The 72089-nt window shown below is 25.1% G+C and overlaps 1 protein-coding gene across 1 annotated transcript; it reads right to left on the reverse strand.

The window, feature by feature from the left end:
- Positions 1-13574: 13574 nt before the first annotated feature.
- On the reverse strand, positions 13575-57181 carry LOC145829452 (NEDD4-like E3 ubiquitin-protein ligase WWP1). Its single transcript, XM_082937242.1, has 23 exons — positions 57055-57181; positions 56567-56720; positions 52416-52540; positions 49189-49311; positions 48802-48903; positions 48227-48380; positions 47643-47701; positions 44719-44785; positions 42039-42134; positions 41566-41713; positions 41070-41238; positions 40231-40315; positions 31890-32021; positions 29797-29878; positions 29310-29470; positions 28373-28532; positions 27454-27587; positions 22099-22239; positions 18594-18714; positions 17465-17551; positions 16882-16996; positions 16417-16489; positions 13575-14705 (listed from the first exon to the last, which is right to left on the reverse strand). The coding sequence occupies exons 1-23, from the start codon at positions 57104-57106 to the stop codon at positions 14606-14608; spliced, it is 2640 nt and encodes an 879-aa protein (XP_082793368.1). The 5' UTR covers positions 57107-57181; the 3' UTR covers positions 13575-14605.
- Positions 57182-72089: the final 14908 nt, after the last annotated feature.

The raw sequence follows: 72089 nt of genomic DNA on the forward strand, positions 1-72089 counted from the left end.
ACATATGTATGTATATTTAACTATGGAGTTTAGAACAAATAAATAAGACACAGTAATCTATCCACTAATAGGAGATTGATAATTAATAATTTATTATTTTTGAGAATAAACAATTGCTCAGTTTGACCGCAGAGCGGATTTTCAAATTGTAAATCTGTAGTAAAATAATGATGTTAAAAATGACAAATAATTAAAAATTGGTTTGAGTTAAGTTTCTAACAAAAAAAAATTAATAAATAAGTTAAAAATTATATTGATGCAAAACAACCTTTAATTTAAAAGCTATCAAATTATAGTCTACAAACAATACAATTAAACCATAGTATACAGTGGGGTATTGATATCTAATGGATTTAAAAAGGTAAAACTTTTACAGAGTTAGAAGTTATGGAGTAGTAGATACATATTATTAAGCACACAGTTCTAATAATAAATTAATAATGTAATAATGTTCAAAATAAAACCAGGGAGTAAACATTAAAAATTTTATGAAAGCATTGTTGTTGTTGTTAACACAGTTGTATTATGATGACAAAGAATAAAATGGCTTTTTGTGAAAAATATTAGATAAGCGAAAAATAGAATGAGGGTTAGATTTCAGACGTAAAATCTAAAAAATAAGATAAAAAATTAAATAAATTTAGTTGAGAGATAATCAAAGAGAGTATAAACTACTAATAACCAATAAAAAAAAAATATAATAATTCTCCAATAATTATGATTTACAACTGGAAATGGGTATATTATAAGGCATGCACAATTTATCTTATATCTTAATGAAATATTTTTAACTAATAAACAGACTTGAAAAAGAGAAAAAATAAAATAGTTTTAACAGTTAAAGACTGAGAATGGGAATAGTATTATAATACATACACAAATAATAGAATATCTTAATAAAATTGATACCTATGTGAGATATAAATTATAAGTATTCATTTAAGTAATGTGGGCATTGGGTTATCAGTTCGTTTCTCTTGTTTAAGGTTTTTCTTTTGTCTGCTAGGGCTATATGGAGTCTTTCTAGGTTACATAAAGTGCACATGTTAGTATGGTTTGTGTTAGATTTTACTGACTCTACTATTTTCCATTCAATTGAGTATTTTATATGGTTACTGTATAGATCCCATAGGTGATTTGCAAGTTGGGTACAATTTTTGGGTTTGCTTTTAAAAGGTTTTGGGAAAGAGGTTTTGTGTTCCTTATATCTAGACTTGAATGTTCTTTCGGTTGAACCAATATAAATTTTGTGGTCATTTACGGATGTGGAAACTTTAGCTTGGTATATGACATTACTTAGGCAACACTTGTTATCCACGGGGCAGTTTGTTTTTGTTCCACAGTTACAAAGTTTTTCGTTTTTATCTGATTTTTTCGTGAGTTTTTTGTTGTGTGAGTTTATAAGGGCCATAATATTTGGTGTGCAACAGTATGATATTTTTATAGAATTTCTGTTGATTATTTTGTGATAGATGCTGTCTTTCTTAAAATGTTTATCTACTAAATCCAGGAAAAGTTTGCCAATTTTAGTCTGTACAGATTTACAAAAGGGGGGATTGTAATAAATGCAATTTCTATATATACATATGTATGTATATAATTAATATACATGTTTTTTGAAGTAAATTAAATTTTGAGTGAAAATTTAATAATTGTCCAAAATAGTATAGAAATTTTGTAAAAAATAGCTACTTATATTTGCTTGAAAGACTCCGAAATAGCTTATTAAGTTATATTGTATAAAAAAAATTAGGATGTTTTTATTAAGAATATTATTAAGAATCTTTAGCTGTCTTAAATATATGAACATATATCAAAAGCAGGAGTTAGACTATATGTTAAAATTCAACAATATATTCACAAAGAATTGAACTGATTTTCACTAGAGCTAGTACATATGAGCTAGTATGTATGATAATTGAACAAGAAAATTAAATATTACAACTCATATACATAGAATTTAACTATAATTAAAATATCATTTTAAGTTTTGTTAAAAAAATTCATAAGAGTTAGCTTTTTACGAAAACAATTATGCATAACACAAAAGTTATGTGAGATTTTGCTTTAATGTAATCAACAATAAAACCCTTAAAAACACTTGCTCAATTATCCTAATAATACATAATAGATGTTTTAAACAACTTTTTTTATGCCCAATTTACTTCTTAAAACTTTCAAAACATTAGTGATTAAACTATACAGGAATATGAAACATGAAAAATAGCAAAATATCTAAATGTTTTAGTTATTATAAACTATTGATTAGCTTTGTATTATATCAAATTACAATAAGCTTAATGGTATAAAGCTTATTACTAAATTAAAATACAATACCAACTTTTATTAAAGATAAAGATAAATGTTTACTAAAACTAACTACTAACAAATGATATGACAATATGAAAAAAAAGTTTTATTTAGTTTAATGTTATAAATCTTAAATAAAAAGTGTACGACAAAAATGACTTACACATACACTTAAAGAAAGAGAATTAAAAATGTAAAGCTAATTTAAAATGAAAGACTTTTAAAAAAATGATAAAGAAAGCTGATTTCATTTTAGTTTTGTTTTTGTTTATCTTTAATTTTAATGGAAGAAACTTATCAAAAAACTTTTATTTGTGATATTAATTTTACAGACTAATACTTAAATAAAACTTTATCATGATATAAACTTTATAGGGAAATAACGAAAGCAGCTTGTTTTCTTAGTAATGTTGTTTGAATTATAAGTATAAAAGAGGAATTTAAATCTATCAAACTATCACACAGTTGTTGATACCATCCATCCCTGTCAATATCGTAAAGAAAAAAAAAATTGAAACCCTTTTCCGATGACAACTCTTATTATCTACACAAATAGCTAAATCGTGTGAAAATTCGCCTAACGATTTTGAAATAGTGAATTTGTTTGTAACTTGCCGTAAACCTCACACAAACTGAAAAATTTCCGACCACATATATTTTTCTCCTGACAGAAACCAAACTGTTTGCCGAATTTGCATTGACCATGTTTAGCATGCTTGACCACATGCAATCTATGTCGTTATAAACTTCAAAATTTTATTGTTTAAAAACTAAAATTTTCATGTTGAACCACACCACCTGAAATCACTATTAGTCCTTCAAAAACTGCACAAGCTGCTTCATTTCCGTAGCGTTCATTTTCGCAACTTTCTTGGTCACCTTGCGTTTTGTATTATGCTGCACATCAGTTTCAAAGAAGTCAAAATCAACCTTTTCGTCCCCAAATCCTCCAAAAATATATATGCTGTCGATTAAGGTGCAAACACAAAATAGTTTGTGATAATCCGAGTCAATGACATTTTTCCAAACATTGCGTCCTTTTATGTGTTTTTTCATGGTAAATTGACCTGTACTGTCGGTTATTATATAAAATTATTCTTTTAAGTAAACTGCGTTATAAAGTCTACTAAAATGTTCAGTTTTCAAGTCGTTTTTGAATTTTTAAAAGTTTACACAATTTTACATTATTGATCTTGAAACCAAAAGTACAAAGTAATATGTCGAAAAAACTTTCATTACAGTGACTTCTTTTACTAATAATGTTTTTACAGCAAGTACTTTCTTTGTCTCACAAAAAGGTTTTAATAATGACTTTACAATCGTTAGTTCGACAAATGGAATTGCAGTTACACGAAAGACACTTCAAAGCAGATTTCGACATGAAAGACGAACTGTCAATAAGAGATCTCTTGAAATTTTTCTTCTTTCTTTAAAGTTGCGGTACACCAGTTTATCCGCTGCATCGAACACTTCGAGTTCCGAAGTAATATGCAATTTAGAAGAACTAAATATTTTTCTAACAAGGTAGGTCAAATTCCAAGTCTATGAAGTTGTAAATTTTAGCTACCATTGCAAAACATCGTTCTATGCAAAGCATGTTTAAGGCATTATGTTTGGACAAGCTAAATATAGTAGACAGAGTATAAAAAAGTGTTACATCGCTGACATAAATTTTATTTTTCGTATACTCGCATATAATTCCTTATAATGTCTCGTTGTAGTATATTTACCTTCTTTTAAGATATTAAACAAAATCATCGTCTTGTCCGATTTTCATTAATTTTATATCTTGATTTAATCTCACAATCTTTGAAAAAATCGTAACCTTTAATTGAATTTTAATCGACTGTTGATGATTATTCCCAAATTATGTATTGCTTATAACGTTGCAACTGTTTTGTTTTGCAGTTTTACAGTGTATTTATTGCATACTGTAGGTATTATGTAAAATGCTGAAACTATTCTAGTGTAGTAGAAAATAAAAAAATGTCGTATAATTTGTTTTGTATCATAAAATTAGTTTATAATTAGGTAGGTTTACTTAGCTGCTTTCGCCATACAAAACTACAACTTCTAAATGGTGTTTAATAGTGTTATATTTTATTTTAATTTGAACCGTAGACTAAACTTTTCCAATTTTTCTATTATTAATACTTATTTAAACTATAGTTTATAAAATTATTATGTAATATAAATGCGGCATAATATCTTACTAAGTTACAGGGACGTAGCTAGCTTAAAAAAGTTACGAGTCTGGAAAATCTAGAAAAAAAAAAACAACAAGGACGACGCATGATGACGTAATATGGGGTACTGGACAATTTATACTATATCTAGTGTTATTGTGTTTTAAATTAAAGTATGCAGTTGTTTTAAACTTCAAAAATAAATTAATTTTTTATATATGAGAAATAATTGTATACAAAACAGTTTATCTTGCTACACACTAGTGGCATTACATGGTATGTTTGTGAGAATGAAAGAAACTTTTATTTTGAATTAATTTAAGACACTTTTACATTACAACTGCAACAATTTTTCAATGTAAGAAAACATCTGTTTTCTGAAAAAAATAAAGTAACTATCAAAAAAAACTAATACAAAAAATACCGTTTTTCGTGCTCGATTTGTCCCTGCTCGAGTTCACCTTGTCAATACCTGTCTTATTGTTCTTACGTTGTAGTGAATTTTTAAAACACATTCTTTTACATTTAAAAAATCTGTATCTTTTAAAGATATTTTTTACAATGCATTACTTTTTGATAAAGAGAATCGAAGCTAGATTAATGTATTTAATTTGTTCAATTTTTTAGACGCTAAAAATGCTAAAGAGTGTTTATATTTCTTAATTATCCGACAGGAGGGCAAAAATAAGTTTTAAAATACTAAAAGCTAAGAAAGCAGGGTATTTTTAATCTAAAGAATTGAAACAAAAGCGCTTTTTTTTTTAAAAATTGTATACGTTTTTGAAGATTTACAGAAACGTACCAAGCTACGTGCCTATTAAATTATAAAATTGCTATAAATCACGTAAAAAATTAAGTAATAATCATACAGTAACCATTTTTTTTCTAATTTTAGTCAAGAAACAAAAAGCTAATCAACACTTTTTTAAACAGTTTTATTTTCAATTTAGAAGTTTATAAATTTAAAGCATAAATTTTGTAAATAAATATAATAAATAGAATTATTAATTTATTTTTCAGTTTTAATTAGCTTACCATATATAAATGGCTTTATTAACTTTTAGCTACTGTAATACTTTCAAACATGTTTAGTTATAACAGCTTCTTTATTAGTGATAACTATTAAAAATCGATAAATAATTTTTTTTTTTCTAATTTAAACAAATATTTAGCTTTAATTGTTTTTTTTTAATCACCCTATAAAAACACTTAAAAAAGTTAGTGGTCATCGTGGACAAGACATAAAAAGGTATCCGTGGTGTGCGACTCGATAACCAAAAAGGTTCTTCGTGCACCAGGTCCTAGCACTAAATATTTTGAGCGTTTTTTTATCGTTCAATAAACTATAGTATCCAGTAAACCTTTTTTAGTAAATTTAATGTTTACTATAAAAAATTACTAGTTGTATACATATTATGTATTTATATGCAACTTACATACAATATTGTAGAGCAGTGCTTCTGAACCTTTTTCTAGTGGCGGAACCCTTTTCCAAAGTTCAACTTTTTCGCGGAACCCCTAATTGAATTGACTTTGAAAAATGTACTGTCCATACGTTTGTATTGGAAACTTTTTACAAAAATTACAATATCTCAAAACTTAAATGAAATTTTTTAATTCTATAAAAACTGGCCTGTAGTTTATACTTAAAGCTTTCATATAAGAATCAATGTTATTTTTTGTAAAAAATAATCATGGACCCCCCTATGGCCTAAATTTATATCAGAAGCTTGAATTTTAAAAAAGATAACAGCTTTTAATAATAATAGTAAAAATTATGTGCTTTTCTTAAGATGTGTTTTTTTGCATTAATTTAAACAAACAGTAATGTTTCAACAAACAAAAATGTTGCAACTAAAATTACATAAAAAAACAACCTTAATTAAGCAAATCATTATTTTATATTTTTTATTTAAATCATCAATTTAAAAATAAAATCATTTTTTGAATATTAAAAATCTTTTTGTCATTTTCTTTAGGTGTTTTTTTATAAATGAATATTAAAAAAAAATCATTGAGTTATAATAATTAAACAGAAAAAGCATTTAATACTTAAATAACAAACATTAAAACTTGGCTAACACATAGACATTTAAACATTTTTATCATGTAAATTTAAAAAATTATTTCAAACTCAATTTCTGTTAAAATTTTAAAGACCTGGCCACGACTTTTAAAAATTAGAGTAAGATTTTTTCTCATGTAAGTCTAAAAAAACTTTTTAAAATTCAATTTATGTTAAATTTTTGTAGGCCTGGCCAGATTTCTTTTAAAATTATAGTAGCATTTTTTAAGTAAAAAATAAGCATTTATACATATTAAATTTTAAATCAAGCTAATAGACATCTTTTTAAACATTTTTACAGTATTTGAAACAATATAATATACCAGAAATAAGTTTCTGATAAAGGATTTTTATTTAGTTATATTGTGTAAACATTTAGAATTTGTTTTGATTGCTCCTACATTGTTTGCTTTAGTGATAATACCAGTATTTTCATTACTTCACTATAAATATAAATTCAAAAAAATTGCTAAAATTTGCGCAACCAGGACACCTAAAAATAATAAATACCCATTAAAAGTGCTACCGCTAGATATACACTAAGCAGATCAATGAATGCTATAATTATATATGTTTTCCATTTTATGTGTTCCATATTTTTTGAAATTTTATGATTAATGTTTTTTTTTTCTTTCAAATTTCTTTTTTAAACTTCGAAAGGCTTCACGGAACCCCTGAGAAACGTCGCGGAACCCTAGGGTTCCGGGAACCCCATTTCAGAAGCACTGTTGTAGAGTATATCGATAAATTTTTGAACACAAAAGTAGCAAAAACTTGCCTTCATTAAACTTTTATAACTTTTAAAATATATACCTAAAGCAAAGTCTATCTTAGTTTTGATAATAAGAGTTCTACTTCTATCAAAATACTCAGAATACTTAGTTCGACTTTGTTAAAATATTTTAGTCACTAAAAAATTTAAATGCTTTTACAAAAGCTTTCTAGCTCACTAAACTCCTTTTAACTCGTGAAAAGAGTTAAATTTAATCATTTTTAAAGTTTTTTTTTATGCGGAAGTATTAGGTTTGAATTTCTTTCAGAGAAAAAACTTAAACAGCTCACTAAACTTCGTAATACTAATAAAAATGATCAATCAATCTACATTCCATGCTATTTAGTTTCTAGAGTTAGTACTTTGATAAGATTCCTGAGACCAAAGCCATTATTTTGATTTAAGTAATTTTTCACTATTAACTGAAAAACTGAGTTAACTTTATCATTTAAAGAGTTTATATTAATGTCTACAAAAAATACATATCCTTATAGATATATATATATTTTCTATAAAAATTCTTTAAAACTATTGAACAAATAGTTATATTTAACAAAAACTGTAAGTAAGAGCATGAATTTTATATACTTAGACGATACATTTTTAAATACTCTTAAAAGTTGGTAATGGTAGTCTATGTTCGTCCTGGATAAGATGTTAAAAGGTATCTGTGTTGTGCAACTCGATAACCGAAAGGTTCTTCGTGCACCAGATCCTAGGACCAAATATTTTGATTGTTTTTTTTTTTCGTTCAACAAACTAATAACACGGTTCACCAAGTGTTATTTTGAAAAATGACTGTGAGATAAACAAAAAATTATTTACATGATCTTTAGGAGTATTACTTCAAAATTTTCATAGATATTAAAGTCAATAGAGAAACTTCTTACTTCTTTGATAAACATAGTTGCCAGGATTGAATGAGCAAGTGGGCAATCGAGCAATAAATTTTAAGTTAAAAATTATAATCAGTTATTCTTTATTTAGAACTCTTTATTTGTTGTTATTTTTACTTTATTTTATTGTTTTTATTTTACTAAAATTCAATCATTACAACAGTTAAGCAAAATCTTACTGTTTTAAAATTATCAAATTTAAGGAAAGTCGTATTTTTTTTCATTTGAAATAATCTTTATTTAAATATCTTATCGTATAAAGGTGATTCAATTACAACAAATTAAATTTTAAAGAAAAAAAAACATTTTCCATTAACTTGTGCTAAATTTCCAGTTTATTAGAAAAAATTACACGTAGCATTGAATTTTAAAGTAAGGGTAAAAAAAAGTTAGAGACACATTATTTTTTTGATCTTACAGATCATACTTCTCGTATTATGGGTTTTTAAATCAGTTTGGTGGAATAGTTGAAACAATAGAAAATTTTTTATTTTAGTTTGTATTGTACTTTCTTTTTCAATATAAAGTACGTTTGCTGTAGTTAAATGTTGTCACTTATTAAGTTTTTTAATTTTTAATTAACTAATGTCAAAAACAAAAATAACAAATTATACAGTATCCTTCTTTTATAACATTGACATATGTTTCTGTGTGTTAAACGAATCAACACACTTCAACGGAGCTATAAAAATGAAGGAAGTAGTACCTTCTTGTTTCGCTAGGATCTTTTGTTAACAAACGCTTAAATTTATCTTTTGAATAATATCAAATATATGAATTTAATATATAATAGTGATTGTTTTATGTTGATCAAATTAAAAAAATAGTCATATAAGTTCTTTTATTTTTATTGCTACCGTTGTTTATTGAATTACTAGTTGTTGCTTAAAATTTACAAATATTAAACGCTGTAAAAAATATTCAGCAAGTTCTTTGAAACAGCCAAAAAAATAGTAAGCTCACACAATAGTAAACTAAGTACTAAGCTAATAAAACAAGTATTTAATCTTTGAAAAAGTTTAAATTCTTTAGATTTTTATGTACAATATAAACAGTTACTAAGATATAAAAATAAAAATTATTTACAGAAAATAAAGTTATCATTTGTAAATTTATTTTTAATTTAAATTATAAACACACAGGTTTAATAATAAAACTTTCTTTTAATTCTAAGCTTGTATTTTTTTCAATTACTGGGTTTTTACTTTAAGAATATTTTTAGCGAAAGCTGTCTTGGTTTAAATTTAAATGTTTTGTTGTAGGTTAGAAACAGTTGCTTACTGTCTAAGAGAAGCCAATAAGCTCAATTTGCTTTTTACTTGTTTATTTTATTTAAGAACATAATTAGACTAAAAAAAATGTGAAGCATTATTTTAAAAAACTTTCATAATTTACTGATTTTAAATCCGTTTATGGTAACTTGTATAAAGCCAGATTTTTTTGTGTCTCTTGTTCAGACGTTTTCTAAATTACCATGGCTAAGAAGATCAAATTAAAAAAAAAAAAAGTTAATTAAGACATTAAGATTTATTATTAGAAATGACCCTTACAGTTTAAAGTTTTAGTATAAAAATTATGTACAACATTTTTTCTGGTGATAAGAGCTAATAAATTTAGTAAAAATAAAATTATAACATTGGTTATTTTAAGGCGTTAATCTTAACTTTAGTAAAGTTCAAAAGAAGAGTTATAATATTAAAAGTTAAGGTATGAAATAAATCTTATTATTCTAAGTATGTTACTCATATATTAGTAATATTTGTAGTAGTTTTATTGAAAGTTTGTTTCTCCACAATAGTTGAAAGACTGCTTTTCTAAACTTTTTGCTCTTTGTTATTAAATGATTTCAAACTAAATCATATTTTTAGTTATTTGATTAGTTGTAATTTTAGTAATTGTCGAACTTATTTTTTGCCATGATTAAAATAAAAAAGTAGCAATTTTCTAGATATTAAAAAGACGAGTTTTATGCAAGTTTTCATCTTAATGGAGATAAAATAATTATTGCGTATTAATGAGTTTGTTTAGTACGCTTCTACCAAAGTTTTGATTTCTATTGTTAACATTTTTTTTCTAGCTGTTGTAATGAAAAACCTCAGTTGTTTTATATATTTTTCATGACAATCTATTTAGCTATTTTTTAAATCAATTATGTTAGCAAACTGAGACAAATATTTTCTAAAAGTAGAAATGGTTAAAAGATAAAAAAAAACTATTGTATATGAACACAATGTACTTATAAACATTTTTTGTATATTCTAAAAGGACTCTTTAAGAAGTAATAAAAAGTTATATTAACATTTTATTTTATTATCAATATATAAGTTTCTTTAACTGTTTTAATCACATTGTTAAGTAAAAATGAATAACTAAAATTTTAGCATAAAGTACTGATAAATTTTAACGTAAAAGTAGTTCACTACATTTAATTTTTTTCTCTTTGATGAAGTTGTAACCCATTTGTAAAGTATTTTTATGTTTGTTACTAGGATTGCTACATTTTTTTTACAAAGTTTCAGGCTTGACTGTATTTTTATGTTCTTAGAAAAATTTTTGAGTACATTTTGAATAAAATCTTTCCAAGTGCATTACTTAATTAATTTTCGTTTAATTTTCGTGATTGGTTTGTTTTTTAAGGTTTAAAAGTTTAGATTATAGAAACTAATCTTTGTTAAATCGTAATAGATTGTAAAATCATGTGGTGTACAACTCGATAACCGAAAAGTTCCTTTGTACACCAGGTCTTTAGACCAAACTTTTTAAGCTCTTTTTTTATCGTTCAATAAACAACACTTTGCAAAGCTTTAAGTTTGTTACTGTTTTATTTAGTAAATTTTTACTGAAAACAACCACAAAAATAAGTACATTGAAAGTTTAGTAATAGACATGGATTATCATTAGTTTGTTTGAAAATGCCTTAGTTTTAAAGTCTGCATAATATTAGTGGTTCTATTTTAAAAAAGAAAAACAGTAATCTTCAGCACAAAAAAAACACATATCTTTAAGGCTGAAAATTTCAAAAAAAAAGTTGGAAGTTTGTTTTTCAATTGCAAAACTTGAAAAGGTTATTTTTCTATTTAAATGTGCCGAAGTTTGTGTTTTTTTTAAACTTATTTATAAGAAAGACAAGTTAAGACATTATTTCTATTACCTAATGCTAATCAATATTTGTTGTTATAAAAGCCACTTATTGTTATTATATATTTTCTAGGTTTGAAAAATCACAGCATCTACTTAAACGATTAATTGTAAGTAAAAAAAATCTTAACAAGTTTAAGTCAGACTTATAAAAATGAGACTAAAGCTAATTAATTACAAAATAAAAATTATATAAACATTTTCAATCGAAAAAAATTTTCATTTAGTTAAAGTTAATTAACTTAAGCTATCAAGTATTACAGTCATGCTACCTTAGTGCTAGTCTTTTAAATACTTCTAATCGGAAATTCTAGAACCAATTATCTAACTGTACTAGATAATTATTACAATTTAAAGTTGTAAAATATGTTATTCTAAACTCTATTATTTTTTAGTAGACATGATTCTAATGTACAACTAAAACTAGTAACCAGTTACTAAAATAGATAATTACAGAAAAAAACATTTTTACATTATAACAGTGTACCAAAACTGTTTAATGTACTTCTGATATATTACAATTATTAGTATTACAATACGACTTATGTGGCTAAACAAGTAATTGATGAGTTTACTTATAACCGCAACAAAACTTAGTTAAAATGGGTTTTTGGCTTCAGTTTCACTGGTTTAGAACAAAAATGAAGGTGTTTACTTTAGAAAGATTTCATAACTTTTATTGTAGTGATTCTTAAACAGTGCATAGAATTTTTTTTATATCCACAAAAAATTTAATAAATATTAAAAATATGTTTAATAAGTAGATATGGGTGTAATATAGAATGACACAAAAAAATGTTCATAACCTACAATTTATTAAAATAACGAAATAATTTTATATATTTTTTACAATTAAATACAAATATAGGACTAATATAACTTTTAAGTCTACAGAATTCGATTTAAGAAATATTTTAAGTTACTAAGTAAATTGTATTTATTTAAAGAATTATGGATACAGGACTCTATTTTTAAAGCTTTAGTAAGTCTAAATTTTTTTAAGAAATAGTTATTTATCTTACCTAAAAACGATTGCTGGATTTACTGAAATGTAAAGACCTTATTTATATAATAATGTGCAAATAAAATATTTAAAATAATTTGCATATTAAGATTTATGAAATACATTTGAAAATTTTAAAAATAGAGTATGCTATTTTTGTAGGTGATATTTTGTAAGATTTTAAGTAAAACCTTGAACATTATTTAAACTTTAGATATTTTTTTGTCGAAAAATCCACAACTAAAACCACATAATGCTCAGTAGTCCATAGCAATTCCAGAATAAATTTTGTAAGTTTTAAAACAGATATTACGACGATTTGGTTATTTACTTCAAATTTTAATTGAGTGCAGAGTGGAATGTTTTTTTTTGTGCTACTCTGTTTATTATCTAATCTATTATTAATCTTATTTAATCTATCTTGATCTTATTCTATTACTAATCTCTTTCAAAAGCTAATTTACGATATTTCTTTAATAATTTCGGTATAATAATTACAAATGAAACGTCTTAATAATAAAAAAAAGTCATATATATTTAAGTTTCTTGTGCGCAAAAAACTTACTGGGCACAGTCTTAGAAAATTTTGAGAACTACTGGCTTAATTTATAAAGTAAACAACTCGTACTAATAATATGACTTGTGTAAAAGAACATAATTTAATACTACTGACTAGATACTAAAAATCAGAGCTCAAATTTTTTTTAAAGTACTAAGTTAAATTAAAATATAAATTTCTTGTAAAATATTAAAACAAATTAAATTTATTGAGACTTCAAGAAAACAGTTAGTTTGGAGAAAAAAAATAAAAGCATGTAATTTTGTATATATTTAGTCCTCATAAAGTCCTTCTATTTAAGTGGCCTAGGTTTTGATGCCTAGGCCCATCATATGGACAATAAACTTGCAATAATAGTAAACAAAACCTTTATTTATGTTAAAAGAAATAATCAAAAACCATAATATCGAAAAGCTGTTTATTACAATGCGATTGGACATAGAAATATAAGAACATATAATGTTTTAAAGTTTTCTTAAGGAAAGTAAATTAAAGATACTAAAATAAAAACAGTTACTTAAAACAACTAAATTTTAGATAAAATATAACGAAAAACCTTAAAAAATTGGTCTTTAGATGCTTTATAAATTTTTAATTAAATTAATAGTTATGTAAAGGTTTTTATAGTAAAAAAAAATATTAAACGTAGAAAAAAAAAGATAGCACAGCATATTAATAAAGATTTTATTTAATAACAACATTCACGAGAAGATTAAAAAAAAAAAACTCTTAACTTCTTGTATAGTTTCTTTTAGTTATGGTAATATAAACGAATTGCTAGATAGTAATAATTGAAATTTGTAAAAAGTCGTCTTGAAAACTAAAAAAAATGAAATTATTTTAGATAAAAATCATTATTTAGCTTTCTCAGTAAAATTATGTGATTTTAACGTTTTTATCTTATACTAAAGTATTTCTTGCTGTATGAAAATGTAAGAGAAAATTTATATTTTTAACAAAAAGATTGTTAATTAACTTGTTCAGAAAAATATGACTAGAAATTAATACAAAAAAAGATGATTTAGTGTTGCTTTATCAAGTTTACATATACACTTTTCAATTAAAAATATAAGAAAGTTTTAGGACCATCAAAATAAAAGTCATAATGTTTCTTGAGAAAAATATTTACAGAAAAATTTAAATCTATAGTATAATTTATCATCAATCCAAAGAATTCAATATAATTAGATACCTGTTTAGCAATAAGAAGACAAAACATAAATTTTTTATATGTAATAAATTACACTGTATAACTATCAACCATACTTAACATCATTATTACCACAATAAATGCAATGTATATAAAAATAATCAAAACAAAAATGATTAAAAGCCGTTTTGGTAAACTTTAATTAGTTCAATAATTTTATTTGACTAGAGTCATAATTTCTATATCTTTATTCGCACGAAAACCATAATAAAGCTCATCTCTTAAACAGTATTTTTGAACTTTTATTATAAAATTAAATTATTTGGAAGAACCAGTGATTAGATACACGTATTTAAGTGTTGGAGTTAGAGTCTTAATAATTAATATTTTGAAGATTACATGTCGTATTGTAAATTGGAAAAAAAAGTGCATCCATTGGCCCATAGTTTTAAGAAACTCAATAAAAAAAACTTTCATTACTGTAGAGGAGAGTAAAGATTTTGTTATTGCTAATCAGTAGAAGTTTTTACTCTTGCCCAAATCCCTCTGTTTCTTCGATTGCTAAGGTCAGTTTTTCTTTCAATTGCTCGTAATTTTTATATGGTGGCAAGTCAAGTCGATTGAAACTGTTAAAGAAAGTTGTAAATATTGTTATAATTAAATCAAACTTACTAAATGACTTTTTTAGTTATTTTATTAAGTACATATCTTTAATATTAAAAATTATTTCAATCAAACATATGCAAGCTCTAGTTTTACAAAAAAAAAACAGAAATGTGTTTTATTAATTTTCAAACACACATAATAAATAGTATTTCCGAATAAGATACTGTTGTTTAGTTCTAGACAAGAGTTAAAACATAATTTTTGACTTTACAAGTACCATTTACCGGTGTTGGTGCAAACATCATATGTGATTTACAACCAAACTCATTAAAAAGAATTCTACTTTAGCTATGCCTGCTGTGATAAAAACAATAAGGCTGAGTAAGAAATTCAAAGATCATTTACTAGCTTGTTTACTCTGACACAAAATTCCGCAATAAGAACTGTGGTGAGCTAATATAAAATTATACTTTAACACCAGTTGGGGTATATCTTGTAAGTTTTAATATTTATGGACTGTGCATCATCTTTAAATGCATAGGTTTATGTCAGCTCTTAATCTGAAACAGCCTCGTAAAAGAGTTATACCGAACCAAGGAGCAATCTTAAATGCATGTGAAAAAGTTATAAAACTATAATAATTCTAGAAGGTACATAGACCTAGAAGAGTCTTCTAAATAAACTAGTCCTAACACGCTTCTCTTTAAAGAGGAACCACAAAATCTGATACACAGAATTAAATAAGCACCCCCGAAGTAAAAAACATTCAAAAGAACTAGACAGTTCTGACCAAATAATACTTATGTTAGCTTCTGTGAAACTCAACTCTTAAAAATACTTTAAAAAAATTAAAAAAGTACTTGAAGTTTTAGTAGTAACCATTTTCGTTCATAGATAGAAGTGTTTTCATTTTGTTTATCGATAAGGCAATTAGGGTCAATGATTTTTTACAACTATTAACAGAAGTTACTATATAAATACTAAAACAAATAACTACAAGTCGCTTTTCATATAACATAAATATTTTATTTCATTCATAACATACAGTCAATTTTGTAAATTGTTTTGTACTAAGAGCGGTTTTTTATATCCAATGGTCTCGGCAATGCAAAAGTTCATTATAAGTTTTTTTTTGTAGTAACAATTTTTTATTTTTAGAAAATACTACTTTAATAGTATTGAAACGTCTACACATTGGACAAAAATATTAAGAAATAAAATACTGTGAAAAAAATTAAGTATTGGGGAATTTTCTCAAAATCACAAAATATCCTAAATATAGATAAAAATTTAATAAAATTTAATCATCTGTGCCAATTTCGCTAACAAATTTGTAACTAGGTCTTAACAAATTACTTTTTTAATCTTTTCAGGTTCACCTTCTACACGAAACTTGTTAAACTCATTTAATTTTGATCTCTGATATGTCAAAAACTACTTATTTAAACTGTAAAAAAAAATCTGGTAGGTGAGATAAAAGTCTACAAATAAAACCATTTTTTGAAAATAATGCAAGTCTTTCTTTATGGTGCTACTTAATGAATTTAAATCAATTATAAACAAAATATTTTATTTTGAATAAAAAAATTACAGGATATTTAAGGTTTATAAAACAAATAAACGTTTAAAACTCTGGAAACTACAATAATTATTCCCTAAATATTGAAATTCAAAAATTTTGTACAGCCTGTTATTATAAAAGATAAACTAAACACAAAAATAAAAACAAACCAAGTATGGCTTCTTGGCAGCCAGGTATCTTTGCCAACTTTTTCAATACAAAATCGTTGTGGCCCGTTGCTTCCTGGGATGTTTTGATTTGTTTATTATATATTTCACATATTAAATTACTATATTTTTGAAAAACTATATTGTCTTACATATACTAGTAACTAATGAAAGTAAATAACTTGAAATAATTCAATAGCAATTAAACTTTTTATAGGCATAAAAGCAACTATTTTTGATTAGAACACAATCGAGATGTACTTATTAAAAAAAGTTACAGTTAAAACTGTCAAAAAAGCCAACCTTTATTTCATTATTGAGTATATGTATATCTTACTTATATTAGTTAGCTAGTTATGCTATTTGAAATACTTTTAGCAATAAATTAATTGTTATCAAAATATAAAAGTATTAATGTTTTTCCTTATTCTTAAAAAATGAAAAATGTGAGATTTAAAATCAACCCACCTAATAATTCAACGAAACCTCCAACTGGAATTCTACAGGTTCCAGTAACAAACTGCAAAAGCCTGGCTCTTTTTTCATTGTCTATTTCTTTGACATATTGCCAGAACCAAGTTACCTAAAATTAAAACTATTACAATTTTTGTTACTATAATAACTTAGTTTTCAAACACTTTTCAGTGAATTACATTTATTTTGCAAAATCTTTAAATAAGATAACCTTATTTCATAACACTTGGTTTAGTCATCTTAAAATTATACAAATACACATAAAAAATTATTTGTTTTTATGTTGTTAAGAGTATAAGGACATTAAGGCTTATCGTGCATTGAAATTTAATTCAAATATCTATGTTATTTGCAAAAGAATCAGCAAACATCTACTACTAGCAAACCTAGATTTGCTGCAAGACAAGAGTTTTGAAACTTTGTACATTAAACAATTAGCAAAAAGTTAGCACCTTGTGCAACACTTTACAGAAATGTATCAAAAATTTTACGCTATAGATTTAAGTTTTCCTTTGAATTTTAAAACAAAAGCAGAATGTACAATCTTTAATTAACAATATATTTAACAAAACTTAACCTGTTTGCTAGTTTTGGTGTAGTTTCTGTAAATTGTATTTCGATACCAATCATCAATGTCAAACTCTTGCATTCCACATAACATTAGCTGGTTAAAATAGAACAAAATATTGGATAAAATTTACGATTATGTTTATCAAAAATAAAATAAATAATTTTTTGTACAGAGTTGAGAACGCCAAGTGAAAATAATTTAGGGTTCCCAAATAAATCTTAAAACCACAAATTCCGTGTCGGAAAACATAATTGTTGAGTATTTTTATTAAATCAAATAAACATTTTGGCAGTAGATATATCGCTGTTCTGCGCTGCTATATAATTAAGAATTTTCAATTAGCTTTTTTCTTAGGCTAGTGTTCCTAGTGTTCATAGTACTGTCTACAAAAACTAGCTTATTGGGCACACAGAATTATAATGAGTTACAAAACTATTATTTTAAAGACATAATCTTTATATTATGACATATTACAAAAGTTTTTTTAATAGTTGAAAGAAATATATTATACTTTTAGTGCAGTCACAAAAAAAAAGCCATAATTAAAGTATATTTTGTCAAAGATGTGTATTTATTTATTAACCTGGTGTGCAGATTTTTTTAAATTATCTACTGTGTACATTAAAAAAAAACGAGAGAACTATAGACTAAAGATACTACTCCACTTTCTTACTTCAGAAGTTTATTAATTGATATTTTTCTTTACCATAAATTTTAAGTTTACTCTTATAGAACAAAGTTTGTTTTGAAACTTAACAAATTTTGTATATAAGTAAATAGTTCCTAATTTAGGTTGAGAACCCTTGTTGATTAGAACTTTATTATATACAGTTGTTAATAATATAAGAAATTCTATAACAAAGTATACAAGTTTTTATTGTAAACAGTTGTATATATCTTAGAAAAGTGGTCCATATCAAAATATAAACAAGTAAAGTGTTGTGATTCTGAATATTTTTTCAACTTTATCTAGTTGTTTTTTATAAAATGTGTTTTTCAGAGCTTTCCATAAGTATGTGTAGTGGAAACTCTTTGAGCTAAAAAATAAAACAAAAAACCTACCAATTGAAAAAATAAATTTTAAAAGATACGTATTTATACCAAAAAGTTTGTTTACAAATACAAAACAACAAACTTCGAGTTCTCTCTCATCAAAATATTGCAACCACTGCAGTGGCACGACTTCATTGAACCCGTCTAAAAAGGCGCGAGTTTGTTCTTTGACTCCCCGCGAAAATCTCCAGTCAATCATCAACCTGTGAATAATTTAAATAATCATTCGTTGAACTACAGCTTTACATTTACTAATGAATTCATGTTTCCTTTGTGTAAATCTACAATTTGAAAGCAAAATTTTTAGCACGGAATTTTAACAAAGCTGATTGTTGCCATTTAAAAAATTTGCTTGTAAGAACTAAATTTTAAGATTACCTAAAAATAACAAGCATTTTGAAACAAGAATAATGTTAAGTTTGAATCAGTTAACAAACTCTAGACGTGTTCAACTTTAGAGGATCTAAGAACCTTTTTTTTCAGTTCTGGTATGATTTGTACCTTAATGCATACCTTTCATATAGGTAGTACAAATTTAATTTTAAATGTTATATTTCAAAAATGTTTTGAGTTTGTTGACAGAAATCAATTAGAAATCAATTTTAGAATATAAGTACTACTTAACCAATTAAGAGATAAATTACAATGATTTATTTTGACAAATTTATTTTGATAGAGAGTTGTGCTTAAAGGGCTATAATTCAAAAAAAAAATCAATAAATCGAAATTTACTTGGCTGACGTCTACCAAGTAAAACAAAGAATTTAGTTTGTAGAAACAAACAATTGTCATCTGTATATATAGCAAAAAATAAACTCTTTGTAAACATTTCTGATTATTTTGATGTTAAACTTATAAATACTAATGTAGATAAAAAATTTTGAATTATATAACAATTTTACTGTTCAACTTAAAAAAAAAAAAGAAAATATTTTTGTTTTTTTTATAATTTATTAATGAGAAAATCTATAAAATGTAATCATTCTGTGTTATATAAAAATAGTAATTTTTTTTAGGCAATAATTAGTTATGTGTTTGATGTTGATTTGTACAAATAATAGTTTGAACACAAAGTAAATAGGAATTTAATTGATGTGTGCAATTTTTAAGTATCAAAAAAGTTATCTAAATTATATTAGCTTATATTGTTAATATTAAGAAAAAAATAAAACCTGCTATATATTTAGGTCTTTCATGAAGCAGAACTATTTTGATTTTAGCAAAATTTATAACGTCTTTTTTGCAGAATTTATCGTTAAACATATAAATTTTTTTTTTTTTAAGTAAATAAATACTTTATAAGTCAATAATTGCAACAAAAATTTGCATAGTACTTGCTTTATCAAAATGATCACACGTATCTCTGTGTTAAACAATTAACACAGCTCCACGAACTTCTAAAAAAGAATCTTTCAAAAAAGATTAGAAGTTAAAGAAAATGGTTGTATGTATTTAGTAAATATAAGCCACAAATATAATAGACCAATAACTAATATTAATTATGATTTATATTATTCATTCACAGTATAAAATGGAGTATGTGTAAGTAAATTAATAAGCATTAATTAATAAATTAAAACAGTAGTGCTATGGAAGACTATAAGTAAATTTATTAATACAACTTAAAATAAATATTTAAAGCTATTTAAGTTATGAATAATAAAAAACTGTTTTAAAAATAACAAAAGTTATGTTAAAATAAAACTACAATAAAAATAAAATAAAACTGTACTCAAATTTATTAAAGTGGTCTAGAGTAATTATAATAGTAGTTGATCAATACACTTTTTGAATAATAATTATGTCTTATTACTATGCCCGAAACTTTACTTACATTTTATGAATAGATGTTAAATAGCTATAAGCTAAAACAGTTTTACTGAAAAAACCCAGTTATTAGTTAATAAATATATAAAAGTTTTACTATTAAACTGAGCGTTAAGTAAGGAGACAACTATGTGTTATTTTAATCCTAGAGTAAAAAAAATCTCGCTGATCTTTTATGCATAGAAGGCAAAGAAGCACGACTTATATGTCACTTAGGTTTAGGCTCCACAGGAAATTACTATAAGTAATTAGACTATTATAATTTTGGGATATATTTAGTAAATACACATAACCATTTTCTTATACTTCTATTCTTTTTAGCAATTTTTTTTTATAGTTCGTGGAGCTGTGTTTATTGTTTAATACAGAGATACGTGCGGTCATTTTAATAAAGCAAGTACAGTGACCTGCTAACTAGGTACGCACTTCCAAAGCCAAAAAATTCTGTGTCTAAAAATCCAATCAAAATAAACTGGGTTTATCAAAATTTAAAGCTAGATTAAATTGTTCTGGTGAGCCTAGGTGACCTCAGATTTTGGTAACCATGATAAATGCATACAAAAAAAACAAGTAAAACGTCAAACTTATAAAATTGTTAAGCACTATTTCTTAATTCCATTACTGTCAATATTGACTATGAAAACCACAGTCTTTTCTCCTAAGAGCACCACATCATCTTACCTTTTATTGTTGTGTTTTCTACCAAGATAACCAGTTAAAATGCAAAATTTGCTAAATAAAAGTAAGGAGTAAATTTTTTTAACCCTAAACTATCTTTTTTGAATAATTTTTTTTTATATAAGCATGATCAATGTTTTCAAAAATCTTTATCTAAAAAAAAAATAGTAATTAATTATGGTGTTATGTAAATTTTACAGGTACAAGGAGATAGAAATAAATATACTTTGTGGGTTGAATACAGTTATACATACATAAATATACACTTACATACAAAAACACAAAATAAATAAATACTCAAGACTTCTAATATCAACAAATATGTTTTGTTTATATGGTGATAGTTATTGTTTTGGGAGATATTCATTTGTAAATTTTATTGGCTTTTAACATGTTTGTATGGTTAATGATGGTAATTAAAGACTAAAATCTACTAGGTACGTACTGCTGGTTGGGTACGCACTTTTGCGCTGTGTTCAAAGTGCGTACCTAGTTGGAAGGTTACTGTACTGTGCAAACTGTTGTTATTTTTGTATAATTCCAACGAACTTGTTTCGTTTGGATCTTTACTCGCAAACTGTTAGCGAGTAACTTTTGTATATTTATATTATAAGTCATGATAATTAATTACTAATATTGTTAAAATTAATTGAAAGTTTAAGATCTTAAAATCATAAGTATTTTTGAAGGAAATCTGTTCTATACTTCTTATAAAATCACTTAAATTAAGACATTTTGTAAACTAAAATACGACTGAGACTTACTTAATATTGATACACACTTATAAAGTATTTCAAAACTTAAGTCTGTTACACAATGAACTGAGTAGACTTTTTTTGGTTAGGATTTATTAAAAAAAAAAACTATTGTAAACTATATTAAAAATACTGTATTTGTAATTGTATCTGAAAAAAATAATACTATTGAACATGTAACTTATTCAAAAGACAAGTATTATTCAGCCTAAACTATACTATTAACAGTTTTAGCATAAGAAATTAAACTCAAAAGATCAAAAAAGCATAACTTATCAAACCTTCATGAAAGGTTAGTTTACAAACTCATACTTAAATCTATATTACCTAATATACTCTTCTTTATTTTCTTCAGTTACGGCGATGTCTGCACCGCCAGGCTTCAATTCAACAGTGTCAACTTTTCCAAGAACTTCAAAGTCCATTGTAAAGTCTAATTCCAACCCATGCTCATCCAAATTGTTATCCCTGAAAGGTTAAGAAAACTTAAATCAAATTATTTATACGCATGATCCAAACTAAAGTACTAAAATTAATAAAAAGTAGTAAAATTGGTTGGCACAAGGTTGCCACTTTTAAAATAAAAAACTAACAAAAGTTTTTGGGTAAGGCTAGAAGTTTATGTTTTGGCACTGTTTAGTTTTATTTAAGTCATTTAGTACTAACATCCGGAAAACTATGTACAGGATTTACAGTATTTAGTTTTTTACTGCTTGCAATACAGATAGAATACGCAATACTCTATTAGCTTTAAGCAACTTATAATAGATATATTTTTAAATATATACAATTGCAGGATGCGCTTTTTAACTCTTTTAATTGTTGAACCTGTTTATAATTAAAATGCTTTGGAACTTATTTGTGATAATCGTCTTTATACTTCATTGTTAGTTGTGTTTGACTTTTTAAGAAACTGTTAGTAAAAATGAGCAAAATATTGTTAAATTAAAGAAACAACCTAATTTTAAGGCAATAACAACTATTAAGTACAGTAACCTCTCGGATCTTTACGCACTCGTGACGTTACGCACTCTCGTTTAGTTACGCATTTCAGAATTCTATAAAATTCAGAAAATAAAAACTTTCATTTTTTTTAACATTGCACAAATTAGGTTTAATTTATATATTTGAATTAAAATATGTTTTTGAATGCTCATACACCTCTCTATATTTTTAGACTTTGTAAATTTATGTTCCTTGACTATTTGACAAACATTTAGTTATACCTCAGTATATCAGAAATTTTGTTAACAATAAGAGATTAAATCAAAATTCTGAAATAAGCATGACTGTGTTTAATAATAAAATTATGATGAAATAATGAGAGTTTAAAACACAAAGAAATAATACAGCAGTCTTGCCCTATGTATTAATAAACACAATTTTATAATTGTAAAGAAATGCTTAATTATAAATTGAATTTGCTAAGTAGAAAAGAATATAAATGTCACATATAAATAAAGATAAAGATAATTTCTACTTATTATTGAAATAGTAAAACTATTTCTAATTATTATTTTATAGAAATTCAAATCCTTTTTTTAATATATGTATAGTTTTATCTGTTGTTTTCATATTTATAAATTAAGTAATTAAATAGTTAAAAGTGGGAAAGTGCCCAGTCTGCTTTTAACTAGAAGCAATATTAAAAAACAGCCATTATAGTGAGTATATTTGGTACCTCTCGTTTCTTTACGATCTCTCATATCTTTACGCACTTTTTCTGTGGACACAATGTGCGTAAATAAGCGAGAGGTTACTGTATCTTAAATATTTTTCTAAAAAATTAAACTGCGTACCTCACACAGTTTTATGATAATGATCGAAGTAATTAGAAAAAAATTAGTAATAAAACTGTTTACCTGTTTCTTTAAAGAAAAAAAAGGTATTTATAGACAGTTTTATTATTTGAGTTCACAGTTTAACTTAAAATAATGACTTTTCACTTATAAATAACATAGTAAAACATTTTAGCATAAAATACTTTGATAAATTTATGTCCACGAATGTTACAAAAAAGAGGAAAGTACAAAAATGATTCAGCATAGATTGCTTTGATAAATCAAACTAATATTAGCTGTACACATAAGATTTATTAGAAGTATACAGTAGGTACATAGATGAAATATGTACCCTGAACCTAGACAAAAATGCGTACCATAAAGTTTTTAGAAAAATCTTACCATCTTCACAATAAATAATATTTAGTACTTTTTATAATAAGAAGAATAATATTTACATAAGTTTTGAATGATAAAAAAAATATCTAACCTACTTTCAGGTTTTAATGCGTACCTTACGCGGGTGTGTATCGATATCTCTACTCTTATAAAAATCCCTTTAATTATATAGTAATTTTTTGTTTTAAATCCTTTAGTTTTGTGAAAACTTTCATTTGCTAAATTATAATTTTTACCCTTAATTAAGTTTATTTGAAGACACAGTTAAACCTATTTAAATTCAACACTACTTATATGACATAACAAATAGCCACAGTTCATAAGTAGATATACGTAAAACGTTTTACATAAGTAAAATATTAAAATTTTTCAACTTTCGCAACTTTATCTTGTAATGTTTAAAAATCTATATAGTGAAGTTATAGATAATAAAAACCGATTACTACAGTACTCAAATAATAAAATATATATACTTTTAAATTATATCAAACTTTAAGCATTAAACATAATTTGAGGAAAAGTTAAAAAAAATCAACTGTTAATACAAGAATAAAAAACGAATTGATCGCTAAACATTAAAAAAGGCGTGTGACAATCATATTTTGAAACTATATTTGGTTAGTGTATGAAAGTACATACATAAATATAAAAATAATCAAGCAAAAATATAAAACTTGAAATGAAATAATTAGTTTTATGCACTGAATTTAACTACGATCTATATTCGAATACATAAAAAAGCTATCTAGATTTGAGTTTTAAACTGCTCACTATTCTTTGTTAATGTTTTACATATATTTATAACCGCTACTCATTGCTGATAAGTTTACACGTCACTAAACAAATACATAAAATTATTAAACAAATAGTGATGTTTTTAAAAAAAAATATCTATTATGCCTAAAAAAAACAACACTAGCTAATTGAATACTTAGAGTTTTGCACGCAATATTTGTTTTTTACTTTGAAACTACACATCATAAAAACATACGTAAAAGATTAGCTTAATTAGAACAACATATAAAATTATTTCATTATAAAAAAAAAAAAACTAACTTACTAAGTTTGAATCGTGTAGTTTTAGTTGTGCCAGTTTACTAATTGTTAAAAGTAACAAAAAAACAAAAACTGTAGTTATAGCAATGGAAGCTCGAACCTAACCGAATAATGTGATAAGCCTTAAGAATAAAACACCTCTAAAGTAGACATAATTACTATAAATTTGTTGATCATACTATTACAAAAGAAAAGCTTAACTCAGATCACTAGGAAAAATATGCAAAAAACATTTTAATGTAATTAAGAAAATTTAAATATACTTGAAAGTATGAGACACAACAATATAATTTAAAACTCAAAACTTAAACTTTAATTCTAACTTAAAACATATAGCTTAACATTTTTCTTGTTTTTTAAAATTCTTTTGAAAGACTTAATCTTTTATAAGTTTTAGTGAACAAATGGACTTTGAATAGATTACAGTAATAAATAATAGTAGTTAAAAGCTTATTAAGCAAATGTTGGATTTTATTTTGTAATTTAAAACTTATGGAGATACACACCAAAAATTAGCTTTTCTTTAAACAGAAAACTGATATTTTGATTAATAACCAATATATTACAGTAAAATAAGGTACAAAAATAAAGCGTTAAGAAAGTAATATTTTATATCTTATTTGAGCATAGTGAAACTATTTTACTCTTAGGTTTCTTACACTTAGATCGTCATACGACTGACTAGCTTTGACAGTTAATGCAAAAAAAAATATAGGTCTATCGAGACTTTATTTATAACCAATATGCTTTAAAACAAATCTAAATTAGCTATGAAGTTGCAGCCAAATGAACACTACACGGTTAAACTTAGGAATTAAGGTGTATATTACTAGGGTTTAACGGTAATGGTAAAGGTTGGATTTACCTTACGGTTGCCACTAGTTTTTGATAATTTTCTAAAAGTACACGTTTTTGTGTCTATTTTTGTAGTTTAAACTAAAGTTTAAGGTTAAAAACTGTGTAAAGTAGTATAACAATATTGGAAAGATACTGTAAAGCTACTTCAAATGTGTTTTTTAATAAAAGTTTTCTTTGATGGTGACAAAAAAAGTTTATCTATATGATAGACTTTTCTTGTCAAATCAAAATTTTACTACTTAACATGTAAAAGTTGTCTAAAATTCCAGTTTTCTTTTCAAAATTTTATAAATTACAGGTTTTTCCAGGATTCTGAGCTTTGTGACCACGCTGTTACCTGTACATACCTAATACCTAAGCTGTATAAGATATTAAAAAAAAAGATTTTAATATTCAACTACAAAAACTTCTTCGAATATAGCTAATAATACACATTTTATTGAAACTTTTTGGTGCATGCTATGTATTTCTTATATAAATAAAAACGGAAACATTAGCGAAAGTCATTAGAGCCAAAGCATGGAAGAAACTTGGGTCTCAGTTTACCGAGATCTTTTGATCTCATGATCGAAGTGGTATGATCAAATATGGTATGGTAATTTGAGCTTGTCTCACGGCACATGAAAGAAGTCCAGGCTTTGGCTCTGATGATTTTCGCCGATGTTTTGTTTTTTGATGAACAAACAAAGATATAATAATTTTGCACTTTGATAAATTTTGAATTTGAAGCTAACATAATTGTATGCAACTTTATAAGTCAATTGTAATTTCATTCCGAAAAATATACATTTTTATTATATCAGAAAGCATATAGTTAACTATAAAATCAAAATAAACACAAATTATAACTGATACTGAAAATGTTTTATATTTCTAAATCTAAAATTTTCCACCCACATTAGTTTTGTAATTAAAATTTATACAAATGGCTAAAACTTGATAAAAATAATTGAATTATAATTCAATTACACTAAAACTGCACTTAAATCAGCAGAAAAGTTTAATATTATAAATGTTTTCCTGATAAAAATATATACACGAGAAATATTACTTTAGCAAACTATTACAGCTTATATAAGTATATACAATTTTAGACAAGGTAAATAACTAGAATCAAAGTATTGTATATTTAATTTGTTTGAGATGTCTCTTTAATTAAATAAACAATATAAATAAACAACAGTAAAACAAAGTTAAAAATAGTTAATATGTATAAGCATTTATTTTAATACTATTAAAAAAGGATTGTTTTAATATTCAGTGTACTAAGAAAACATATTTAGTTAACTTAAAGACTTGTGAATTTATTTTCTAACATAATTAAGTTTATGGATTCTAAAAAGTTTTAAATCAATAATCATTACTTACAAAACTATTTCAAATAAATTTTAAACCGTTTTGTCTTTAAATGTTCCTTTAAAACTATTCTCACTAATTCCAACTTTTTAATCATATTTTAAAAAATAAAATTGTCTGTTTTAAATTCAAGTACATTTTATCAAATTATATGTCTTTTAAATTAAGAAAAATATTGTCTGTGTTAAAAAGATTTAAAGACTGTATTAAACAGATAAAAAAATTCACCAACCTAACCCATACAAGCGAATTATAGAATTCCTCGTCAACAGATTCGATATCTTTTAAATTCAATTTTCTGTTCAGCATTCTTTTGTAAAATGGAAGAGAAAAACCCGTGTCAATAAACTTGGCATGAAAAAGAGCCTAAAAAATTTCTTTTTAAATACCTTTTTTTCTTAGAAACATTAGAAAGTATTATTTTAGCGGTAAAATTTTTAGGATGTTTCAAAACGTGTTGAAATATATTTTTTTTGTTTATACCTTGATTACTATGATGTACATTAGCGTTTTCTAATAAATGCTGTTTTAAAGAAAATACTTATTAGCTTGTAAATTGTATTAAAGAAACTTGAAACTTTTAATTATAAACCAATCAATTTAAAGTATCAGCATAAACTAACTCATTCTACATTTAATGTCATTTTGTATACACCAGCGGTTCTTAACCTTTTTTCATATATTACCCTATTATGGAAACTAATTACAGAATTTACCCCCAATATCTAAGATTTTATATAGTTTTGAGGGAAAAAAAACTAGATTTTTTGAACCTTTAGCTTACTGAACATAAAATAATAAAAAAATTAAACAGTTTATTTAACTAAAAAAAGTAGTTTCATACTAACTTATAAATGAAAAATAAAGTTATTGAACACTAATTTACATAAGTTGTAACCAAGAAAATTTACCCCAGGTTAAGAGTTGCTGGTATGTAGCATGAACACAACTTAAAAAAAAAGAAAAAAAATCTAAAACTTTTTAATTTATAATTATATAATTATATTAAATTATATAATTAACTAAAATTATATTTAAACTTTAAGTTTTATATATTTTTCAAAAATAATACTTATTAAACAAACTTTTTATATGAACTAGAATAAGTAAACAGTACGTCGTTTTTTTTTAAATTAATACAAACAACGTACCATAGCAATGAACCTTCCAACGAATCTGAAGTACAGCAGGTGATCTGGGTTGATCTTAGATGCGGGGTTTATCTGAAGAGTGTAATTAGATGAACCGGCGTATTCGAACAAGCAGTACATTGGGTTTAGTACATCGTGAGAAACCAGAAAGAACCATTCCCTGTTTTTTGTTTTATTAATATACACATTTAAAACTACTAGTATTTTGGCTTAATGGGTCAATCGTAATCATTCTAAAATAATACAACTTTGTTTTAAAGTAGATTGCATTAAACTAAAAACCAACTATTTCTTAAAACTTTAATTATTTTTCATACACATTAAATAAATCAAAACACAGCTTTCAAAAATGTATATACTATAAAGATAATACACTAAATAGAAAAAGTTGTTTTTAACAAAAAAATAAGTTTTTACTATGTTAAATATTTTCATAAACGAGTTATTAAGGTTAGTCAAATTTAAAACTTATGATCTGAATATACTTTAAAACAACACCATAAATTAAAACATCTTTTATTTGCAAAATGGTATTATTTTACAGCTGTGTTTTGCTAAATTGATTAAAATTCAAAGTAATATTTACTACATAAAAGCTTAAAAATTAAAAAGGTGTCTTAGCTGTTACATAGCCTTAGACTTTAAACTAATACTAAAAAAATAAAACGTTGATATTTCATAACAAAATGACAACAGGCTTATTAGCAAACAAAATATATTGTTGAATATACTTTAAAACGCGTAAAAACTGTGTAACATTTTTTGTAAGTTAACAACACGCTTAGATATAATAATAATTTTAAAATTTAATCTTCAATTAAATCACAAATTATTATTTGTACTCGACACAAAAAAAAGTTCTCAAAATTTTTTTGCGACAAAATGAAACAGAATAAATTCTAATAAAACTTTGAATGGTATTATTACGACAATTTACCTAGCAACACCGCCATAATCCAAACCCTCTTCACCCCTAAAAGTGATATAAAGTCTTCTTCTAAGATCGAATGGCTGTAAATTGAGTATCTGCCCAAAACTATCTTCAAAAATATTTCCCCTCGAGACAACTATTTTCACGTGGTTTTGAAGTGAGTTGGACTGAAAAAAATAAACTTATTACTTGTTTTCGTTTATCTTAAACTTCATGAGTAGATGTCGCTGTTTATCAATTTAAACATGAAATTCACTTTTACTACAAGAATAAAAAGTACTCTAAAATTTATGCAAAAAAGAAACTTGAATTTTTCTAAAATTATGATTTGAAAATGGTATGTAGCATTAAGGGTCATGCTTGGACTTTTAACAACTATAAGAAATAGAAACTATGAATTAAAATAATGTGAATTATACTACAAATAATACATAACAAAAGTAAATAACTTTTTCTTAGCTTATCCATAAGTTATCAACTATTTCATAAATACCTGGCAAAGATATCGGAATTCTCCAAGTTTCCATTTAAAACTTCTCTCATAAGCGACTGCTCTTCCGTAGCTTGCTGTTTGTCTGTTTATTTTTAATTTTTTGTCAAATTTTTAAATCTTGTTTTTATGACGATAAAAAAAATCTAATTTTGTGTTAAAAGTACACAACTTATAATATTAATATACTAAAAATGATTCAAAATAATTCAAATTTTAAAAGATAAACTTGCTTTCAAAACTGCGTTAATTTAGTTTTCTAAACCTACAATAAACTGAAATGCATCAAAATCTTATGCATAACTAAAGTTAAGGTATATAAATACCTAAGATTTAACATCAACTAAAATATGTTTAATATAAAAATTAGAATTTAAACTTAAAGATTTTATGTTCTAAATCTTATATCTATTCTTACTTGTCTTCATTATTTATTCATGATAATTTCAGTAAACTAAATTACAAGACTCGTATAATAAGAAACGAATGGAAAGTATTATCATAATGGTTGATTCTTTGACAATATAATTTTTCGCTTTTAAACCCTACTCATAAGATATTAGAACTTTCACATGACTTTTTTGTACCATATATAATACTTTTAAAAACGATAATGTTAAATAAAACCAAGGCATTAAATTAAGTTTAATCAATTTGTTTTATTTTATCCTTGCGCGATAATGAAAACTCATTATTTCTTATTTTTTTGCTCTTATTATTACACTTGATAAAACAAAATAGGTCTTTATCGTTTATTTATTATTGAAATAATAAGTAAGCAAACGATTATATGTTTGCAAAAAATGGTGCAATACTTTTTATATTATCGTATACTTACGTAAACAATTAAATTACTTGCAAATACAAAACAAATGCTCAAATACAACTAAACTGATAAATTATACCTATTTTTTAAAGTAAAGTATAATGTTTATACTTTCAAATGCTGTTTAGAAACATAGAAAAATATAATGTTTTTAAAAACAAACAGTAAATAAATATCAATTATTTGATTACAATTTAAACTTAGGCTTAATTTTCAAAAAGTTTTTATTATTGGAAAAAAATTATGTATTTGCGAAAATAAATAAGTTTAAATTGGTTTCACAAAATACAGCTGAATAATTAAATCAATTAGTTAAATATGCTAATTTTTTTCAAATAAATAATTTTTTATAGTGTGACCAGAAGTTTTGTAAGTTTTAACAAAAATGTGAAATCTAAAACTTTTAAAAACACCAATAACTTGTTGTCTAATTAACAGAAAATTGTGTATTTATAACAAACAAAACAACAGAAATATTTTAAACCATAAGTGAGTTTTATGATATTTTACTTATCGCTTTTAATTTTTGCTTTTACTTAGTTTTATTATTGTAAATAAATTATATAGGTAGCTTTAAAAACTAATAAGAGCATTACATTATAATTATTATGCATTTTTGTGCAAAACTTGTTATCTGTTTTTTGATAAGTTATTATTGATACTTTAGAAAAGATTATTCTTAAATATATACATGTCTTGCTTTACTACTTATTAAAATATTATTAAAAATAACTAAATTGATATTCAAATTAGTATATAAATTTCGATTAGCTTAAAAGTTAAATTATTTCTTTATAAGCGATTTAAATTATACTTCAGGAGTCTTTTTTTTTTGACAACAATAAAAAACTAATCCTAAAAGTTAACACTCAAGATTTTCTTATGTTCATCTTAAAATTTAATAGTGTACACAAGAAGTTTGTTTAAAACTAAACTTTCTTCGTTAAAAAATTAAAAGTTTTCACCAAATTTAAGGAAACACTTATACAAAAAATCAATTAAATAAAGCTTTGAAATATATAAATAAATAATATTTTAACACACTTTCTTTCATTTATTAAGTTTGGAAATCTATTTCTTTTAAAAACTCAAAAAACTTTGAATAATCAGACTTAATTTTCTATTACTTTCTTGCAAACTTTTAAAACAAGCATCGTTCTTTAAGTTTTACTGGGTATTTTTACCGTTAGATTTTTTCTAAAAATATTTTTTTCAAATGCTGCAAACATTAAATACAAAAACTACAAATCATTATGACATCACAACGTACCTGTTTTCATTAGTTCCAGCCCTGGGATCTTGGAAAGTTGTTGTTTTGTTGTTGTGGTCCACAAAATAGCGCATCCCCTCACAAGTGTACCTTATCTCCCAACCAGTTGGTATCGGCTGGTTGTTCAGCATTCTGTTGGTAAATTTTGTTACTAAAAATATAAGTTTAAACTTTGCTTTTGAAATAGACGTAATAGAATATATTTGGTAACGGTAAGTGAATTCTTATCAAGTCAATAAGTTAGAAATTTCTGAAAAAAATGTTTTAAAACAAAGAAAGCAGAAATAAATTTACAGAAAATAAAAACTTTTGCCATCACTGGTTTGTTACAAAGTTTGTTTTAAATTAAAGCAGGGGTGAGCGAACTGCGGCCCTCAAAGCTAAAATCTGCAACTCGCGAAGTACTTTTTAGCTAAAAACACATTTTTTAAAAACATTGAAAATAATTTGTGCAACAACAACTTAAAACTAGGCTATTAATTTAATATTTACTCTTAACTAGTGCTATTTTACTTATTTTATTTTGTAATATTTTAGTTTAGAATTGTGTTTTTATACTAATTACTATGATTATTTTTAAGTTATTTCGAACCTCGAAAACTTTTTTGTAAATAGTGCGGCCTGCGAGTTACAAAAGGCTGCCGACGATTTAAAGTCAACTGTACTTAACTACTTCAAATAAGTATTAAAAAATTTTTTTAAGCATCTGAATAAAATATATTATGATTATTCAAAATATAAATTTAAGCGTTATAAATATCCTAGAGAAACAAGTTCACAGGAATATATAATAATTATAAATTTAAACAGTACTCTTTCTTTCTTACATTAACACATCTTTCTGTGTGGTAAAAAATTAACACACTTCAACGGATTAATATTTTAAATCAGTATTTCTTGAACTTTATGTGAGTTGCTTTATATTATGATTTGTTATTTTATTTTGTATTCTACTTTACTTTATCTAATTTAGACTTAATAATTACAAATACTATATAGTTATATAATAGTCGGATTTAACATAAAGTATTGTATCTACTATTAAGCATTAATCTGCAATAATCTATGGTATTTATTTTTATTTTTAATAAACATATATATATATTAATACATTTATTTATTTAATTATATAAAAACTATAATTCAAACAGCTGTTTCACACATTGAAATGTAAAATTTCATGTGATCTTCAGTGAGTTGTAGTTTATTATACAGTAACCTCTCGCTTATTTACGCACATTGTGTCCACAGAAAAAGTGCGTAAAGATATGAGAGATCGTAAAGAAACGAGAGGTACCAAATATACTCACTATCATGGCTGTTTTTTAATATTGCTTCAAGTTAAAAGCAGACTGGGCACTTTCCCGCTTTTAACTTTTTGTTTACTTCATTTATAAATATGAAAACAACAGATAAAACTATACATCTATTAAAAAAAAGGATTTGAATTTCTATAAAATAATAATAATACGAGTAGAAATAATTTTACTATTTAAATAATAAGTAGAAATTATCTTTATTTTTATTTATATGTGACATTTATATTCTATTCTACTTAGCAAATTCAATTTATAATTAAGAATTTCTTTACAATTATAAAATGGTGTTTTTATTAATATATAGGGCAAGACTGCTGTATTATTTCTTTGTGTTAAACTCTCATTATTTTATTATACTTTCATTATTAAACACAGTCATGTTTATTTCAGATTTTTGATTTAATCTCTTATTGTTAACAAAATTTCTGATATACTGAGGTATAACTAAATGTTTATCAATTAGTCAAGGAACATAAATTTACAAAGTCTAAAGATATAGAGTGGTGTGTTAGCATTCAAAAACATATTTTTATTTAAAAATTTACATTAAACCTAATTTATGCAATATTAAAAAAAAATAAAATTTTTATTTTCTGAATTTTATAGAATTCTGAAATGCGTAACTAAACGAGAGTGCGTAACGTCACGAGTGCGTAAAGATCCGAGAGGTCACTGTAATAGTGAACAGAAATTTCGATTTTAGAATTTTTTATAGTAATTATGACGTAGTAATGGTACAGTTTATTGTACGATTAGTTGAATTTGAAATACGCTGTAAATGTTATTCTATGCTTTTTAGGAAAGTTTAAAAAGGTTATTTTGGAAAAATGTTTTAAGCTATTAGAAAAATTTTTTAGGCTGTTGGGAAAAATATTATAAAATTCTATAAAATACTCGTGTTTGCCGCTTCGATTTTATTTTGTTTTAATATTTAGTTGGTTTTAATTTTGTTAAAAAAGTATTTTTGATAATGGATGCATATGTTTTGTCTTTCGCTTTTCTTGTTTAGTGTTACTTTCTTATCTGATTTTTCGATTTCTATTTTTTCTAAGTTACAAAGTTTGCAGCCGAATTTAGTATTGAATTTTAATTTTGTCCTGTTTAATATTTCCTATTTAATTTTGTAGTCTGTATTGTTATCTTTTAAGTTCCATATGTAATTCGCTAGTTCTGTTGTGTGTCTTTTGTTAATATTGTTGAATGATGATTTGTGGTTTCTGTATCTTTGTTTAAAGGTATTTCCTGTCGACCCTATATACTGCTTTGTTGTTTTATTTGATGTTACTGTTGCTTTATAAATTATATTTGACACTAGGCATTCGTTATTTAAAGGGCAAGGTTCTTTACGGCAATTACAAATTTTATCTTTTATGGTGCTTTTATCGTCTATATTGCTTTTGTTTAATATTTTGTTGTTGTGAGCTATTATTTTACTTCTGAAATTATTTGTGCAACTGTAAGATATTTTGATTGTGTTTCGGTTGAATATTTTATGGAATGGGTGGTTTTCGTCAAATGATGTAGTAATCAGGTTTAAGAATTGTTTGCCTATTTTTGAACTTATATTTAGACTGAATGGTGGGTTGAAATATATATAGTAATATATTTTTAACATATATTAATATATATATTTATATATATAACATACGGGTTCAAAACAACACGCACACCTAAGCCAATACAACATCTACAGGATTTGAAGAAGACCTAATAAAAATGGTGCAAGACGTGGAGTTCAGAACAAGTAGAAGCCGTTTCCAAAATGAACTTTCAAAGATTGTGCAGGACATAAGTAAGTGCAAAAATTTGATTGTGCCTTCTGATAAAACTTCTAATTTTTACGAAATTTCAGTAAATGACTATAAAAAATTATTAAAAGACAATATTACTAAAGATTACGAAAAATGTACTGATAAAACTTTAAATGATATTAATGTAGAAGCTAAAAATTTAACTAAAAACTTAAAAATACACGATAGGATTAAAAAATTGCCTTTAAAAAACGCATACATAACGGTCAAAGACCATAAAGATAACTTTTTGACACATCCCAAGTGTAGATTGATTAATACTTCTAAGTCCGATGTAGGTCGTATAGTTAAGGTTAAGATTGACTGTATTAATAAGGCTGTGCGTTTAAAATCTAAACTTATGCAGTGGACTGATACAGACCAAGTCTTAAATTGGTTCACTGGTTTGGAAAAACAAACGTACAGCTTTTTTAAGTTTGATGTAGTCGATTTTTATCCTTCTATCAGCGAAGAATTGGTAACTAAATCACTAAAATTTGCTGGTATTTATACTAGCGTACCTACTGAAGATTTAGGTCTAATAAAAAACGCATGTAAATCAGTACTTTATGAACAAGGAAACCTGTGGCAAAAGAAGAGAGCAAATAACACCAGCTCTCTTTTTGATGTAGCGCAGGGATCGTTCATGGGTGCAGAGTTATGTGAATTAGTAGGTCTTTTTTTGTTAGATGGGTTGAAGAATATCTTTGGTTTAGAAAGAGTTGGGTTGTACAGGGACGATGGTCTAGCTGTACTGCCCAATTCTTCTGGCTTTATAGTTCAAAGGCTAAAAAAACAAACGCACGCCTTCTTCAAGTCTATGGGGTTAAGAGTCACTATTGAATCACCAATGTTGACGACTGACTACCTGGATGTGAAGCTCAACTTGCATGATCTCTCCTATATGCCTTATAAAAAGAAAAACGCAAAAATTATGTATATAAATAAATATTCTAGCCACCCAAAAAATATTATAAACCAAATACCAAAAATAATTAATAAACGTTTAAATAAAAGATCAAGCAACGAAGAAAACTTTTTAAAGACAAAACAAGATTACGAACTAATAATGAAAAAATGCGGTTACAATGATAAACTTAATTTTGAAACAACGGAGCAAAAAAACAAAACGACCAATAAAAGTAAAAGAAAGCGAAATATAATTTGGTATAATCCCCCATTCTGTACTTCAGTTAAAACAAACATCGGCAGAGAATTTATAAATCTAGTAAAAAAACATTTCAACAAAAATAACCCATTATCAAAGATATTTAACAAACATAATATGCGAATCAGTTATTCATGTATGGCGAATTTGGAGAGATTAATCAAGTCACATAATCAAAGGATTTTAAACAAAAGTAATTCAATCAAAAATCAGTGTAATTGCGCCGGTGGCTGTAAATACAATTTGAAGGGGGGCAATTGCCGGTCAGAGAACATTATTTACAAGGCAACAGTTAACTCTGACCTTGAAAAGAAGTTCTACATCGGCCTATGCTCCACTCAATTCAGATTTCGGTATGCCAACCATAAAAAATCCTTTAAAGGTGGTGTATACGAAAATGAAACTGAGCTTTCGAAGTATGTTTGCGGCCTTAAGCGCAAAAACATTGATTTTAAATTAACTTGGGAGGTGATAAAAAGAGCACAGCCAATAGCAGATGGTAACAACCCTGTTTGTAGGCTGTGCTTAAAAGAATCAACAGCCGTTATGTATGCGTTAAAAAAGGAAGGTTGTTTAAATAAGAGAAGCGAATTTATATCGTCTTGTCGACATATAAAAAAGCTTCTTTTAAAACACAACAAATTTTGAGGCATTTTATAGTCAATTAACTGTTGTTTTCGTTAATTTTAGTTGTTTAATTAGTTAGAAGGTAGATCGATTTTTGTACTGAATATTTGTAATGTACAATATTACGTCATACTGTTTTTTGATTTTTTGCATAACTTTTGTATCTTTGTTTAGTACAGTGCTTTGTATTTTGAATTTAACTGGCTGATGATCAAAGCTTTATGAAAAATTAAAGTTTTGTGAAACATATGTTCCAGAATTTTTAAAATCGCCATTTGAATAAATTATATATATTTATATATATATATATTTAAAATTCCGAAAATACCAAAATTCTTTTACCTGCAAACTTAACAAAGACTTAAAGGAAACAAGGTCCACCAAAAAAGTTTTTGTTTTTGCAGATAAATCTAACAGCCTATACAAAGTCAGTCCGGATAAATATAAGAAATTAATTACAGAAAACATTACATCTACATACAAAAAATCGGAAAAAAGTCTCATCGAAAAAATTAATAATGAAGCAAAGGAAATAGTATTGAAAAACAAAATAAAAGGTAAAATTCCCAAACTTTCTCAACAACAATGTTACACTACTTTAAAAGATCATAAACCAAACTTTCCAAATAAACTAAGTTGTAGAATAATTAATCCGGCAAAAACTTTTATTGGCAAACCTGCAAAAACTAATTTAGATAGAATCAACAATTTTATAAGATCAAAAAGTAATTTAATACAATCGAAAAACACTTACGAGGTATTGAACTGGTTCAATAGCTTAAGCAATAAACCAACTTCAAGGTTTATCAAATTTGATATAGTGAGCTTTTATCCTGCCATCTCAGCAACAATTTTGGAAAACTCCTTCAATTTTGCTGCAGGCCTAACTAAAATCACGGAAAATGAAAAAGAGCTAATCAGACATTGCTGTAAATCAATACTGTTCCACGAGGGTGAACCATGGTCAATAAAACATAACAAGAACAGCTTTGATGTACCAATGGGAAGCTTTCATGGCGCAGAAATTTGCGAACTGGTTGGCCTATACATTTTAGATAAATTGAAGAAGGAAAAGATCTTTAGAGATGGTAATTTTGGTATATACCGTGACGATGGTTTAGCAGTGGTGGACATCCTACCGGGACCAGATATAGAGAGAAAAGTCAAACATCTAAGAAAAGTCTTTAAAAACATTGGTTTTGATGTCACCATCGAAGCCAATCTGTTTGTAACAGACTTCTTAGATGTAACATCAGATCTTCAAAATGAAAGCCATAAGCCGTATAGAAAACCAAATGCGCATACGGTTTATGTGAATAGCAAGTCAAACCATCCAGAGCATGTGTTAAAACACATACCGGTCGCAGTGAACAACCGCCTCCAGAAGATTTCTAGCAGTCAAAGCATTTTTAAGGAAACAACCCAACAATACCAGGAAGCTATAAGAGAAAGTGGATACGATCACGAGTTAGCCTATAGCCACAAAAACGAGAAGGGTAACAACAAGAAAATAAGGAGAAGAAATATTTTATATTTCAACGCTCCATTCTGCAAAAGTGTAGCAACACGGGTTGGGAAGCGCTTCCTAGAGATTGTGGACAATAACTTTACTGAAAACCATCCATATTGTAAAGTTTTTAATAGGAAGACACTAAAAGTGTCCTACTCCTGCATGCCAAACATGAAACAACTTATAATGGCACACAATCGAAAGATGTTAGACACGCAGTACAAAGAGAGGCGAATGTGTGACTGCAAAAAACAAGAATGCCCGGTAAATGGAAGTTGCCTAATGGAAAATGTTATATATAAAGCGACAGTCATAACTGATAACCAGACCAAGTTTTATGTAGGCTCGACTGGACTATCGTTCAAGAATCGCTACACAAAGCACAAGTACAGCTTCAAACACAAAAAACATAAAAATACGACAACTTTATCGCAGTACATTTGGAAACTAAAAAATAACGAAGTTAATTTTAAAATTCAGTGGGAAATATTAACAAGAACGAAAAATGAATACAGTTTAAAAAACGGATGTAAATTGTGCAATGCGGAAAAAATCGAAATATTAAAAGTTAAAAAATCTGAATCTCTAAACAAAAGAAACGAATTACAAACTGGCTGCATACATTATCGAAAGCAATTTATCTAAAAACTCTGTTAATAATTTTGTCTAAAATCAACTATCTATTATTACGTAATACCTAATTTTGTATAATTTTATTGCTGTACTTACAAGTTTGCTTTTCATTGAATAAAACTTGGCTGAGGACGCGTATTAAACGCAGAAACAGCTGTACCAAGCAAAAGTTTATTTTGTGTATGTTATTTCTATATATATATATACATATATATGTATTTATCTAATTGTATAAAAACTATAACTTATACAGCTGTTTCATACATAAAATATAAATTTCATGTACTCGTCAGTAAGCTACTATCGACTAAAACTTTTTATAGAACCTTTAATATATATATATATATAGTCCTCATAAAATATATATACCTACTTTAGCTTCTATTGTTTCCTTACAGTATTTATTTTTTACAGAGCTCCGTTGAAGTGTGTTAACTTGTTAACACATAGAAAAATGAGTTAGTGTAATAAAGAAAGAGTAATGTTTAAATTTGTAATTATTAAAACATATTACAACAATATTTTAAATTAGATCTACAAATAAGTTTAAAAAACAAAAGCACACAAAGAAATGCTTCTAAACAATTTTTTAATAACTCTAGAAAAATTATTACTCATAATAATGTGAGCTTTGTTTTAACTGCATCAGTTTACAACAATAAATTTAAAATAACTAATAATTTGAATGAACAAACTTCTGAACAAAGTACAAAATTAAAAACTAGCGCATAGAAAACTTGAGCATTTTTTGTATAAAAACTAAGTCGCAACACTATAGTTGTTTAAATTTAAAACTTCTATTTAAAAAAACTTTTATAAAAAAGATTTATAAAATTTACCAAGTTTAAACACTTATTTCTAACTTTAAATATTTTCGAAAATAAGTATGTGCACAATGCAATATAACAATTTATTTTAAAGTATATAGATTTGTTTTTTTTTTGCATCCTGTTGACGAAAAAATAATAGGAACTAATAATATGAAAATAACTTTTTGTGTTTTATAGCTGCAATTTATAAATATAAAACAATGCATATATTTAATTTCTTATTTCTTTAAAATTAGCACAAAGAGATTACCTAAATCTGCATAAATTTATTTAAACTTAAATTTGAAACTATATTTTTCCTTACATAAATAATTAATATTAGTTCTTAGATGTTTTGAAGCCATTTAAATAAATGAATGATTCCTTTTTTTTTTGTTGAATTACAGGGAAAAAATTAGCGAATTGTAAGGATTTGTAAATGATTGTTAATTGATAATATAAACTAATAATTATTTAAAACTTACCCTTGAGTTCTTGGATCTTCCCACTGAGTAGTTCTTGTGTTGTGATTAACAAAATATTGACGGTTTGAACTGTCTACTCTCTTTTCTACAAAACATATTTAATTAATTTATACATTTTTAATAATAACTGCATTTATTAAACTATATTTTTTTGAAAACTCTTTTATAGTTAGTGACTTGAAATACTGAAAATAATATAAAACAATTGCTTAAAACAACTTTTAGAGCTTAAAACTTTGAAATTTCAACTGTATTAACGGCTGCATTTTATTTAGTTGCTCCAAATAAGCTATTGTAGGAATACATATAATCTTTTGTGAATAAAATTATGTTTAAAAAGGTTTGAAAAACTGTTAGCGTGCCAAAAAAACAGTAATTTTCAGGTCTACTTACAACAAATAGTTTAACAATTTAAATTTTAGAACTTTATTTTAACATACATTATAAAAAGTTTTTGGAAAGTATGATAGCTCGTTTAAAATAAAAAACTATAACTAATACCAAGAAATATTTTATATATATTTGTCTGTATTTTTTATAAGGAATACAAAGTAATTTGGTTTAAGAATTTTACTAGCATATTTAAAATATCAAGATATTTTATTAGGAATCTAAAACTTGATCTAAAACTAAATTAAAAGTGGCTGAATTATAATGATCTGTTAGATTATTTTTCAAGATAAAAGTTAAGGTGAATATATTTTTTGGCAGTAACAACATTAAAATTGACTAAAGAGTCTCTATTACCATACAGAAACAAAACTTTAATTTGAATCGTAAAATATCTACAAGTCGAGCCTAAATACTCGAAAACTGCAAAAATTTCGTTAAATACTAACCCCATCCCTCGGGTAAAGTTCCTAGGTTTCCTTGCCAACCAGGTTGTCTGCTGCTTGTGGTTGCAACTACTTGTTGTTGTTGCTCTTGTGTTGGGGTATTTGCTGAACTTTGTTGTTGTTCTGGTAGCTGCTGGCCTGGCATGCTCACTAAATATCTCTGATTGTATGCCTAATAAAATAATAACGTAGCGTTGATTAAAATTTTAAAAATTTGTAATTTAGTTATAAGTAAAAGCAACCAATTATATTATTCAAATTACTTTAAAACTGCTTTATAATCAACATAGATATTTAGAGAAGACGATAATTTAATTTATTTAAACAACTTTAAAAAAACTGAATTGTTGCTAAAATATCAACAGTTTTATTTCAAAAATATCTGTTACAGCTTCAAAACAAGAAAGTTAATACCATAAAACATTTTCTAAAAACTTTCTTACTTATATTTCTTGTTACTTTTTAAACACAACAATAAACTAGTTGTATTAAGACTTACTTCTTGTTGTCCCTGTATGTTATTCATATTACTTCTCCAGTCCGTATAGTTTTGAACTCTCTGCTGAGTGGGTCTCTGCCAAGTTGTAGTTCTTGTGTTATGATCTACATAATAAACTCGATCCCTGCCATCTACTCTCCTCTCCCATCTGTATTTATAATTTATCATTAATTAAATATAAATTGCATAGTATAACAAGTTTTGTACTTTTAAGTGTTATCTACAAATTACATTTTAAAGTTAACATAAAGCTGAGTTGTGAAAAAAGTTTCATACATCTAATCAGGACAAAATTTTTAAAATTATTTTAATTTATTATAAACGTAATCAAACTAAAACAATAGTAAAATAAATTGATAGATCTGTAACTTTTAATATTAGTTATTTAGGTAGTGTTTAAAATTTTGAACAAAAAAATGAGGGAGAGTTTTTTTTTACTTATATCTCAAAAAATTGCTTAGCAACCAACTAACCCAGGAGGTAGTGGTTCTGGTCTTTCCCATGTGGTCGTTTTGGTGTTGTGATCCACATAGTAAACCCGACCTTGTCTGTCTAGCCTCATTTCCCATCTATAAAAATACATTTATTGAAGGTAAAACCTTAACTAAAAAACAGTAATTACTTACTACATTTTCTCAAGTTAAATCAAAGTTATTATCATATTTTAGCAAGTAGAGTTTTACTTTCTACTCTATACATCAGCAGATTTCTAAACTTGATAACAAATTTACTTAATATTTTATGTTCTATTTTCTTTGATTGGTACATAAACCTGCTAACTACGTACGCACTTTGAACACAGAGCAAAAATATGTACCCAACTGGTAGTGCGTACCTAAAAATTTTTGGTCTTCAACTACCAAATTTAAGCCTAGTACAAACATTTTAAAAGCCACTAAATTTTACAAATACCTATTAATGCAAAACTTCCTAAAAAAATAAATTTTACCATAAAAACAAAACCTATTTGAATAATATAATAGATTTTTTGTGTCAAATCAAAATTTTACTACTTAACATGTAAAAGTTGTTTAAAATTACAGGTTTTTTTCTCAAAATTTCTCCAACTCCAGGTTTTTAGCTTAAATTGTCAAATTACAGGTTTTTTGGCAACCCTGAACAAAGGATAAAATGGAGTGGTGCTTTTATGAGGAAATGGTGTGGTACTCATAGAAGAGTATGGTTTTTATAGTCCATATTTGCAGCAATGGATTTTATAAAGAGTGCTTAGCAATTTCATAACTTTACTTTTTAGTAAAAAAGTTTTTACTTATTTTGTTTATACGTAATTGTCATGAGTACCACAATCTCAGGTTACTTAGGCTAACCAGGACAATTCAGGCTAGCTTTAGATTTTTGAAAAACTCAATTTATTTTGATTTTTTTTTGATCACACCGTTTTTCGGCTAAAAAGTGCGTACCATAACGGCAGTACTTACCTAAGGTTACTGTATGTTGTTAAAGAGTTATATCGATCAAAATTATTTTATATTTTCTTCTGTGAAAATGTATAATTAAAACAGAAAATTAAAGTATGTTGAAAGCATATCTTTTTTTTTGTAAAAAATGTTTGCTTATGTTTATAGATAGATGTTAAACCATTGGTTAATTAAAATACTTAATTTTATAGTTTACAACAATTAATAAATAAAAGTTAATAAAATGAAAAAAAAAATTTCAGTCAAATACAAAAATCAGTACTTTAATATTTTTTTAAAGAAAAGTTGATTAAAATTCTAGGTTTTCAAGAATTCATCCAAAAAGTAACAATTTCCTTAATTTTCTAACTTTAATGGTTGCCCTGTTATCTGTTTAGATAACTTATACAGATAACTTTTCATCAATCAAAACAAAGCTACAAGAAAAACGGATTTTGATAATTTACACTATGAGTAAAACTATAACAAAAACTAGTCAAAAAAATTTAACTTACTTAAAAAAAAACAATTGTATAATTTTTATTACTTTCTACCAAATTTCAAACTAGTCTTATAAAACATCATATTAACTATATTAAAGTAACAAACTAAATTGAATGAAAATAAAACATTAGCTTTGGCCTTAAGCAAAGCTTTTATACACTTACGAAAAAACTCATGATTTTTTTTGCAAAAAGGAGCTATTTTTCTGACTAAGTGACAACCATGCCTGCCTATTGCAATGGCAGAACTAAAAAATTGAGGTTGAACTTATTTTCTTCCACTACATATAAATGAAACTCTGTGTAGTGGAAGTCTGTGGACATAGGGGGGTAAACCATGTTTTTTACAAATTGATCTTATTTTCTAGAGTTTTTTCTAAGATTCAAGATGCTTTTTATCGTTTTAAAAAATTTAATTTTTTTTTGAGACATGACCAGTCAAAGTCGGGCCGCATAATAGGTTCCCTAAAGGAAGGGAAAACTAAAACAGCGAAAAAAGACTATTTCATTTAAAATCTATCTCCTCCTACATTTTTCAAGCAATCTTCTTCAGACTTTCACAGTCTAATCTTTATAAAATAACAAAAAAACGTTACTTTGGAATTAAAAAATATTTTTTGTATATATTTAAAAAAAAAAAACACTTTTTTTTTTAATTTTTGTGATAAAATCTTTATTTTTTTAAATTACTAAAATTCTAAAGAAACGTTTTTTCCTTTTATTATAAGGAACTTTTCCAGAAAATTTGAAGAAGATTGCTTGAAAAATGAAGAAGGAGATAGATTTTTAGTGAAATTTAAAATTTCCGAGAAAATTGACCCCGAAAAATTTGCGGTCCATACGTTTATATCGGAAAATTTTTACAAAAAATTAAATATCTCTAAAGTTTAATGATATTTTTGAATTTTATAAAAACTGGCTTGTAGTTTCATATAAAAGCCAAAGTTAATTTTTGTAAAAAAAAATGTTGGACCCCCTATGGCCTAGTATCTCATTTACAGAAAAAAAAAAAAAATTTAATCCTTTAATAGACCTTTGCTGATTACAAAAAAAACGAAAAACACTGTACGTACCTGTGCATACACTGTACGTGTTCTTTTTGTACAGTACATATCTGAAGTAATGTTGAACAAGTTTTGAAAATATTTGTTATAAAATAATCTTTAAAACCAAGTTAATCGAAATTTTTTAGTTATAGTTTAAATGATTACTAAGGCCTTTAAAAAACTTACCCAACAGGTAAAGGAGTTACTTGTCTCGTTGCACTGCTGTCGCTAGAGGCCGCCACTTGCGGAGTACCTGTGAAGAATTATAAATATAAATAGCATGGCAACAAAAGTTGTGTACAAAAAATAACTATTCTAATGATCAGATTTTATTGTCCAAACTTGAAGCAACTAGTTCTTAAAAGATTGATAACATTTTTGTAAAAAAAAAACGAAATAAAATATAGACTGGGAATTATAAGTCTTTTTTGTTTTGTCTGCGATTGTTCAAGTTTGGAAAGCGAATAATAAAGATAAAATAAAGAAATGATTTTGTATTATCATTTTATTTTAGGTCACTCATCTTTTAACCATGCTCACCAAAGTGTTTGAGTTTTGTTAAAAAGATCATTTGATATTAAAAAACATCTATATTTGACAAATTTTATTGATAAAAATTTAAATTAAATTTGAGTTAACACAAAAGTATTTAAATTGGCTAAATATTTTATTTTGTTTGTAGTAGGTAAAATGACTCTATAGTTATTTTGAGTTATAGTTCTAAAGCACCTTACCAACTATGAAAACTTGAGTATGAATTGAACCAAATACATACAAACACAAAAATTTTTGTGTAGTTGCAATCATTTACCACACATACTTTGTTATTTTAGAACATTTTTTTTCAAACTGTTTAGATTGAATTTTTAAATGAACACGAGCTTCCTCAGTTGAAAGTGACTTTAATACTTTCAACAAAACCCGAGTCTCAGTTAAGTTTACCGGCCGGTCAGATGGTCTAGGTGCTTTTAGTAATAAATAACCTTAAATACTCAACCCTAGTAGGGTATACAAATGGCTGCTATCAACGCTTTAAAATTTATTAACTTCACAGTCTATATATACTTTTTATAGTAAATTAAGTCGACAGTTTTTTATAAAATTATACATATTGAAGTGCTATAGAGTTTGTTATAAGGAGCAAAACTAAAATTTAAAAGAGCTGTATTAAAGAATGTTTAAGCAATATTAATTTCTAGTTAAACTTTAAGCCGTTAAATTAACATAAATGAAAAAATATATCTAAAAAGAAGTACAGTTACACAGTATATTAAAGACTGAAGTCGTTGAAAAACAAAAAAAGTGTCGCTTGAAGTTTTCGTTACACTTTACTATTTTAAATAGCTTTCTTAAAATAAATTTCATAAACATAGTGTATTGCATGAGTTGCACATAAATAACCTATATCAGATTAAAATAAAAAATTAATTATTTATTTCTTGAAAACATTCTGTTATACAACTATAAATTTTTGCATGTTTATCTAAACTTAAAACTCATTCTTTATCACAAGTTTTACAAAAGAACAATTAAAACTAAATTATTTTATATTCCAACAAACATATTTAAAACTAAATTAAGAGTTACATCTATCATCCATTACTAACAATAGTAATTTTTAAGCAATAGTCAAAAATTTCATATTAAGTAGATTACACTGAGTTTTTTCTATGCTCAATAATTTGGGTAAAAGTAATATAAGCATAAGTATTAAAGTATTTCTATTTCTTGTTTTTAACAAGTTTTTATATTATATACCAAGAAATGATCAAGTAAAAAGTCAAAATTTTATCATTAAATAAGTGCAAACATAGTAACTAAGTGTGCAAAAAAGTACAGTGACCAGCTAAAAGCATTTCTAAAATCGTTTCAGAACCAGTTGACTATGTTATTAAATCATAATAAAAACCATCATATAAATAAAAATATTAACTAATAAAAAGCTTGAATTAGATATCATCATTCTAATTTAAGTGTTAAACAAATTTAACTATTAAACTAAATATATTTAATATTCTTTAATGTTTAATAGGATTTATTCATTATGTTCGAAAATGTATTTACTAAATACAAAATATCTAGACTAAGTTTAGTCAAAAAGCTTTGAAGACTCAGTATATACACTTTTTGTATGGAATTTTATAAAACAATAAATGAAAAATGTCTAAAATACTATAAAAATTAAAGAAAATAGTTCAAAATTTATTACAATACTCTAAAATTTATACAGAAAAAGATACTAAATTTAATTTAAAAAATTACATGTGATGATATGAAAAATTATAATTCCAAATATAGTACAATGTTAATTGAATAGAGCAGTTTTCTTTTTGTATTACTGTTTATTTAATTAATTAACACCATTATAAAGTAATCTTTATAAATTAATCAAATTAATATTTCAACAATAACATTAATTATAAAGCGTTCCACCGTCCATAACAATCAAAGATCAAAGCTTTTAATGAGTAGATAAAAAAATATCACATAACGTTGTTCAAAAATATACATTGACTTTTAGGTTCATAAAACAGTTATTACGCAATTTTTAATCGCAGAGTAATACGGACTAATCTTATAAACATAAATTTTTAAGTAAAGCTAATTTATATACTATTAACCAACTTATATTTTAGAAGAAACAAGTAAAACATCTTTGGTAATTTTAGATTAAAAAATTGCGTGAGTTATTACTTATATTAAAATTAAACTTTTAGACAGTACTGTTTTAGTCTATTTGAAACGTTTCACATTTAATACAATACAAATTGTAAATTAAAACAGAAAACTAATTGCACAAAAAAGTTTATAAAATCTAATTGAATGTTTTTAAAACATAGTTATTAATCATTTTTCAAATAAAACAAGTTGTTTGAAACACAATTTTACTAATTACTAAAATTATTAATGGTTTCTCTATATTTAATTAACCATAATGTGAAGGATATTTTGTAAACTTAGTTTTGTACAAAGTGTGATAACCTTTGTTATTAATTTGGCAAAGATAAACGTACTTGGTTTCAACAAATTAAGTGTTTTTTTAAATTTTTGCTAATGACTGGTATATTCACTCGCATACAAAGGAAACTATACAATTTACAAAAACTAACTGTCGTTTGGATTGATATTTTGAGATGACCTGCTTGAATTTTCTGGTTGACTTTGTCTTCTGTTAGATAAATTAAAAAACTATATCAGGACTTTGTATGCTATTTTATAAAGAACTAGAATTTTTACCTCAAAAAATATATTATGTATGTGTACAAATGTTTAAAAGAGTTTAGCAAATTACATTGTATGTATTAGTATCTTAATCGTTTTTTAAATTAAAACTAATACATTTAATTTGCTTAGTTAAATCAAACAATACTATATTAAGGCTTTTAGAAATATTTATTTAAAGAGATCTCAAAAAGGTAAGAAAAGTATTTATTCAAAATATATTATTTAGTAAGAAAATAAGCGAATTAGTATTTAAATGTCATTCAATTAAAAATTGTATTAAACTACAAAATTAAGTTTATAACTTAAACTAACATTTGTTAGAGAATAACTCTTTTAAAACGAATTAAATGCTTATTTCATTGATAATGAAAACAAAACTTGAGTATCAATATTTGTGTTATCAAAGAACTTTAACTAGATTTATAAAATATCTTGATTAAAAATGTATTATAAGAAAAAATAAGATTACATTGACATATTTGCCAGCAATTCTTGAGCTTCTCCTGTTAAATCCACAGGTTGGGAAGAAGCACTGTCATCTGAGCTTCTGTCGTCATTAGCAACCGCACCTACATCCCCTGGTCCGTTTCTAGGGAGGTCTCTGGCAGGTGGTACTATTTGTTCTGTTATCAAACGGATTAGTAATTGACCAAGGCACTTTACAAATTTTAGAAAGTAATAAACACTAACTGATATATTTGGAAACAATATAAAATTCCATTGTTTAGATACTTTTTAGTTGAGTGTTTAGTTTTCAAAAAAAAAAAAACATTATTAAATACTTTTTTAATTTTGTTACTTATAACTTCATCAGATATATTATTATCAATGTTATTTTATTTATCAATGTTATATTATAACTATAACATAGTAATTGTTACCACTTTTTTATTATAGGTTGTTTTTAAAATGGAGTTAATAATTTTTAAGTAATCAACTTGACTAAGCGATATTTGTATAAAAACAACTTTATTAAAGAACAAACTTATAAGATAGGATGTTATTATTTACTATAAAAATCACGAGTCATTGCATCAAACTGACCGGGTCTGACATTGTTTGTTGATCTTGCAGGTCTCGAGTACGAAGTTCTGGAACTTGACGAAGGAAGTGGCGGTCGTGGTGGCGCTTCCCTGCTTCTCTGATCTGTTGAGGTTTTAATACTTGACTAATATTATATTATATAGAATATTTAAAAAGTTTATATTATGCATTTATCAGATATGTCGTTTAAAAATTTATTTTTACATTTTCACCTATTTAATTTAACTAATAAAACTTAATTAATCAGTTATTTCTGTCTGCAGACAATAGTTAAATTATTGTTTAAATACACAAGTGCGTTCTGACAAAAATTTTTTTAGCTAAATTATTAGTTTTACTATTTAATATTTATTCTTACAACTTTAAAAAAATACAATCTTATCAAACCTGTACTCATGCTAGGTTTTAAATGTTCCATTCGAAGTCCATTAAATTGAACATCTAGTTTCCCAGAAGCATCCTTGTTGTTATTATCTCTATAAAGAGTGAGGCCTCTGTTCACGTGATCCACTGTTTAGTAAAATTTCAAATTATATAGTTTTGAAAACAGTCCTTATTTTTAAACTTTTTTAATATACAAACTAATTTAACTTATGGGAAACTTGTTGCTACCCAAAAAGTAAATTGATAAACAGCCAATATGAGGTTATGTTACAGCTTTAATTTCCTTTATCTTGTTATTGTAGCTACTTTTATAGAACTTGTAGAAATTGTCCAAGATCAAATTACTTTAGAAAATATATTTTTTTAATATCACTCTACTATGTCAATTTATATACTTAAAAACTTAATTCACAATTTAGTTATACAAAAAAATAATTGATAAAAAATTTAGAACATTGAGATTTGTTCAACATAAACAAAAGTAGAAAACTTATTCTGACAATGAAAAAGACTGAACACTGTTTTTTAAGGGGTAGCTGTCTAAATTGCACGAATGCACAAAGATACTTTTGAACAAGCAGACAATTTTGCACGGGTTAATTATTTTTTTATTAATTTTTTTTTTTAAGTTTTTTTTCTTTTTTTTTACTACCATTGTTACCCCTAATCCTCGGTCGGTAGCTTTTTTTATAATTAATTAGTTTTAATAATTTTTATATTTTTATTATCACTGTTACCCCTAACCCTTACCCTCGGTCAGTAACTTTTTTTTTTATTAAACTATTTTTTAGTTTTTTTATTCTGTATTTTTTTACTCTCGTGCAAAAATGTAACTCGTGCAAAATTGACCCTTAGTGCAACTTCTCGTGCAATTTAGTCTTCATGCAATTTAGACCCGTTCCCGTTTTTAAGTTATATAAAAATACTGTTGTATTTTGGCTATCGATAGGTAAAACCGTTTTTAAATTTATTTTATGCTTAAAAATTAAGCTACCAGTTACTTTTTACCGTTTTTTTCTAATCAGGGTTGCCAAATGTTTTTGGCTAATTTTCAAAATTTTCTACAGGTCTTTAAAAATACACGTTTTTGGGTCTATTTTTAGTTTAAAGTTAAGTTTCAAGTATAAAACTGTGTTAAATAGATAAAAACATTGAAAAGATACTGTAAAGCTACTTTAAATGTTATTTGCAAAAAAATTGATGATAACAAATTTTTTATTTATATATGATAGATTTTTTGTGTCAAATCAAATTTTACAACTGAACATGTTAAAATTGTTAAAAATTCCAGGTTTTTCCAGTTTTTTTTTCAAAATTTCTCAAATCCAGGTTTTTTAGCCTAAATTGTCAAATTCCAGGTTTCCAGGATTTTTGGCAACCCTGTTTAATTCAACTCTGAGGTTACACAACAATTCATATTCCAAAAATTAGAACTCTTATAAAAAATCTCAAGGGGCCAGATCTCAAAAATTAAATTGAAATCTAAAAAATGTTTCATATCGTCTAATTAACAAGATTATGATTTGAAAAAATAATAAAAAGGATAAAATTTCTCATTAATAAAAATAGCCATGTTTTAGTTAGTTTTAAAACTACTTTTGACCATACCTCTAAAATAAATTTAAACTTAAAAAATCAAAAAAATACTTCTGAAGCTGTAGTTAATAATGCTGTGATTGTAAAATATTAACAAAAAGTAGATAATTCACAAACTAATAGAATTTGAATCGTCATGCACCCCTTTTAAGATATAAGCGATCAAAATTTTTAAGATTTATTTAACTATTTCTTATGGAAGAAGCAAACTAAAAAGGCTAAAAAGGAATACTTTGTTAATAATATATCTCCTTATGTAGTTTTTAACCAACCGTTTTTTAACTTTTACAGTTTTACCTTTATAAAATTATAATTCAAAACTGGTTTATTTTTACAGCTTTTGGTCTAAAATTTGTTCTGACAAATTGTTTTAAACATGGCAAAGAACATTTTTTGAATTTTTATAATGTAGGAGGTAGATTTTAAAAAGTTATTTTCTAGATTTAAGAAAATTGGTCATAACATATCTCATTAATATGTTTTTATCAGAAACAAGGCTGACTATAATAAAAAAGCAATTAAAACTTTTATATTCTATAAAAATAACTTAACATTTTTTAAAAAAGGTCAAAGTTAGTTCAACTTAAAAAAATATTATAATCTTTATTGCCTTAGATAACAAGAACACCTTTTTTTTTTAAAGACGTAATTCAAAGTAACCTTAAAGATTTAGAATAACTTTTTATTTAATCTTTGCTTGATATATTGAAATTATTACACTTTATTCAATTTTTTTGTAAGTATTCTTTTATAATGGCTGTTCAATTTATATTGGCTCTCATATAAAATCCTTAAACTTCTTCATAATACAATAGTTACATATAGTCCAGTTTTGAAACATTTTATTCTGGACAATTATAAGGGAAAAAATAAGAATTTTATTTAGTATTTTGAAATGGTAACTTGTTATCAGAATAAAATTTGTTTTTACTCGGAAATGATTTTTTAAATAGTTAAGAATAGACTGTGAAAACTTTAATATAATTGCTAAAAGATTCTAGAACAAAGTATACTTTAAGTGAGGTATATTTTTAGTTTGCACATTCTATAAAAAAATACCAAAATCGCCAACTAAAATCCAACATATTTCAAAAACTGTTTAATTTTTTTGCAAATTGTTAAAAATACTTGTAAGCTAAGAAAATAAAAATAATATATAATTGAAGAGAGTTTTTTCTATTTTAAGTTATAAAAAATGAAAAATTTAGTTTTCCTAATCAAGCTAGTAAATGAAATTAGTGTAAAAGAGGCAGCAACAATTGAAATACAAATAGATAAATTGAAATAGAAATTTATAAAGAGCATAAAATAAATTATAACTTTGATAGAAAACTTTTAGTAAATAAAAATGTTTTTAAATCGACAGCTTGTTTAAATCTATTAAATGCACAACAAGCTTTATATAATAAACTAAAAGTAAACTTATAATATAATAAATGCTATTAAAATTTAATCAAAATATAACTTTTTGAATTTATTTCATGTCAAAAAACATTGTTTCAGCATACAATAAATTAATTAGTTTTAAGTTTACTAATTTAAAACCATATCTACACAAATGTTCTTTATTGTTAAAGTAAGGCAAATTCTTTATAAAGATTTAAATAATATATATAACTTTATACTTTACTAACATTTTCCACTATTTTGTTGTAGGAGTTCGAACACTTTACAAGAAGCAGATCCAATAAGAACATCAGTTTTATAACTGTTGTAATTCCATACTTTGAATACAATGTTACTCTGGGCTGTGACAATTCTGTTAAAAAAAGAAAATATATTTATGTGCATGTATAATAGAATTTAGACAACTAAATAAAAAATAATAAAGAACCATAAGGTGAATCTGTTTTTCTAAGCTTTGATTATTGTAACTAAATAGATATACATTTATACGTATATAAAATTAAGTTTGTATAACTAAACTAGTATTTGGTAATTTAACGAGCTCTATAAGAAGTTAAGTAATAAAATAAAATTGCGCAGTAACAGTAGTTAAGTATCATAAGTGTTTTTATTTAAATATTTTGATATAGGTCTTTTTTTAGTAAAAGTTTTTTTTTTCTGACTCAATTTACTTTCACTTAATGTTTCAATATATTTCCTTTAAAAATTACTAAGAGCATGTATATATAATATATGCTTATACACTCTTAACTTTACAAAATGCTATAAAACATACCTTTGTAAAAGAGTAAAAACTTAAAAAGTTAAGTACATAAATTTTTTTTAAGTGTGTATGTGTATTGGGTGAGCTTTTTATCTTAGTATTTACATGACAGTACTTGGTACCAATATCTTAAAAATAAATCTACAACACAAAAGTTGTATAGAATATATAAATTTTCAAATAAAAATAACTATTTCTACGTTAACTCACATATAGAACATTTACCTTTAGTGTAAATAAGTAAAATAACACTAGTCTAAGCTTTATTTTTTCTGCTTTTGCCTTTTTTTAATAAAATAAATACTATCAAAATAAAAATTACTTGCAACTATACATAAATGGTTTAAAACTTTTAAAACCAAGAAATAATATAACTGTATATAACTAAACTTATAGAAAATAACTTTTTTTAAATTTGAACTGTTTATTTAATAATCATGAATACTTTTTCAGCACTTAATAAAATTCCAATGGTCTAATTGTGGTAGAGCAAGTTTAACTTAATAAATGATATCAACAATAAATAAATAGTTGAACATGTCTTAACCAAAAAGTAACAAAATATTGAAAACTGAACTGATTTAATCTTGTTTAAGTAATAAAAAATTTGCATGTAGTAAATAAAATAAAAAACGATTAAAGTAGACTGAGTTTCTTTAAAAAATCTAAATAGCCTAAGTCAGCCTGAGCTTTTAAATACACCTCAAAAATGACAAAGCTAGCCTAAAATGTACCGAGTTTTCAAGTTTATAACTAGCTTGAGTAAAGTGCACATTATTTAACAAAGTGTGCAGCATAAATTTACTATTCGTGACATACGCTTAACAAAAGTAATACAGTTGTATACTTTGTCTTACTTTGCTTTAATCAGCTACTTTAGATAGTTCTTAACATGTAGTACTAAGTTATTTAGTATAAAATTAAAAAACTCAAAAAATTACGTTTTAAACAATATTAACAAAAGTAAATACCAACATAACAATGTAAATTTCAGAAGTTTTAGTTTTCAAAAAAGTTTTTTATTTATTATCTAGTGTGTTCAGATCATTTTAATCATTCCCCACTGTGCAAAGGCTTTAAAAAATTTGGTAACTACTAGAAACTAGAATGTGGTATAGAGTTAAACATTGATACTAAAAATTAATTGAAAGTGCTAGGGTTAAAGGGATTATAGGTTTTAGTTTTTTAGGTAAGCTTAATATTAGGAGTAAAAATCATTGATGTAAGAAATGTATCTTGGGCAATAAATCTTGTACATAAAAATTTATAAGTACCTAAAAAACAATTCCTGAACTTTAAGGTTTTATACAAAAGGAATGTGTTCAGTTGATTTTCAAGATACTTTTAGTTTTCCGGAATATTGTAAATGAAAAGTTGTCTTTTAAAATCTAAAAACTCAAATATCGAAAAACTGGCTTCTAGTTAAATATTAACAACTTTTAAACAAAAAAAAAAGATTATACACTAAAAACAAAGTTTTAAAAGTTAGCTGTATTTATCTATTACCTACAACTAAAATATAACTAAACCAATGAACATTTAAGTGCATTAAACAATTTTTCTTAATCATTATCAGGTTAAATAAAAAAAATCAAGATATAAAAGACAAATAACAGTACAGAAAATTAATTTGTATGAAAAAAACAAAACTATTTAATGAAAAAAAATCTAACTATAATAAGAAAAATATATCAATCTTTTTATTATATTTTACTCTTAACTTGAAACTCTAATCATATACACAACAACTTTATATCAGGGTTGCCAAATTTTAACGAAAAAAAAAACTAGCATAAGGGATCGAAAACTAGTCTGAGTCAGCTTGAGCTTATCAAAATGCTTTAAAACGTTTTGTCTCTTTTGCGCAGTTCGTAATATATTTTAATGTGCGTGAGAAATTTTTGAGGTGAAAACATTTTTAAATATACGCATTATTAGTTTCATTTTATTTTGAACCTATTAGATGATTATTATTAAAATTTAAGATGTCATGCAATCATAAAGACAGCTAAACCTTAAATAAGTATTATTTATTGCTTAAACAGTTGAAAGTAAACTATACACCTCGCAAAAATTTAAAAATTATTTGATGGACTCGTTTTTTTAGTAATTCATTATGCACAGTTTATTTTGGATGCTAATGTTTACGATAAAATATAAAAATCATTTGTTGTGTCTAAGTATAGCTAGCCCATAGCCAAAAATTTTATCAAATAATCATAAACAACACAGTATGATCATCAAAAATTAGATAGTATAACATAAGTCAACTATAAAATTTCATAATATTTTGAACTCAATCTTCTCAATCTCTTTTAATTCTAAAAAAACAGCCTGAGTTTAAAAAAAAGTTTGAGTTTCACAAAATAAAACAAAACCAGCCTGACTTAGCTGAATATTTTTTAATTTCAAACTAGCCTGAATTAGCCTGATTGTGTGGCAATCCTGATATATATTCTGATTTTGAATACAACTTATAATAAATGATTATAACTAGACACTTATTTTTGCAACTTCAATTTTATGGTTAGTATAAAAAACCATATTTTTTTGTTTTTTTATAAAAGAAAGTCTTTTTTATTAACTGGTTTAGTTAAAAGAAAATAATGACTTAGGTTAATTTTTACAGGTTAGTTTTATTTTATTCATTTTATTGTAGTTACTACATAAAATTTAGTGCTCAACAAAGTTCAAAGATGATTTTAAGATATAGGTTGGTTAGAGCAATAATTTAGTTGTGGAAGATGCAACGTACAAAAAAAGTTAGTTCACAAAAAAATATTTAATTTATTCTTAAATCATTTTTTATAAATTCAACAGTTTATTTTTGTCAAAATTTTATAAATAATATAGGTCAGAAATTTGTAACTTTTATAAAAAATATTTCTTAAAAAAAAGTTTTAGTTAATATTTTAATTTTTTTGAAAATTAATTTATATTAATGAAAAAATAACTATTGAAAACTTGAAGTCTGTAGCTAAAAAACAAAAGTTTGAAGAATGATTTTTTTTTTATTCGTGAGAAAATTAAGGATGTAAAAAACACAACATATGTGTTTATATACTTTTTACAAAGTTGACCATATTTTAAAAACTAAATGATATTTTAAGTTACTATAAGATTGACTTAAATTTCATACTTTAAACAATCAAAATAGTTTTTTTTGTCATCACAAAAATATAAACTTTAAAACTTTAGTAAAAACACAATCTAAAATTAATACAATTTACATATTGTAAACAGATGACAAAATTCATTACATGAGTTAACTGTCAAAAGAAAAGGTAACCTAAAAACAACTGAATAAAATCTAAAAATAATTACAAGAAGAGTTAAGAAAATAACTTAATATATATAATAAATAAACTAATTTTGAGATTTTCTTTCATAAAATTAGAAAAGTTATTTCAAGATTGAAGTAATAGGTTATACTTAATCTTTATTTAAAATAAGTCTTGTCAGATTTGATTACAATTATGCATAAGAAAAATAAAACTTACAAACCATTTTTACAATAAAACTTATTTAAATACTTTAATACTTATGCTTTTTTCTAAAGTATTTATTTGGCAAAAAAAAAAAAAATTTAATTAACAATAATGAACTAAAACTTACAATGTAAATGAGTGTTCCCATTCAGGAGTATTTGACTTCTGAACTATTTCAGTTTTTTTACTTTGAGAATCAACTTTTACTGTGACATAAGAATCATGTGGCTTGGATGAGAAAATTGCCCACTGTGTTAGTGGTTTCAAATTTGCTCGTACAACTAAAAAAATAATTCAAAACAAGTTTTTACAAATATATGATATGAAGGTAAATATATTTTAATTTTTTTTTCAAGTTAATAAAATCAAGTTAACTAACTGTTATAATTGGTTTAAATATAAATTTAAACAAACTAGGTGAACATAAAATTCTAATCAACTTGTTTTTTACAGACTAAATTATAATAGTTTTTTTCAATAATTTTGATTACAACTCATAAAAGTCTTTTATTAAATACTTTAGACTAAAATTTCTTAAAAGTTCTCCTTTAAAAAATACAAAAATTTATTTGTACTAAACAATTAACTATATTTTAATGTAAAAACTAAATTAACCTTTAATTTGTAATGGAGCTGTAGTTGCTTGTGAACCTGTTGTACGTTGCATAGCTTCAGTAAAAACACATTATCAGTCCAATAAGTGAATAATTTATGCTAACTTTTTTAATACTTAATTTAAACTGTATGATATAATAGTTTTGATATAAATAGGTTACAATAAAAACAAGTAAAAATTATTTTAGTAGCTTTCTTTTAAACACACTCTTGCAAAACTTTTACTATTAATTGAAATTTTAATTGGGTAGCTAAGACATCTTGTTAAGGTGGTTTTGGTTTAATCGTGATCAGATATCTACTTTAATGCTAAACAACAATTAAACTTTTCGTTGTATTGTGTGAGTTGTAGAACAAAATACTAGTCAATACTTGCAACTTTTTGTTCTTATTTATAATTTATCGTTTAAAATGTTATTTTTTCAATAATTTTTTGTTTGAAAAGGTTTTAAAATTTAATCCGTCAATATTACGTCAACTATCAAAGGGTTAGATATGATTACACATGAACAGGGTTGCCACAGATCCAGCTGAAAAAAAAACCAGCTTTTCTAAATCAAATTCTTAACTAAAACCAATTCAAAAACATATAAACAAAGACTTGAAATTATGTCAAGTTTCCAATCTTATATTTATACTGGTTAAAACAACAGTTCTTTAGCTAGATTCAATCATCTAACTTCCATTGCACCATTTTCAGTTATGATAAACTTTCACATTATAAGCATGTTTATATCAAGATTACTGAATTTTTTTCAAAAACCTTAGCTTATTTCTGACTTTGTGGCAACCCTGCATGAAAAATGTTTACTTGTTCACTCTTAATAAAATAATCAATGCTACTCAAAGAAAAAAACAGAAGTTTGTTTAAAGTACTTTTTAAACATTTAGTTGGTATGACTTCAAGGCAATTTGGTAAAAGGATAAAAGAACATGTTCCAAAATGTGTTGATGAATTTTGTAAAATGAGTAATAAGGAAAATAAATCTAAAATTGTAGTAAATGCTTCAAAAAGATCTGCAATTGCAGAACACCTAGTTAATAAACCTAATTGTGCAAGTCATTAAAACTTGATACAATTTAAATTATTTAAAATTGTTTTAACATTTTTGATTTAATAAAACTTGAGGCTATATGTATTTTTATAAGAAAACCTAAGTTGTGTATACATAATGATTTTCATTATACTGTTTCTTTGTTTTCATAACTAGTTTTATAAGTTGTTACGTAAATTTTAATACTTTTAGTTGCACTGTAATTAGAAGTACTTATGTATTATTAATTACCATTTGCTCATTACTATTACTTTTACATTGATTATCTTTTGACTATATAAGCTAGACTTAAAACATTATTTTTATTGCTTAGTAAACAACTGAGTTAAGTACAAAATATACATTGTTATAAAATTTAAGTAATGTGTCTTTTTGAAATAAGTTACATTATTTGGTGATTATTAAGGATGATGTTGCACCGATATAAAGCTAGAATTATATTGTATTCAATGCCTTTTTTATCCATAATTTTAGGCTATAAATCAATGCTTTAAGCTTAACATGTTTAATCTAAAAAGATATTTTGTTTTAAACAATCTATATAAATACATAGTAAAAATTAAACTTTTTTATTATAAACTAAAATATTTAGTCGATTTTATTTTACTATATTCAGGGTTGCCACTCTTTGAGCCAAAAAATCTTCCCTGAGTGACCAAAGATTTCCCTGAGTAACCTTAAATTTCCCTGAGTTTCCCTGAGTATTTTTCAAATCTTAATTTTTTTTTTTCTCTTCTAACACAAATTATTAATACCTCATTCTCATTTTTCTTCTTTAATAATAAAAGGAAGGTTGTATGTGTATGCTTCTGCATTAAATTTATGAAAAAAACTGTTTTCAAAAACTCAATCTTAAAAGTTTTAAACCAATTAAAAGTTAAAAACTAAATGTTTGCCCAACTTTGTGTAAACTTGTTAGTTAACTTTCTACATAAAAGAATAAAGTTTAATTTGTCAGACATTTTAATTGACAAAATTTAATACTATAATAATAATTTCACATGAAGAACTCACTTAAATGCATACATAATAACTTCATTATGACTTGTATGTCTTTCCTAGCAACTGTTCTGAATGCAGTAAATAAAACTTAAAAGCTTAACATTATTGTAAAAAACCTGCAAAAAGAAAGTTTAAAGAAATAGCTAAAGAAATATCTCATATCAAAGTACAACTTAATACCTAACAACTGATACAAAATAATCTAAAATTAATTTTTTTTTCATGTCTTTTAGATGTTCATACACAATCTATTTTAAATAACTGAAAACATAATTTTGATTTGTATTCATTTTAATTTTTTTTACTGAAAACAAGTAGTTGTAAACAAATAACAAATAACTTTATTATTTAAAAAATAAGAACTAATAGTACAACATAGTTTTTTAAACTACATAAGTAACTAAAAATAAAAAGTTTATTAGAACTTTTCAATGAATAGTTAACAACAACTTTCATTTCTCTAAACTGTTTGATTTTACTTAAGTAAATATAAACTTAAAACTTGAAAAAACTACAATGTTAATACTAAGAATATTAAAGAACTAGCCGCAAGGCTAAAAAATTCTAAATAACCACTTAAATAATAAAAATTACTACTTTTGAACAAAATATTGAAACTGGATTAACTAAACCTCATTCTAGATCTAGAAAAAAATTTCCCTGAAATTTAGAGAAAAAATTAAAACTTCCTTGAGTTTCCCTGAGTTAAAAGAAAAATGCCAAAATTCCCTGAGATTCCCTGAGTGTGTGGCAACCCTGTATATTGTCATCAACAAAAATTATTGTATTGATATAATCACTTTATACTGTAAAAAAAAAGACTAACTATTTAAGTTTTTTTAGTTTATGATAAATCAATTTAATTAAATATATGTATTTATAAATTATAAACTATTAGCCTAAAATTATGCTTAAAAAAGACACCGAATATAATATAATTTCAGCTTGATATTGGTGCAACATCCTGCTAAACAATTACCACAAAACCTATTTTTAAGCAAAAAAAAACATTTGGAGAACACTCACAAGGCTAAAATTTTAACAATAAAAACCACAAAGTGTAGGAAATTCATGAAGTTCAAATCCCAAAGCAAAAGTTCATCAATGCTTAACAAAAAATTACAACACTAATCCGACCATGTGATCACTATTACCAGAGTGAACACAAATTATAGGACTGTTTTACAGTAATAACACTAAGAAAAGTTGATATATTATATAAGAATAACTGAAGCTTCTAAATATTGTATAGTTAAATCTAAATATAAACTACATAAGTCCAAAACAAAAATTTGCAATAAAAATAGCAAAAACATATGACAAGTACCAGCTAAATACAATCAAACAGCATTGACATGTAAGACAAATTACAAATGCACAGCATTGTGAACACTACACTACAACTTAGGACCTAAATACCTGAAGTAACCTTAGCTCACTAAAAAGATGTAAATTTTCTTGCCACAATCTCTAAACATATTCCATAAGCTAAACAATTTATGCTCATGGTTATATCCCTTTAAAAATGATGGTAAGTTATAACTAAATTTGAATGGTAGGTTAAAACCTTATTTAATGTAAAAGTTTTAAATACTTATGTATCAGAAACACTATTTTGAAGTTGTACGTACAAATTGAAACAGAGTGATATTCAACAAAAATTGATATACTATTATTTCTTAGCTGTATCACAAATTACTTAGTTATATACTTTTGTAAACTATAAGACTTTTTTTGGATAAATTTATGTTTACTGAATTAGGTTAATTTTCTGATTTGTTTATTTACCTGTAAAATTCATTGAGCAAAAACAAAATGAACTTTTTACAAGTATTTTACATATACAACAAACCAGAATACTTTGATGGCTCTCTATCAAATAACATCGTTTTTTCATAAAGTACTGACTAATTAATGGTTGAAACTTTTTTTTTAAACATTTTAATCTACATAAAGCAATCAGTTTAATATTTAAGTAAAAAATCTTAAAAATAGTAAATGTGTGCTTATTATACTGCTATGGATTTTAGATTTTAAAATATTGTTTAAATTAATATAATGTTGGTTATAAATATACTTTAGTGATTAAAAATGGTTTTAGTTTAGTGTACGGTTTATCAACAGTTTTAATTTTAATTAGGCTTCTGCCTTGTAAAGGTACCAAAATTTTTCTCAATAGTTGTAAAATCGCTCACTTAATCCAATATAATTTTAACAGGCTTAAAAAGCTTTAAAAGATTAAATATAAATCAAAAAACATATTGGTATAACATCAATTACTAAATTTTAGTCGTTATAGTTTAATTAAAAACTTTAAAAAGTCGTTTAAAACAATAGTTTTATGTTGTACTTGTATAATACAAACCTCTGTAAAGCTAACTTTTGAATATATAAATAAAAAACTAAGGTTAGCCTAAACACACTTTTTTTAGTTTGTTAGGTCTTTAAATTTGTAAAATTGTCTATTAAATGTTGTTGTTTTCGTTTTAAAATTATAAATTTAGTTACCAACCAAAACTTAAAAAAAAAACTTTTGTTAACAAGCTAGTAAACGTGTTTTTTGTGCAAATTACATTGCTATAAAAACTTTAAGGTTTTTTATTTACAAATAGTAAAGCAGTAGTTATAACTTTTATTTTCTAGTAATTTTTAGCTTCTACTAAAACTCTTAAGTGTAAAAATACTTTCAAATTTAGATTTATTTCATGAAATATAATTAAACTAACCTCTGTAAGCTACGTTAAACTAAGTTTTAACTTTAATAAGACAAACTTAGAATCAGGAGCTTAATCCCTTTATTGCACCATCATATGTTAACAATAAATGTTTAACTAATGTTAATCTTTAAATGCTTTCTTAACTATTTTCTATTTTAAGTAAAGTATATTAAAATCTAAATTTTTATTTAAAAGCATTTTATTATAAACTGTTTGTCACATATTTACTTTCAAAGTTTATTTAAGCCTTGTTAAAGTGCAACATTTGTTGTTGTTGTTTTTTTTTCATGTTTGTTTTATTAAAGATTAAAGAAAAACTTCTAAAATAAGTTCGTTTGATTTTTTGATAAATTATAAATAGATCTGCAAAGAAAATAGCTAATAAAATACAACATAATGGGCTATATAACTCTACATTCCCAAAACTCATTTAAAAGCACAAAAATCTTTATTTAGAGAGATTGACAAAACAACTTTTTATTATCAAAAAATCAAACTCTTGAATGTTCTAATATAATTTTAAGATATCTAATTTTTAGAACTTTAAACTCTTAATTAAAAATCTATGAGAATGTTTACATATATTTTTTTAACTTTCAAGAGCTTTTTTCTAAATCCTTTTTAGCTAGTAAGTAGAACTTAGTACGTGTGTTTTTATTTCTAACAACTTCACCTCAAAGTTTCCCTGCTGCATTATTATCCTCTATTTACGTAAGGCAAGTGGCTTTATATCCATATAATAACCATCAAAATATTAACATTCTCTTCTTGGTTATTGTTTGGAAATATTACAATCAATCGTGTTGTAGTACCTCTATTATCACTCTATTCCTGTCACATATTTTGCAGATTCGCGCCATTCTTATTCGACAGTAGACATAAATTACAAAAAAAAAAATTCCTGACTTTCTGATTATCACTTCTGTATTGTTTACAAATATTCTACAAAGCTACTTCTATCAAATCAGCTACTATTAAATCAGCTAATTAAAAAAAAAACATTACTGAGTTACTTGATTATTTTAAAGATATACGAAATCTACTAATAAAAACCGTTACTTTTGTTATTGTATATTAATATATATAATAATTATATATACTTGTCTTCACAGGTTGTCTACATAAGATACGTCGACGATTGTTTGGTTATATCCAAAACAGAAAGTGAAAATGAAGCTATTTTTCAAAAATTAAACTCTTTACATGAAAAGATTTCTTTTACTAGAGAAGTAGAAGAGAGCAACCAGCTGCCATTTCTGGATATATTAATAATAAAAGATAAAACAAGCTTCTTAACGAATGTCTATAGAAAACCAACTTTCACTGGGCAATACTTACACTACCAATCGTTTTGTAGTAAGAAACGAAAAGTAAACCTAATCAAAACGCCGTACCATAGAGCATACAGAATCTGTTCGAAAGAATTACTTCATTCAGAGGTTGAGAGAATAAAAGAAATTTTAATAAAAAATGGTTACCCACCAGATTTGATTAAGAAGGTGATAAAATCACACCACAATTACATAAATCAACCTAGGCTGTTTGGACCGGAGAAGTTCCCAGCAATATTAAAACTACCTTACATTGGAGAAAAATCACGAGTATTTGAGAGCAAACTAAAAGACTTAACAAAAACATCTTACAATCAAGTGCTTCCAAGAGTTATATTTCTTTCAAAATCTTTATTAAAAGTGCAGTTGAAGGACCCGACCCGATACCAGACCAAGACAAAAGTTGTGTAGTATACAAGTTTAATTGCTCTTGCGAAAAGAGCTATATCGGTCAGACCTCTAGGCACTTAAAAACCAGGATAAAAGAACATCTACCTGCTTGTGTATTGAAATTCATCGAACAGGAACCTGAAATTAAGATAATAGCAACAAAAAACGCAGCAAAACGATCTTCAGTTGCAGAACATCTAATAAATAATAGAGATTGTGCTAGGAAATATGACTTATCCAGATTTAGAATAATCCATCATTGCAATAGTGTGTTTGATCTCGTGAAGTTGGAGGCTATCTCTGTATTTTTGGAGAAACCAGAACTGTGTAAACAGAAGGAATTTGATTATAAAGTGTCTTTATTTAGTTAAATTATCTATTTTTTTATCCGTTAGTAGTATTTGAGTTTAATTATTTATTACTTTACACTGATTATTTATTGTGCTTATAAACTTTGTTAATTTTAACTTTTTGTGTTTTTGTTTAAAAACTTATTCTTAGTTTTAAATTTGTTCTACTGTTAAGTTCTGACGAAAAGTAGTGTAATACGTATAAACTATCACAGAAAAACTTGAGAGAGTGTTTTATTTATTTGTTTTTGCATTAAATATGAATTAGCTGATAATGTTTGAAGTAATAATTATAAAGACAAAACACTCGAAGAAAAAATAAAGTTGAAGAAAAAAAAACTGAAGGAGAAAAGCAAAAAAATTGAAAAGAATGATGAAGAAGTAGTGAAAAGAACGACTTTTTGCTATAAGAATGTGAGAAATTTTAAAAACTGAATTTGGAGGTGAAGAATAAAGTTAATGAGTTGTTTAGAGAAAACGATCGAGTTAAGTTTATAAAGAAGTTGATGTTTTTATTTGCTTAAAGTTGCGATTATATTGAAATCAAAGAATAATATAAAATAAAGATGGTTGCTAAAAATAAAAGCTATAAAGTTAAATACAGTCAAATTAAAGAGGCCATAGAAAATGTTTAGGGACCAGTATCGTCTTTACTAAACAGCAATAAGACTTTGATAAAAAGTTTAAACCTTTAACCATGCTCAAAAACACGAATCTGACCCGAGAAAAAGAGAATTTGAAGAACATTAAGAAGAAAGTAAAAAACAAGTGGCTGTGGCTGAAAACTTAAATATGAAAAATGAAATTTATAACATGAAAATCAGTCGGATAAAAGAGGCCAACAATAAATATCAGCAACAAATATCTGTTGTTAAAAGCTTTTACACCAAAAAATTTTCTTGTTACTGTTTTCAAAAAGGTATATTTTGAGCTGAAAAGTACCGAAAATTTTGGCTTGTAGCGCCGCATTTCTCTCGAGCTGCAGTTTACCGACCCCTGGTTTAAGTTAAGTTACCTAAAAATATTTTGTTTAAAACTTTAAGTTTAAGCAATTTACAGGGTTGCCACACATTCAGGCAATTCAGGGAACTCAGGAAATTTTGTTTCTTTTTTTCAAACTCAGGGAAACCCAGGGCAGTTTAAATTTTTTCTAAAAGTTTCAGGGAAGTTTTAAGATTTTTTGAAAAATCTCAGGAATTTTTTTTCAAGATCTAGAACGAGATTTAATTGATCCAGTTTGAATATTTTGTTAAAAATTAATTTTATTTATTTTTAAGTGCTTCTTTAGAAATTTTTAGAAATTGCTAAAACAAGGTAAAGTTTTTAACATTTAACAAGTCATTTCGCAATGAATGTAAACTTTTTATATTTGCTATAATTAAAAAATTTAAAACAAGAATGGCGATAGGTTTGAACTTTTTGAAAAGGGCTGCTGTTTTAAATCCAGCAAGTCTAGTTGGAATGGGTAAAGATCGTTGTGTCAGAAACTTTACAAGGTTGGTCCAACAACTCGTCAGCATGAAGATACTAAAGGCAAAAGAGGGTGATGACAGCAATAACCAATACATTGATATGTTAAGTTCTTCCAACACTCAAATACTTTTTGAAATTTTTTTGATGAAATTCACAGTTTAGACAGCTTATTTTTTGACAGACATGACATCCCACGCAAGTATAAACATTTAACAAGAGTCCTTGAGGCTATGTTTGTGCTTCACAATGGCCAGGCAAGTGTTAAACGGGGCTTTAGCTTGTACAAGGAATTAATATAAACTAATATGGGAGAGATGATAATAAGGTCTCGAAGAATGATCTAAGATCATCTATATGCAAACAGCCTAAAACCAAGCACAGTGGAACTCAGTTCTGCCTTGTTAAAATTTGTAAAATCTTCTAGGGCCCAATATTCGGCATATCTTGAGCAACAGCGCTTTGTTAAAGATGTTCCAAATAAAGGTGATGCTTTGAGCAAGTTAGCAGAACAAAAAAGTAAACTAACTACGTAACTCAAATGTTTAAATGAAGACTATGACAAATATACTACAGATGCCAACAAACTATCTGATTTCGAAGCAATAGAAAAATTATTAGAAAAGGAAAGAGCTGCTAAGGATAACGCTGGTAAACTTGAAAATGAAATTAAAACTACTAATTCAAAAATTTTTTACCTAAAAAAATAGTAAATATTAAAATATTTCTATTAGACAATAGGTTTTTTATTAGGTACAGTAACCTCTTGCTTATTTACGCACATTGTGTCCACAGAAAAAGTGCGTAAAAATATGAGAGATCGTAAAGATACGAGAGGTACCAAATATACTTATTATAATAGCTGTTTTTTGATACTGATTCTAATTAAAAGCAGACTGGGGACTTTTCCACTTTTAAAAATTTGTTTACTTTATTTTTAAATATGAGAGCAAAAAATAAAACTATACATTTATTAAAAAAAAGGATATAAATTTACATAAAATAACAATACTTGTAGATTAATTTACTAATTGTAATAATAAGTAGATTTTATCTTTATCTTTATTTATATGTTACTTATTTAATACTTAACATTTATATTCTATTCTACTTAGCAAATTCAATTTATAATTAAGCATTTGTTTACAATTGAAAAATGGTGTGATGTCTATATACAGTAGTGTATTATTTATTTGTATTTTAAACTTTCATTATTTCATTATATTTTCATTATTTGACACAGTCATATTTCCTTCAGAATTTTATTTTAATCTCTTATTGTTAACGAAATTTCTGATATACTGAGGTATAACTAAATGTATATCAATTAATCAAGAAACATACGTTTATAAAGTCTAAAGATATAGAGAGGTGACTTAGCATTTAAAAACATACTTCAATGTAAAAACTACAATAAACTTAATTTGTGAAATAAAAAAAAAAAAATTTTTTTGAATTTTTTAGAATTCTAAAATGCGTAACTAAACGAGAGTGCGTAAAGATGCGAGAGGTTACTGTAGTGTGAAACTATATTTAGATCAAAATTATGTTTTTAGTAATTTAAATAGATTGTGTACGAACATCTTAAACCCATTAAAAAGATAAACTTTTTACTTTTAGATTATATTGTGTCAGTTTTTAGGTAATAAGTTGTACTTTGATATGAGGTATTTCTTTATTTAGTTGTTTAAACATTTTTTTAATTGTTTTTTTAACGAGCGTTAACTTATCTCGATTAGCGTTTTTTTCAATTTTTAAAAAATGTCCAAAATTTTGATCCAATTATTTTCTTATCTTTAAAGCTAACTATTTTTTTTTAGTTCTAGAGAACGGTCCTTTGCCTTTAATTAAAAATTCATTAGATTGGAGATTGAAGTTTTGAGTGGGGCCCTTAGAAATTTTTTTCTTATTTTTTCTCTAACGGATGTTTTAGGTAAAAAAATTAACTAATTCATTTATTTTTTATTTAAACATTGTTACTTTGCTGTGTTCTCAAGGGTTGTTGCTTTTTCTTTTCCTAATTTATAATATTTCATAACATATACAAATATGCCCGATTGTAAATTTCAAAAACCTTCAATTTTCTAACGGTCACTTTAGCAAAACAAAAAAAAATTCAAACTTACTTTAATACACTTGGTTATTACTATTTTAAATGATTTATCCTTTTTTTTAATCTAAACTGTTTTTATCTAAGACATGACCCATGTACGTTTTACTAAAATTATCATTAATTGAAAATGAAATCCCTCATAAAAAAAATACGAGGAATTTCATGTTTAATTAATGATAATTAAAGTTTATTGTGTATTAAAGTAAGTTTAAATGTTTTTGTTTTTTGTTTCGCTACAGTGACTATTAGAAAATTAAAGGTTTTTGAAATTTACAATCGGGCACATTTGTATAGATTAATAAAATATTATAAATTAGGAAAAAAACAATAACCCTTGAGAACACAGCAAAGTAACAATGTTGAAATAAAAATTAAGTAGAAAAATTATAGTTTTTGGCTAAAACATCCTTTAGAGTAAAGATTCCAAAAAAAATACATTTTTTTCTAAGGGGCCCCACTCAAAATTTCAATCCCCAATCTAATAGATTTTTAATTAAAGGCAAAGGACCGTTATCTAAAATTAAAAAAAAATCTTAGTTAGCTTTAAAGATAAGGAAAATAATTGTATCTAAAGTTTGGACATTTTTTATAAATTGCAAAAAATGCTAATCGAGCTAAGTAAAGTTTGGGTTTTTTACAGCAAAGTAAAGCTTTTAAATTTTGTTTACTGCATTCAGAATAGTTGCTAGGAAAGACATACATTGAAGTTTTTATTTATGCTTTTAAGTGAGTACTTCATGTTGAAGTTTTTATTATAGAACAATTAAAGTTTTTCAAGTAAGGTGTCAAAATAAATAAACTATATTCTATTATGTATAAAGTTAACTAACAAGTTTTCACAAAACTGTGCACAAATTTTGTTTTTTAATCTTAATTGATTTAACCTTTTAACATTGAATTTTTTAAAACAGTTTTTTTCATAGGTTTAATAAGTATCTAATGCAGAAGCATACACATTACACATACAACATTCCTTTTAGTGTTAAAGAATAATAATGAGCATGAGGTATTAGTAATTTGCGCCAGAAGCAAAAAGAAAATTAAGGATTTGAAAAATAACTCAGGGAAACTCAGAAAAGTTTTAGGTTACTCAGGGAAGTTTCTGGTCACTCAGAAAAGATTTTTTAACTCAATAAGTGGTAACTCTGAATTTAGTTGATGTTCCTAAAAATATTTAAAATATCAAATAAATATATTTGTTTTTGGACGATGATTTCAAGAACAACAAGCTTGGTTACTTCATAATATACGTAACGTAAAAATATAACTCTGATATATTTTTGCTGTTAAGTTATTTTTACCGCTAAATGATATGATTAGAAATAATTATCTACCGGATCAATAAATTTCAGGTTCGGCTGGATCAGGATACAAATATGAGTTTCCTACAAATGATTAAAACCTATGTTGGATTGTAGGAATCGTTTTTAGTCAACAGATTACCAAAAAATTCTTAATCGGATCGGAAATATTTTAAAATACTTAAAGCTAAACTGTATTTAAATCTTCTTACATACACATATAAAAAATCAAATTAATAGCATATTTAAAAGGCACATTTGTTTTAAGAAAGCTCAATGTTAGTTGCTTTGCACAAGCTTGTTTTCAAGATGAAAGCATCGTAATGCGCCAAAGGTTTGCCAAGCTCAGGCTAGGTCGGTTGTAAATTGGTTGTAAGTTGCCCATTTCTAACCTATTATTATTTCTAAATAATAGTCAAGTGTAGCTAGATAAAAATATTCTGATATATCAAATTTCAGTTTAACCAACTTATTATAGAAAAAACAGGACAACATACTATCTGCCGGTAAAATCAGGCTTGCGACTATATTTTTAAAGATATAAATTTCCACTAAATAAATATATGGAAAAATGGTAAAATTCTATCTTTTCCTGGTTAAACTAAAAACTATACTAGCAATTAGTTCTTAAAACTAGTTGATAAAATTTCCTAAAACTGGTCAACTTAATAGAAACCTTTACCAAAACACCGTTTGAATATAACAACGCACATCTGCCAAATGTAGAGTAATTAGCGGTTTAGCCAATTTAAATGCTAAAAACTATTAGTTAATTTGAAAAAAATCTAAATAATACAATCTCTACAAATATCTGCAAAGTTATTTTTGTTTTTATTGAAGATACTCAGCCAATTTACAAATTTAAAGAAGTTAAAGAAAAGTAACTTACGTCCCGTCTCAATAAACATACTAAACATATTGAAACTACTTGTTGTTGTGTATTGAAAGTTCATCATGAATGTTAAACTATTTTAAAATGATTTATAAACATTTACACGTCTATAAAGTTTTCTGTAAAAATTTGAGATTTTTTCAGTATAACATTAAAATTTAATTTTAGCTAAAACAAGATTTAATTTTCTTTTAAATAATATAAGTGAGACACAATAAATTATTGTCAAACATAGCACTAAAATTTTACTTAGTAACTATTAAAAGTATTATAATTATAATTTTTTAAAGTTAGTTGTTGAGTCCTAGTGAATTCGGATGCAAATAAATTTTTTTTTTAAACTAATACTACGTCGGATCCTGATATTTTTTGAAATTATATCTTCCCGGATCTGGATCCGGTAGATCACAAAAACAATTAAAGTTTTTTGTAAGATTTTTTTTAGTATCATTTTGTTTTTTACATTTTGAAATCTTCAAGCACATAGTAGTGTTAATAAGAAAATGTTGAAATTAGTTTTATTTCTTCCGTTTTCGCAATTCAATACATAAGATTTTTTTAGAACCTACAAAATACAAAGCTAATTAAGTACCTAAAACATTTAGATTTTTTGTATTTACTTTAAACTTTTCAATTTTTTAAAAGTACTAGTCTAATAGTTTTTAACCGTTAATAGTCACTGCAAAGCTATTTCTGTTAATACTTGAATATTTTTATGTAAGGTTTTAAGTTACCTTGAAATTATTTTTTTGGTTCTTTGTATATTTTATATAAAAATCTAAACTTCATGCTTAAATAAATACAATAGGATATCTTTTTAAAATAGTAAATTCTAAAGCTTTAAAAATAATCTTAAGAAGCGCATTCAAGAAAAAAATATTTTCAATCTCTAATAAATGCCGAGTCTGACTTATTCGAAAGAGGTAGTAGTAAAATTAAAAGACTTACTTTTTTGAAAGTTTATTCACAAGGTGTGTAGCTGTGCACAAAAAGTTTCTAAACAATTAAAAAAATTATTTACTGCAACAATTAAAGTTATGTTAATGTTTGTTATCATATATTATTTTTAACTAGAGACGATAACACTTCTAGTATATTTTAACATGTATTAGTGAAATGTAATAAAAAAACATAAACTTCACGATATACGGTTTTAAAAGATCTAAGAACCATTGCTTTGACCAATAGACCATAATAAGATAAATTAGATTACTATTTTTTAAAAGATTGTAGTATAAATAAATTAGCGTTTTAGTTTAAAAAGTGATGCTTCGATTGAAAAAAGACCATGGGTAGAAAGATTGCACAACACGGCTTTATATAAATCTTGATTTAATCAAAGCTTAAGTAAAATTGATTGTATGCCAAATAATTTGAAAACAAAAAATAATTACGTGGGTGAACTAGTTTAAGCATAGATTTTTTATTTTATACAAAAAAGTATGTGATTTTAAAATTTAATTTGATTAAAAAAGACAATTAGTTTTGAAACAACAAAAGATATAAACATCAAGTTTGAGTTAAATATTTTTCATTGACTTAAATTAAAAAAACAAGTTTTACTAAATAACTTTGTATAATTAACCTTATATGATAAAGTTTTACATTGTGTTTTAGAATATCTGCTTTATACAAAGATGAATATTTGATGTTATTATTTAGATAAAGTTTTTGTGTTTTTGTAGTTTTTATTAACTTTTGAAAAATAAATTTAATTCTTTGTTAAATAAACGCTTTTGAAAAGTTTATTAAGTCAGTTGTTTAGATTTTGACAATAAAGTTAATTTATAAACCATGTAACGTCTAGAATATTCAAGAAAAGCTTAGGCAATACTTTAGGTGTTTTGTATTTGTATATTCGTTTTAAAATATCGTTTCTACTTGGCACAATGCGTTTAAACACATAAATCTAAATAAAATTTCTAAAATTTATTTTCAATTTAATTAAACCAGACTCTAAACAGATAAAGTAAGTTAAAACTAATTTCTTTAATCCTCACAAAAAAACCGATGATTTTTTCAAAACTTATCTACATTTTTTATCAAAAAAAAAACTATTTAAACTAGATTTTTTATAAAATAAACCTTCTATAAGCTTTTAATACACATAACAAATTTGTACATTAAATACAAAAATTATATTCTTAATCGAAATGTTTATTGTACGAAACTGTTTATTAATTGACATATAGTTTTTTTACTGAACACAATAAAAACGTTTGAAACTTTATATACTTCTGCTATAATTATTTTATACAGTATAGGTAACAAATTGCATTAATTTTTTCAAGTAAACTTAATTCATAAACTAAATCGTAACCCTGTTAAAAGTATGAAGACTAACAAAAATTTAGTTTTAAACTTATATGAAATACTTCACTTTGCTTTTTGTAGACATATTTCAAAATTGCTTA

This window comes from Thalia democratica, chromosome 2 (assembly GCF_965202585.1).
Source record: "Thalia democratica chromosome 2, ktThaDemo2.hap1.1, whole genome shotgun sequence".
NCBI lineage: Eukaryota > Metazoa > Chordata > Thaliacea > Salpida > Salpidae > Thalia > Thalia democratica.

What these genes read in the sequence shown, in the direction of transcription:
- LOC145829452 (XM_082937242.1), bottom strand. Translation starts at nt 57,106, where the DNA reads ATGCAACGTACAACAGGTTCACAAGCAACTACAGCTCCATTACAAATT. An exon ending in CCAGAACCACTACCTCCTGG is followed by an intron (nt 41,714 to 42,038) that starts GTTAGTTGGTTG and finishes TTATAAATACAG; the next exon opens with ATGGGAGAGGAGAGTAGATG. An exon ending in TTGGAAGGTTCATTGCTATG is followed by an intron (nt 27,588 to 28,372) that starts GTACGTTGTTTG and finishes GAAATTTTTTAG; the next exon opens with GCTCTTTTTCATGCCAAGTT.